This window comes from Aplidium turbinatum, chromosome 4 (assembly GCF_918807975.1).
Source record: "Aplidium turbinatum chromosome 4, kaAplTurb1.1, whole genome shotgun sequence".
NCBI lineage: Eukaryota > Metazoa > Chordata > Ascidiacea > Aplousobranchia > Polyclinidae > Aplidium > Aplidium turbinatum.
In genome coordinates, this window is record NC_137475.1 from 3,422,869 (window position 1) to 3,494,957 (window position 72,089).

Genomic DNA, 72,089 nt, shown 5'->3' on the forward strand with positions numbered 1-72,089 from the left:
TTGCAGATACAGGAAATGTGTAAAAGATTATCTGCAGAATAACGAAAAACATTATTGTTTTACGTATAAAAGAACAAAACGAACAGTAACTAAAGCCACTTTGAAAGAACAATATGAACTTAATGGTAAATTAGTCTAGCCTTATGTTTTATTTCTAGCATTTGTTTCATGGACCTATAAGGGTAATTTAGAATATTTTGTATTGGTACTTGAGAGTAGTCTATATGCATGTTGATAGTAATGTATAGCAAAGGCTTTTTTCAAAGGATGTCTTAAAAATTGACATAAGTTATGTTCTAGCCCTTTGTCGATAAGCCATTTTTATAACAATTTGGTCTTTCTTATTTGATCACTTGTTCTTTTTGCTGGAATAAAATTTCTAGAGTTTGAAGCCTATCATCAAATTTTGGTAATTTACAATATTGACTATTTGTAATCTAAACATTGTCTTTTTTTGAAAAAGCAGTAGGCCTAGGCTATTACTTTTAATCATATTAGGCTATTTGCAGCCACGAATATTTCCTCTACCATGCAGTTGTTTTAGTAACTTCTGGACCGGCATTAACTTCCAGACCGCGTATACGCGGTCCAGAAGTTACGGCAACTTCCAGACCGCAGTAACTCCTGGACCGTTACACCGGAGCAGGAGTCAAAAAAAGTGACTTCTCTCGTTCACCTCTGCTAGTGCTGGGCATGTGGTGAATGCAAAAGTTAATTAAGAAAGGTTAGGATTGGTCAGATAATTAACTTGATTATGTTTTAACAAGATGTTATGTTTGAACATTGGTAGAAAGCTTGGCTTTGTACCAGATACATATAACACTCAGTAACGTTAATGGATTTAACATCAAACACACAAAAAAAAAACATGAAAAAACTACTAAATCCAACGTTTTCGACATTACATACCAGTACGTGTCCTCTTCAGAGATAATTATAAGCTACATCTAAGAGAAATAAAAAAATGAATTTAAAAATTTTACATTAAAGATATAGGCTACAATAAGCGACACCTCTCAACAGCAGTAAAGCACATCAATAACTGACACACGAATTCAATGCAGGATACAGAAATTGGCGAGGGTCAGATCATATGACATGCACAACACAAAATAATAGTTTTATTGCAGCCTGATACTATTGTTGCGCACAGATGTCCATTTCTGCAGTAAAATGTTGTGTGATGTGCTATCTAAGCAAACATCACACTTTTTGCCCAAGACAAAGGGGGCTCGGAGTGAGAGGGGGCCCCGGAATGACTCTTTGTATCCCTAGTGAAAATTTCTCTCAGAGGCCCTGGTCGGAAGGCGTACACCGATGCATAGCGCTCAAGTCCGCTTTTTCGCAATGCAGGATAAACAAACAAACAAACAACACTCCGCAACTACTAAAATTTTTCCACAACCGGAAAGCAAAAGTAGGTCGGATTTAGCAGACAAAATTGTAGGATCTGACAACTCGTGAAAAATGCATTGTCGACATTTTCAGAGATTGACAAACATTCGAAGGGATTGTCAGACCATAATCCCAATCGTGACCCCAAATTATCACCTTATCCTTAATCTGAAAAACTAGTCTGATTGGAACTGGCAACTCTGACAATGCTCGAAAATGCTTGACAATGGGTAGTTAGAGGTATCGGTATACGTAGTTGTCTTTCCCAACGTTCAAATCAGTTGTGCCAATTGACTTCTTTTGTCAAAGAAAAACTGTAAGACTGTTGGAAATCATTTTCTCATGATCAAAACAAACGTTCTTTCACAAAAAAATTTAATCCAAGTCGAAGATTTTTTCGAAACGTGATATTTACAATAAAAAGTTGCTTTCAATACTGGCAAAGCAGATTGGAAGTTCACATTTGTAGTAACCGGAGAAACTGTAAACTCTTAGCGCAACCTTGCGGTCACAAATAATATGTTTGATATTTAGACTGTTTGAAACGATGTTTCTGCTTTCATAAACAAAGACGAAATGTAACAAATAAAATACTAAGTTAGTTCATGAAATTTAAAATATTTTGAAACAAAACATACAGTAACGGATATTGAAGCAACTGAGTTTTGACCAAACATAGGTATATAGAAAATACAAAATGTAAAAAGCAAATCAGAAGAAACAATGTGTAGTTGGGGATCTGGAGGGCCTGCGCCAAAATGTTTATAAACTTTTGCTCTTTTAGTCGCTGTTTGTGCGTGTTTATGTGCAATTAGGAATTTTTGTTCAAAACATAACCCTACACTTTGTAAATGACAAAATCCATTCAATTAAAATTGGATTTCTGTACAGGTTTGAGGTGCAATGTTTGATAAAAAATGAAAGCTAAGTTTCAAGTATTTTTTTCAAGATTACAGAAGGATTTCAGAAATCTGTTTCAATGACGATGCTTTGTACCACTTTGTTATCTAGTTGTTCGGTAAAATTCTGAACATCCACCTGAAGTGCCCATACATTCTCTTGTGGTATACAAGGCACATTTCACAACCTAGAGTATAGTCTACCTCTATTGACAATAGAATAGGTTAATTTATTTGTTAATTAGTTGAATGAGCGATGTGTTTTATTTCGCAAAATTTTATTATTTTTTTATTATTTCAAGAGCACATAAACAATGCGCAGATGAGGTTAACGAAATAAGATTGAGCAAGCGAAGCAATAGAATTTGCCTCATCGGAGAAAAATGCATGTTATTGTCGATTTATTTGGGAAAAGCACATGAAAAAGTGCCTCAATTTTTGTCGGATCAGCTACTGATACTATTTCAAAGGTTTAAAGCTAAAATGTGCAAACATTTAAACTAAACTTCTATGTTTAGCGTGGTTTTTCGGAGATCCTCACCTGGCCACTCTCGATGGAAATGATTACACCTTCAACGGGTTGGGCGAGTTTGATATGATATACGCCCCTGGAATATTTCGTTTACAAGGTCGAACCGCCAAAGTGATAAACGCAGATGGTACAGAAACTGCTGCCACTGGCTTTGTGGCTTTCGTAGCACAGGACTTTACTAATTCTTCAGGAAAGGTAGGTTAAAGAACGGTGTATAAAATAATGGTCAGCAGAAGGCCAAATTGACTTTGTTCTTTGAAGGCCAACCCAAAGTGGTCTCGTTTGTAGGATTAATAAATTACGTATTTTGTACTAAATAAAATATTAACACCAGAAATTGATTAAGGTTTTTTTTTTCTGTCGTGAAATTTTTTGTTAGAGTAGCTTAATAAGATTCTGCCGATTAGTCAATACTGACTGTAAATTTTTAGATTGTAGGTGGTTAGACACAACATGAGATAATTTGAATTCAATAAGCACAGAGTGTCCCCAATAGCAAGTTTCTCTCTTCCTGCTTTCTCTTGCATAGAATTTTTTTTCTTGTTTTACTTCCATGTCAGTTTGCCTTTGAATTTTCTTTTGCAACTTCTATTTCTATTTGTGAGAAAGGCTCGCAATGTTGACATAGTGCAAGTTAGTCAATATGAGCTGTATTGCTTCCATTATAAACCGAGTATCAAAACTGCATCATCGAAAAAATTAGCAAAGTTTGGCAAACAGAGCTCCAACAGCTTTAGTCGATTTCTTTTCTATTACCATTTCATAACATAACAGCAACAAAACACAAGAGTAATAGGCTACCTCAGAATATAGCCTAAAATAAATAAGCTTTCACTTTTGCGCATAAGCGATGTCTGATTTTGAGCAGTTTTACTAATTTTGTTGTGGAAAATTAAACTTATATTTAAAAAGTGAACCAGGCCTAATTAAAGACGTGCAGATTCAAGGTTTTTTGATGGGACTACAATGTCACAATAACACGTTTGTTACAATAGTCTACGTATTTTTTTTTCTTAACTCTGCGTTTGTCCGAACTGCTTTATCTTCACAAAACATCTATATCTTTTTTATCCAAAAGTTTTATTATGAGTGGATAGTGTTAACTAAATCTTTAATCAATGACTGTGCGAACGATGCAGCTATGTTGCAAGTTTCGACACGGTTGGGTAACTACTCATTCAATAACCTACATGGAGAAAATATCTTGTAAGACACCTGCGGCAAGTTTGGCGGTCAGAATGTCATTTCATTCGTTTTTATTTTGCGTTAGAAACAAAACGGTTCAAACTGGTTCATATAATGATTAAACACAACAATATGCAATGGCGACTCAATGCAAGCAAGTTCTTACTTAGTCAGCCAAGTTTCTGGCAGTAAATTTATGCAATCTTTCCTGCTCAAATTTTAAACGTCAAACAATGACCTATAACCTATATAATCGCTAAGTGCTACTTTTAACAGTACCGAACGCAGACCCACTTGTAGATGTTCTGTGTGAATTACACTGGTTAACAAGAAAATTTCACAAGCTAGACTAACAACCTTTCCTAGGTAATTCAGGTGTGCTGAGCTCGAATCTGAAGTCAGAATTTTCCTATCACGTCAGGATTTCAAGATAATTACACTTTTGTTCGTTTTTTAGCAAAAACATCCATTTTTCTACTGTTAATTGTCTCCAACAAAGGTACATAATGACGTAATAATAACCTTTGGTTTTTTGCTTTTGTGACATCATAATCTATCATAGTGGACAGCTGGTTACATTCAGTTCTTGGTACTGTTTTACATCAAGTGACTGTATCATTGGTTTTGAGGTTGTTGCTGCGTTTGTGTTGCAGTTATGCGCAGCTAATGCATTTGGTTAAGCTTAGTATTGTGTTTGGAGGCATAACTTTCGCAATGTATCTTTTCAGGTTAATGTATACTTTTTACTAACGTAGTCAGCAATAGAGACTGCAAGAAGTATGAGTTCTCAACCAAGCAGCTCAAGGCGAGATTGCTTGAAGCATCCAGACAAGTTTTGTTACATAATGCAGAGAATACACTCCACTTTCCCACACTATGAAGCTCTCCGCCAGAGTCAAGTTTGCGTACAAGCACTACTTTGGATGTCAAGTCGGTGACCAAGACAAAAGCAGCTGGGCCCCACAAATTTGCTGCAATCAGTGCAGAACAGGCCTTCTGGTATGGCTTGATGGTAAAAAGAAGGCTATGCCATTTGCTGTGCCAATGATATGGCGTGAGCAAAGTAACCACCACTCAGACTGTTACTTTTGCATGACCAACATCAAAGCATTTTCACGCAAAAACAAGTCTAAGATTGAATATCTAGTTTGCCCTTCATCTCTTCTACCCGTTATCCATGGTACTGATATTGCTATTCCGCTTCCTTTAGTTAGAGATGAGGAGTTCTTATTTAGCGATGAACCGGTGAGTAGTGAGGAGAATACAGATGCGGAAATGGAGGCATCTTTGTTGGATGAAAGAAGACCACTCTTAATCAATCAGGATCGCTTGGACGACCTTGTGCGTGATCTGTCTTTGTCCAAAGAGAAAGCGGAACTTTTGGGGTCTAGATTACAACAGTGGAATTTGTTAGATTCAGGCACCACAATTTCTTTGTTCGTGAACGCAGCAAGAAAATTTCGTGCTTTTTTACAACTGAAGATGATAAATGTTACTATAAGAATGTAGATGGTTTGATGCAAGAGCTAGGATGTGAACACGATCCTGTTGAGTGGAGGCTATTCATTGATTCCAGCAAAACAAGTTTGAAAGCTGTGTTGTTGCACAATGGTAACAATCAGCCGTCTTTTCCTTTAGCACACAGCATTAGCAAGAAAGAAACATATGAAACAATGGAAGTACTTCTGAAACTGCTAAATTATTCTGTATACAAATGGAAAATCTGTGGAGATTTAAAAGTCATATCTCTTCTCTTAGGATTGCAGTTGGGCTATACAAAACACAGAGGTAGGCAGTACCGAGTACAATTGTACCGCGGTACTTTTTGTGCACCGGTACCGCGGTACTTTTTGAAATTTGTACCGGTTGCCTAAATGCCCAGTACTTTTTTTGGTCAAATACCCGGTACTTTTATCGGTACTTTTTTTTCAACAATGTTAATTCCGTAACGATTTAATCCATGAACGAAAATGGCGCAAAGAGAAATCGCGAAGAAAAATCATCTCTTCGCGTCATTTTCGTTCATGCGTATCTCTCTTTTTCATTGTTTTTATCGTTGGATAAGCTTCAAGGCGAAAAAAATGCATACACAGGAATTCTTTGGCCAACGTTGTTTACGGTATTGAAAAAGTTAGAAGAACTGAAATAATATCGTTGGTGTTAGCTTGCGGTTAGTGACAGTTTTGATGGAAGCCATCCAAACGAGATTTCATCACGTACTCCAGAGCACTGACCATCAAATCGCCATGGCGTTGCATCCACATTTTCTGCACTCGTTGACCCCACAATCGAACATGGATGAACGATATTCATTTCTTTCGGAAAGCAAAGCGAAAAGCATCAAGACTCAGTTGATCAGCAAGCTTGAATCTTAGCTTGAGCAAGAAGGTCAGAATGAAGCTGAAAGCAGCAGCGACGACTTAGAAGAAGTTGCTCAGCAAGACGAGTTTTTCGGTTTTTCGTTTGAGCAACCGAGAAGCCGACGACAAAGTGCATCTAAACTGGTTGATGAATTTCTCAAAATGAGTCCTCGGAGATGCATCACAGATGCATGCTTTAAGCATCCGACGATCGAAAGATTGTTTATTAAAACAAACACTGCAATCCCTTCTTGTGCTGCTATTGAAAGAGTTTTTGCCACCGCTAAAGACATTTTGAGGCCGAAACGAGCTGGATTAAGTGACACTCTTTTTGAGATGCTACTGTTTTTAAAAGCGAATGCCTAGAACAGGCTTGCCCCAAACTTTTACTGCTGTAAATACCCAATTAGATATAAAGTAATAGGCCTATAACTTTAAGGTCTTATCAAATTTGTTTTTGTAAAGTGTTGGAGACTGTACTGCAAATCATAACAATTTTTAATACTTTCTTTGCTTTAAATTGTGTGTGTTAAAATAGGAGTCCAATGAGGATTCGTTGTTTTGCGGTTTGCTCCGTATGTGACATAATTACTGCTTTTCAAATGTTATGGGCCCCTGTTTAATCTTTAGAGATAAATGTTGAACAGAGGTGTAAAAAGTAGTCCATTTGAATAGTCAAGTAAAAGTACAGTTACAGAAAGTCAATTCTAATTTGTTACAATTACAAGTAGAAAGTAGCCTACCAGAGCACATTATCACTCAAGTAGAAGTAAAAAAGTACTCATCTTTAAAATTACTCAAGCAGAATTAGTAAACTTTGCAGTCAAAAAACAAACATTTTTGACAAATTTCATCAAGTTTTGAAAAAATATTTCAAAATCCCAATATTTTTAGTCATAAAATATCTCACTTAATAGTTTAATTTTTAATGAATCATTTAGGTCTTAGGAAGATAAACTTTTTGTTTTAACAATTCTTTTTAACAAAACTTTTCATTTTTAACAATTTCTCTTTAAAATATTTTTTTTTATCTTAGAAATGATACCTTTTTAACAGATTTTTATCAAAGTTACAACTTTCTACTTGACAAAATATAAAATTACTCGAGTAACGTTACTTTGGCATAAAACTAAACAAGTGAAAGTAGAAAGTAATGAAAAATAAAACTACTCAAAAAGTATTAGTTACTGAACATTGCTACTTAACATAAAAGTAAAAAGGAACTATAGCGTCAATGTCTTTTATTTTTTTGCAAGTTGCTTTTATGTTTATGCTAATTTTTATGCTAATTGCAAGCCAGTCCATTTTAGATGGATACGAGTTTTTTTGGTTTATTGCTACTTAAGTAACACTACTTTCATTACTTTACACCTCTGATGTTGAATGGCCTTTACTTCCAATAGCTTTCTATATGGCATGTTGGGTTGGCCCTCAACTATAAGTCTATAAACTAACAAGTATTAATATGCCTACCTTAAATTTATGCATTTATACTGAGCAAAATCAAGAGACTTGTGACTTTATTTTCCGATCTGTTCCAGTTCAGTTTTGCGTGCCTACCAAAGGGATGGTGGAGCAATCTTTGTGTAGAGCAGTGGTTCCCAACCTGCAAATCATAAAAATTTTTAATATTTTCTTTGCTTTGAATTGTGTGTGTTAAAATAGTGCGTGAGAAAGCATTTGATTACCTTGATGAATTTTGGAAGAAAAAAAACGAAAAGCGATCTTTTTACTTTTTTTGTCAAACAAAACTTTGATTGGAAAAAGAAATTTTGTTCTATATGCACGGATAGAGCACCAGCTATGCTCGTGAACAAATCCGGATTTGCTGGTTTAGTAAAAAACGAAGCTCTTCGCATTGTTGTTACTTATTGCTTCTTGCACAGGTACGCCTTAGCAGCAAGAACTTTACCAGCAAGTCTCAAAGAAATTCTGACGCATTGCGTGAAGTCGTTAATTTCATCAAAAGCAGAGCTGTATACCACCGCACACTGTCATGTAGTTGAAGTAGTAGGGTCAGATTACGAAGTACTTTTGTATCATTCTGAGGTAGCCTACGTTGGTTATCTAGAGGTAAAGATTTAAAACGACTGCAGAAGCTAAAAAATGAGGTATTAACTCTTTTGAAAGCAAAAGGAAATCCCCTTTCAAAATTGTTTGAGAATAAAAGTTTTCTATACGGCAGGGTTTCCCAACCTTTTTTACACCGTGGCCCCCTTTGAAAAATTTGACAAATCAATGGCCCCCCTATTTTTTTCAACCTTTTGAAAAAATTAAGAAACCTCATTTTAATTAAAAAACTTGTTTATACAGTAACCGGTAGTTAGAATGATAAAATGATATAAATACAACACACAATAAACATGATAGCACAATAATTAGTTATTACATATGCAGTTAATGTGATGGTTGAACTTGTTTTTGCTCTGACAATGTCTTAATTGCTGGTTTGGTGGTGGAAAGAGCAAGCCGCATGTCAAATTGAATATCCAAGACACTGCGCTGCTTTGTCTTCAGAAGTAGCCTAACATTGTTGAAAACTCACATTCACAACGATGTGTTGATGGGAAAGGCAACAGCAATGGCATGACAATTTCAGCTTAGGGTACGATTTGCTTAGTTTTGTCCAAAGTGTGGTCAAACTATCTTTCTCAAAGCTCAATCGAGTTGCCGTCTCTTCTTGCAGCTTCACGAGTTCGCTTTGCGCATCATCGTTTGTTTCTGGAACATTAGTAACAGGACAATGCAAAGGATCTCTTACTAGTGTAACAGCTTGATCTGGTATTATTTTTATTATATCATTATTCTTGAAACAACTGGGAATTAAAGATCATTTCATGAAAATTTAGGCAAAATGTAGCCTACTACAAGTAGTATTTTTATTAAATTTTAATTTATTTGTTTTGTTATATAGTGTTGGACTGGACTTAGAGATGATAAATTAAAAAAATTATTATTTTTCAAATTTGTCCATGGCCCCCTTGGAAAAGGCTCATGGCCCACTAGGGGGCCATGGCCCCCAGGTTGGGAACCCCTGCTATACGGCACGGCCTACTTAGCCGATATTTTCGGTCATTTCAACAATGTTAATCGTGGCATTCAAGGACCAGGTATGACAATAATTGATGCAGCTGAAAAACTGAAAGCGTTTTTAACCAAACTCAAAGAAAATGTACTTTTTTGACCTCTGTGAGAGAAAAATTCTGTGCACACTTGGAAACCCTGCAAATCTCATTTCAATGTTATTTTAATTTAGAACACCTGCCGAACGAAGTTGAAACATGGATTCGAAATCCTTTTCTTTTTGACTTGAACAACATTAGCGATGACGATCTCAGTAAACATAACCTAATTGATTTGAGACGAAAAGAGTTATTACGCATTGAATTTCATTCAAAAACTGTGGAAGAATTTTGGTGCTCACAACTGCAAACCTACCCATTTTTGGCAAAGCAAGCGATTATTGTTTTGTTACCATTCATAACCACTTACTTTTGCGAGGCAGTTCAGTTCAGTTCAGTTTATTTTTTGTTTTGTTGGCGAAAAAGAAAGACACAAAAAGCAAAAAGACAATAAACACAAATAATTCGCACAACAAGGATGGCAGCGAAAGACCAAAAGGTCACCAAAGTCAGCTGCCATCCAAACATTTAAACAAAAGACCCAAAATTAAGAACATTAACACATACGGTATATAATATATAGCACAATACTAGCATTTTAATTTGTAAAAATTAACAATGGAATTAACAATACATTAACAATGGAATAACACAGGGCAACATAAAAAAAAACATTGTGTAGAGAAATAAGCGGATGATACGTTTCAGGAGTGATCATTGTACAAATTCTTTAATAAACATTTATATTTAAATTTAAATGTTTTGCAGGCAGGATTCAGGCTCTTGTTACAATAAAAACTAAACATCGAAATCGCCTGGACGTTGAAAATGACATGCGTGTTGCATTGTCAAAAACTCAACCACAGTTCAGTCGTTTAGTTCAGGAAATGCAACAACAGCTATCTCATTAAATTTGCTTACGTTGAAAAAGTTTCGGCATGGCACTTTGGGTCACCTTAATATTCAAATACTGCTGACATTTCTTGAACAATTCATTCATTTTCTTATTTGAGCAATGAGCAACTGTTTTACCTGATATTTGCCGCAGGAGTCATAGCGGCAATGCAATATGTCACAGTAGGCTACAGTAGTCGAGTAGCATAATTATTACAATAGTCAATAGTATGTTAATTGAGTTTCAGGCAAAATTTAGGTAGGGGTCCGCAGAATTAATAATTCGTCTAAAAGAGTCCGTGATAACAAAAAGGTTGGGAACCACTGGTGTAGAGTATGAACATCGTCATGGCGCGTTGCTGTTACTTGTTAACATAATTGGGATGGAGATGAATCGCATTTGTGGTTTTAAATGTAAGATTATTTCGATTACAATCACAAAAAAATTCATTATTTTATGTCTTGTAACTTGTATTTAAAAAGGTCCGGTACCGCGGTACTTTTTGAAAATAGTATCGGTACCGGTATCGCGGTACGATTTTTGACCAGTACCGGTACCGCGGTACTTTTAAATTGTACCGTGCCTATCTCTGACAAAGCACATGTGTTTTTTATGCCTGTGGGACAGTCGCCAGGACAGCAATCACTATGCTGTAAAAGTTTGGCCTCCACGGGATAATCTCAACTGTTTATTGTTTACGTTCTTGTTGAATGGTCGATAACTGTTTTATCCTTATTGACTTTTTATGTTTGTTTTAGCGCTCGAATTTTTGCTATATGCTGAAAATAGCAAAATTTGGTTCATGTCGGTATCTCAGAAACGTAACGTGATAGAGAAAATCTGACTTCGTATTTGAAATCAGCGTCCCAAATTCAGCTAAGAACACCTGTTTTTATGTTCTGTATAAAAAAAAATTGTTTTTTAGTTGACCAGTGTTATTATTAAACAAACATAAGTTATAGATAATCATAAATTATAACCGAGGGACATACAGCTTTTGAAGTCCATTTGTTTAAGACAGTCTTTGGTCATAATCTTTGTGGTGACAAGTAAAGATCAATAGTTTATCAAGCTCATAATCTACACGAGTACATTCTGAAGAATTCCATTAGCCTTGTTGCGTTATTCAGTTGTAACAGTACTGTATATGCAACAAATCAATAAGTTATCATCTACAGCAGTGATTCTCAACGTGGTCCAGGTGGACCACTAAAACGTTCTTCAAAATTGCATCATTTACTACAGTAAATTATGTAAAGACTGCATACAGGTGTAAGAAAATCATGTAGCATGTATGATTGTATGTCAGCGTGACGTAATAATGTTTACTTCGTGATTTTTAATCGATTTTTCTGGAAGTGCTAGATAGGCATAGCTCAGCAGTTTTTGAACTTATTTCACTAGACGAGTAGGCTATTGAACTGTTCAAGAGTCAAGACATAAGTGAAGTGCTGGCAGGCCTAATCAATAAATCAATGTTGCTGTAATTGTTGTGGGTGCACGAAGATTGCGCTTCTTTATGGTACAAAGTTTCTTCAGAGAGAGTAGAGCTATTCGCTGCTTCACTGAATGTTAGCCTAATTGTATTATTTTGTGAATGTCACATGTTATATTTTTTTCAGACGCTAAATTATGTACTGTATTCTGCAGTGCTTTCAAATTAACAAAATGTTAGAAGCTCCTGTTGCTAAGAAGGCAAGACTGGACATTACCATGACATTAGGCCTACCATTCCATTGAAACAATATGCGCATGATGTTTTGTTAGAATAAAATTTGAAAATATAATTATGTGTATTCAAGTAGTCAAGATTGAGTGTGCAAATTAAGAGGGTTTGCTTAATTAGTTAATTACGTATTTTTTATTAAGGACTAAGATTGAACCTGCCTTTGAGTTTTCTGACGTATGTGCATTGTGCAATACAGTTTCGTCTAGTGGCGTTCATGAAGCGTCAACATAGCAAAGTAGTCCATCGGATATTTTTTTTTAATATGGTCCATGGGCCAAAAAAGGTTGAGAATCACTGATCTACAGTACATTCTGCAACAATGGTGCGTTTATTCAGCAAGCAAATGCATTTTAGTTAATTTTCATTACCGGGTACTGGTGGATCATTTTATGCCAAAATCTTGGGTGGCTTTTTAAACTTTAACTGGCTTAATAAGTTTTAAAACCAAAATTAATCCACTTTAACTTATCTGAAAACTATAATATTGACCTTGTCTTGATCGAAGCTGACAAGAACTACTTTAGGCTTACTTTGTGCAATGAAAACGGTAACGTGAAAAATTTATCTGAGGAAAAGATGCACTTGAGAGACATTTGTGGTCAAATTCTCTTCTTTGTGTTCATTCACCTACAAGTTACAAATTCTGTTACTGTTTCATGCATGGGGATTAGTTTGCTACGTATAATCGTCTTGAGTTGAAACTTGAGGCCGAGAATTTATCCTTAAAATTGAGGATGTTTTCCTGAAATGCACCGATAAACTACCGGGAAAAGGTCACTTTTGGTCTTATTTCCTCAGGTACACTGCCAGACGGTTTGTTAAAGATGTAATCGCTAATGATAGGATCATTTACCTGTTCCGTAGCAGGTAACAAACAATCAACCTAATAAATTACACTTCACTTTTTGTAAGCGTGAATTGTTCTTATACAAGTAGCGGTTGGTGTTGTGCACAAACTGCACATGAAAGCAGAAAAGATGAAAAACATTGCGCAAAAATACTTTGTGAAAAGTAAAGTCTCTATACAATGTTTGCTTATATTTCAAGGTCGAATTCAAACTCAATGAAACTGATTCAACAGGAAGTAGCGTAATTGTTACAAACGACGGCAGTCCACAGGAAGCAATGACAGATGGTAAGATAGATGCTGTTGGATATACCATTTTTCTGCTTAAACGTAACGTTGATTTTTTAGCTCCTTCATTTTTTTTTTTTTTTTCTTGATGACTGAGAATGCAGTCTACGTGAGCGAGCAGTTAACAAGCTATTTTCATCAGCTGTTCTAAAGCAAAGGTCTCACACACGCGGCCCGCAATGCATTTTTAAACTTTGAAATAATTACCAATTACAGTACGTACTTTTTGTATAGATTTAGAAAGATAAAATGCACTCAAAAGTTCATCGAAAAATCTGAAAATGCCCATTAAACTTTACACCACTTTTTAGCACTACTGTCCGCCATTTTATTGCATGCGAAAAACCCATATTGTTACATTACATTTACATTGCCTATTTACTTATTGTGTCTTAATCGCGATAGTAACCTTGATATTTGCTGAAGTCAGTTGTTCAAGGCTTCCGCCCTTTTGAATGCTGATTGCAAGATTTTTACTCTCTAGGTTCATCATTATGTTTGCGTTCTTTTATGGGTTTTTTTCGTTTGCGTTATTTGAGTTTTCTGTGTTTTTTTCATCTCCTTGTGCTTACTACTTTTTCTTGCCATCTTAATGTTCTTGGTTTGTTCTGACTACCTTTTTTATTGCGTTTTAACTGTGTTATTTTGTTTATTGACTTCTTATTGTGTATTACGGCCGTGGAGTGAATTTACAAGTTAGTGTTTGGCCCTCAAAGCAATTTAGGTTTGAGACCCTTGTTCTAAAGTGTGGAGGTATTCGACCTGCGCCTTTGTTTTTACGACAATTTGATACAAAAAGGTAGGAGTTTGAAAAATGTTTATCCTACATTCGAAAACGTAAAGAAAATGTTTACATAAATCAATTACATTGGTTTATGTAAACATGGACATGTAAACATGGACACACATTTGTTTTTATCGGCTGGAAAACTGAGTAGAAAAAACCTTCGTACAACGCTAAAAAGCACGTGTTGGGTCTTGACAAAACATTTAACTACTTGAAAAGAGACACAAAGATTGGCTTTCTTGTTGTCTTTCTAACCCAAATCTCAATCATTTACCGGGCATAAACCTAGATAAAACTAAGAACGTGTCCTACTTATTTTGCGCCATAGCTTTTTAATGTATGCAACCGTTTTTGGATTTTTTCCTAGTCTTATCTATGATCTCTCTTAAATTGTTTACACGTAGTAGTGAACAACAAAGTAGAAAATTGCAAATCATACAAATGTTTTGATACTTTTAAAAATATATTTTCATGTTCCTAATTCATTGTATTTGTAATACAATGATGGCTTTCTTCATTGTATGTAAGTTCAATAAAACATTTTAAATTGCACACTGATTTGACAACAGAAGTTGTTACTTGTTTTAATTCTTTTAAAAATTGTGGAAAAAATATTTGTCAAACAGAACAAATGTTATCGTCAGTTTACCGAATGTGAGTTGCAGGATAGTTTTTTCTGAAGGAAATGTATGTTCACACCTTTGGTAAGACACCGTTCACCTTTACGTGAGACTTAGCTGCAAATACTGTACCAATAAAGCTGGCATGTGCAATTCATTTCTTGTTATTTAGGGGATCCACCTGTGAATGGTATCAGCTTAGTAAGAGATGGCGAAAGTTACAAAGCAACATTTCCCAGTGAACAGACTTTATCGGTGTCAGCCAAAAATTCTATACTGACAATAGCAGTTGTCGCGAACGACGATGTTCTTCTAAACGTCAGTAAAGGGTTGCTAGGTTGGTAAAACAATTTTTATATTCTAATGTAACCCAACAAACAGAAATAAGTGTCACCTTTGACTTAACAGTTTCGAAATTATGACCAACTTCTTTGTTTCAATTCAAATTTATTTTGTGACGATCATAGTGATTTTGTAAATTAGGCTACAATTGTAGGGCACTGGACTGAGGATAAGGAAGATGACTTTGAACTTCGAAATGGAACTGTCTTGGATTACCAAAGCCTTTTGGTTACTGAGAACACGGATATTTTAAGTGAAGCCTTCTCCGAAAGAAAACTGTATCCTTTTGGACTTTCTTGTAAGTCACATTGCTATATAGAACTTGCTATTGATCATGTATAGTGTAATATTAATGGTTTAACCCTTTGCTTTTCAACCTTTTTTTGGAAGTTAACTGCTCAAGGGGGGGCCGTTTTTGGATCAAATTCAATCAGTTGTTACGTCTTATCCGCTGGTGCTATTTCAACAGAAGTTGCACTGGTATGAAAAAAAATCATTTGTCTATAAGTTTGAAAAATCTTTATTTCAAAATTTTATATGTTAAACTTGATATTTCATTTTTTGCAAAGGTACCCAAAAACGACAATTTTGATTTATCTTGCCGCTGCTTAATTACCATGCTAATCCGATTTCATGCAAAGTTCTGAATAACAAAGAGCTCGATCAACCGCACGAAGTGTGTGTGCGGTGTGCCGAATCATTGCATTGATAAAGATTTACGCCTTGCAAGCAAATCTTATTGTAGGCTACTCATTGATTCTAAAATAGTTACAATCAGAGTAATATTGTTACACGAATTTGAAAAAAAAAAACTGCGTTTGTTCTTTTACATTTTTGTCCTAAACTAATGCTTTCCAAAACTCATGGCTAGCTTCTAGTTTTAGGGAACAAAACTTCTCATAAGTAACACCTTAGCCTGCTTGAATAGCTGTTTACATCTTCGTTTGTGTATTTTAGGTCTACAATTGAGTTTGTGGTATGAATATTTTTAGTAGAGAGAAGACAATTGAACAAGTTGTTGACCTTATCTGAAATTTCTAAGTTCAAATTAGGTGCTTTTGAAATTGTGGATTTGTGTCAAGTCGCATCACAAATATCATGCAGGCTGCATCATAAGTCATTTCGCTTACGGTTGTTTACAAACATGACTCATAAATTACATCCACAAAAAATACAGCATTTACATCAACAAAGCTAAGTTCGAAGCTCACTTTTTATTGAAGATTCTGTCAATCAATTTGAAAATACATTTTTAGTCCGCCAGCGTCGAAACAATGCAACAGCGAATTGAGGATCATGCGTAAACAAAAGAAATGTGAAATAACCCACAGTCAGCAAATCTACATAAATTTAACGTTTACAAATATTGAATCAATGTAAAAGGACTGGATTGCTGACTGGGTCCTTATTGTTTGAAGCACAAAAAATACGCGTAAAGCCGACAACATCAGCAAGGCAGCGAATATGTTTCTGGCCAAAAAAAATTCACTTTTGACTTCAAAGATAAAAATGATTATAACGAAGCTTCAAAGTTTGTCGTAAAAAATATTGCAGAGATACAATAAACATAATCATTTTGTGCCAGATTGTGAGAAGACTTCCTAGATTCTTTCCAAACATTTGCATGATTGCAAATTATTTTCTATAACTTTATATTTCCCAAAAATAGCTTCTCTGTTGAAACAACGTGGCTACAATTCTATAAAAAATTCATAGGCCTACTACATTGAAGTAATGAAATGTTTTATAGTGATTTTGCTGATGACGTTTTACAACGTTCGAGAAGTAAAAAATAATAATAATGAATTATTTTACAAAACCGTGGTTTGCAAGCGCTTCACAAAAATTGTTGGGGAAAATTTATTATTAGACGTAAAACGTTTGTAAAAGAAATTGTCGGTCTATGTATTTATAATGTTTATTACGCTGTTATCGAATTATAAACTGCCTGTATTGTCTACCTTTGTAGTCACCGGCCAGCTTAGAGCAGCATGCAAACTACGCGTTTATGGTATTGGCATCGTGTTATGATTCTCGAAAATTTCCCACAAGGTCTTTATTTTTATCGTGATATTTTTGTGCTTTTTCTGTCCTAAACTTGAAGTCGTTGTGCAGCACAATCCACATCTGTTTTTAGACTCAGTCTTCATTGAAAATCTTTTGTGTGGTGCATCACTTCAAGTAGTGTCTTCCCCTAAACTGTTACACAAACCGCCCAGAACCAGGTTGATTATGTATCTTACAGCCGTTGAGAGCCCGTTATTGTATGTGTGGAATTATTAGATGTCTGACTAAATTCATGCCAAAGTCGAGCAAATTCTGCTTTCGGGTCCTTGCCGTTATTTACTGTATTTTTTGTTGATAAGTTTAGGCAGCATTTTTCCAAGATAAATGAAGACATCGGTATTGTTCGTCACTTAGATTTAGTTTTCTCAGCATTATTTATTCATTCTTTGATCCACTAGTTTGTCTCACTTTTGGTATAATCGGATCGTTTATAAATGACGGGTTTTCACAATAGCCGGCCTCTTATACATTGGCGTAACGTATTCAGATGTTGAATCAATGATCAAGAAAGCTGATTCGTTGTTTGTCTTATGTGACGCCTAGCTTTATGCCTCGTCTACATTACAAAATATTTTGTAATGTATATTTTGTAATGTAAGACAAGGCATTATCATGTTTATTTTGCGCTCTTTGGAACAACACACAGTGCACTGTGAAACAAAAATGCAAGACATAAGAACAAGTAGGCAACATAAAGCAGGGAAGGGACATGTAGCCATCGAGTTAGCTGCTACGTGTAGCCTAAATGGAGCCTATCTCATAATTTTGAGTATATCTTACAATTACTGTTTGCGAAAACGCTATTTCTCCGGCTTCTCCCAAAAGCATTTGCAGTGATACATTTCCTCAATTGCAAATTTTGCCAATGAGAGCATTTCCATAGAACGTTTATTTCGAAACCAGGTTTTTCGTGTCTTTATCCAAGGGAAGATTTCTTATTGCAACGTTTTTTATTCGTCAATGAATATTATCTGCTTGAAACATCTGTTTTGAATAGTTTGTGGCCTACATTGCCTACTATTTTGATCATGGATTGCTATTGTTCGTAGAGCTGATAACGCAAAAAAACGTTTGCTATTATTGTTTCTAATTAACAGCTTTGTGATCACTGGCTTTTCTTTTGTGGCATAAGAAATAACGCGCTTTGTATTATTGAGGTCAAACCAAACAAAGGAAAACAAGAGGACGTTTCTCTCTGCTCGCGCATATCGATGCACGAAGCAATTATGAGCTTATGGCTTGTAATCGCAATGTAATCCATTTCACGCTTTGCTGGAAGTTAGCTAGAAATAGCAAAAATTCACCAAAATCTTGAATTTACAAGAAAACTACACAACTTTTAGCATCAAATTTAATATCATCAGATCCGCCTGGCGATTTTAGGAAAAGTCAAGAAAAAGCAAGTGCATGGCGTTACTGTGCTTCAAGCAATCAAAGGAAATATGAGGGGGGGGCCAAATCTGGCCTCCCTTTGAGGAGCAAAGTGTTAAGAAACATACGAACATCAAACGCTATTATATTGCTAGACTGTTGTGTAAGTCAACAAGCATATAAACGCACGTTCTATATTGTTCGTCTTGAATCCTCAGATATACTTCATATAGTATTTTGAATGTTACTAGACCAGTAAACATTAAATAGCTGTTTGTTTGGTTCCAAGTAGCCGTTCATACAACGTTTATACAACGCAAAAATGCCTGGAATTGCTTTGTCCTACCTATATAGGCTATTTAACGACACGTCTGAGGGTACTCCAACCGGCAAAAACAATAATTTCGCTGTATTTCAAAATCTGGAGCCAATTCGAACAAATAAGTGTATCTTCAAAATCTTTAGCCTCGAAAAACGCCAAACGACTTTCTCACGCCGTGGTTTTTAATTTTTTTGTGTTTTTGGCCAATGTTTTCTGGGTTTGTGCTAAATAATTTCAAAACTGAGTATTAGTTTTAGTTCTTATGAAATCTTAAACGTATTTATTTTGTGCTGGGTTGGTCTGTGAATAAGTTTATCATAAAAACTTACGACAACACATTTCACTGATTGTTGAACACTCCACATTAACTTCTGATCCAGTTTGCAATACGCAAAATGCTGAAGAACAAAGGAAATTTTTCGATTTTTTGCATTCATTTAGTTTTTGATTTTTTGAGTTGGTGGTTTTAAACCTTTATACATCAAATAAGTTTTGATGTAAGTGTACAATTTTTATTGTTATTGCAAAATTGAATTTTATACATCCTTTAGTTGATACAAACAGTGTTTTATTTTAATAATTCTTCTGTAGTCATAGTAATATGTTGACCCTACTAATGTATAGCACTGAAAAGAGTTTCCAATTCCTTAGTTATAGATATCCCTGGTTCATGTGAAAAGGATTTACGATATCAAGTAGATAAAGTGTGACTTTAAAATAAATGCTCCAAACATTTGTTGATTGTGTTATTTTGTTTTTCGTGAATAGGGAGAGTGAGTGAACAAGATAGCCTTTTCACGTACACAGGAGGAAGTGACACGTACGCCTCGTACAATCCATTAAACCCTCCAGACCCGCCGTTCTTAGAAGACCTGGTGGCAAAACATCGTGGAACTGAGTTTTTCGATGACATTCTAGCAGGGTGTACACCCAATGGCACACTTTCAAAACCTTGTTTGTACGATACGTTAGCCACAAATCGAACAGATCTTGGTCAGGATACATTGCAAACAGACATGGAAGCAAGAGAGGCGACTGCGCTCAACGGTAAATATTTATAACAATTTTCTGCAACAGATTTCTCGGCAGTCGATTGTAGCAAGAATTGACAGCGATATACAACGTGTTTCGCACATTAGGCTGATTGGATGGTCTAAATAGCTAGTGTGGAAGCTACACCGTTATGGTTATGGAATCGCAATTGATCACTGTGCTAGTGAGTGTCCAGCCTTGTGCTGATAGCCAGGAAGAACGCTCATTTTACAAATATTAGCCAATTTAATGACATTCATTCCATTTTAATCTTTGATAATTATTTGGCACTTTCACTTTGATAAATAATTGTAGGCTACTTTTATAGCTTCAAATTTATTAATCATATTTCCGATGCTTTTTTTGCCCCGATAGCTCAGTTGGTAAAGCAATCAACATTGAGCTCGTGAAACCGCCTGAACCAGCAACGGTAGTTCGATTCTTAGCGTGTGCGTTTCAGCAACACATTTCATTAATAACAGTTCTCCATTCAGCGGCACCTAGTGTGTTGAACAACACTTTAACAAGAGGACGGGCCTGCGTTATTAATTCAAAGCCTCCACAAAGCGCCTATGAAAATCTGCCACGATTAAGTCCTCAAAGAAGCTGTCTCATGCTGAAAATAAAAGTTTCCACAAATTATCCCTTAAATTAAGAATTAAAGATGTATTTTATACTATTAGATTTTACAACCTTTCCCTTGTTCAACCGGATTAGGGCAAAGGAGTTGTTGAAACCCGATACTTGTGGTCACATTACAGAGAGTGTTTGTATACTTTCACGTATGACTGCATAATGTAGATTTGTGAAAATAATACACTTCACCAACTTTTCAAAAACATGTAGCTCCAAAGAGTGTGAACATTTCATGACTTTAAATCTTTTTTTTTACTTTTCCAAAAGAAACTCGACACATTTAAATGTATATGCAAATTTGTTTTTGTTATAACATTCCTTATTTTAAAAAGTAAGCGATATGTGAACTATTTTTTAAAGGCACGTAAAGAATGGAAATTTTATAAATATCACCTTTTCCTCCCAGAAAATACTCCACCAGACCTGAATATTACAAATTCACTCGATTTTGTTGATGGATTCTTTCGAATTAAATTATTGGAGAACGCTCAGTTGCAACTTGAAGCCACGGACGCAGATGGTGATAACATCACTTTTGGTTTAGCAGATAACAATACTGTTCCTGTCATGATCTCAGGTGAGTTCACCATTTTGAAATATGTTTTTATGGAATGATGCTTGATTTACTTGTTTCATCATTTATTAAATCTTCTATTCAAAATTTTGATATACTGTATGTTCAATGTCATCTTGGCATGCATGCTTGCCTCATTCCCGATGCAGCCTTTGGTGAACTATATACTCAGCTGGTAAATGTTTCCAGCGTTTTCTATGTCGCGCATTGTTGCAATGGCTGATTGATTTAGCCTACTTTGTTGAAAAATAATACAAATGTTAGTCTTTGCACGCCGTGACTGCGTTATAAATTTTGAGGGAATTCCATCAGATCCTTGTGCTTCATTGCTCATCGAAAGCTTCATTGGCAAGGCAATCTCTGGTTCTAAAGAAGATCTAGTTTGCTCTGCTTTTCTTTTTACTGTGCACTGAGCGATTGTTGTATGATTTACATTAATTTATTCTGGCACATAGCCTAATTAATGACCAATTGACCATAGGCATACGAAGTCGAGTAAGGTAATCAGATTTGACATATTTCAGTTTATTTTAGTAACAATTTTGAAATATGTTAGATTTGATTTCGTTATTCGTACGGTTCAACAAGACAAACTTTCTACCAAAGCTTTATATTTCATGACATTTTAGAAACTGGTTTGATCACGTGGATAGCAAACACAGCAGTAGAAAGAGCAGGCGCCCAATTAATCGTCTCAGCTTCTGATGAGCTTTCCGAGCAAACCTTAATTGTTCTTGTTCTGTTCTGCCCGTGCCTAAATGATGGGCTTTGTCTTTATGATGAACTTACGACAGGCGATGATGAATTTCAGGTATGATACGCAAAACTAATATTATTTCTAGTTTATAGGAATAATAATATTAACAATTTGTTAAGGAATGAAATAATAAGATTATTTCATTATTTCATGAAATAATTATTTCATTCCTAACTGGAAATAATAAAAACGCAATTTTAAAAAAATTCTTATTTGCTATGCTATGTTTATACACTGTTAAATAAATATCGATATGCTCTTACTTAGAGATTTAGTAGAGATATTTGGGTTGCTTTATTACAACAATATAAAACCAAATACTACCATTGGATTTTACATTTGATTAAATATAAAAAGCAACAAACATTTAGAAGAAGTTAAAGTTTCACTGACCTCACAATTATAATCCAGATTCAAATAATTTTTTGTTTGTTTTACTAAGTATATATATACATCAGTCAAGTTACACAAGCATTTAAATAAATACTTTGAATATAATGCTGGTAATTCATGGGTCACAGCGAAAGACCACAGAGACCAACGAAGTCAGCAGCCACCCTCAAACGACTAAGGAAAGAAACAAAAATACAAATGAAAAGGCAGCAACAACGAGAAAACAAAAATAAACAAAGCTAGAAGCAACAACATGCAGCGATAGGCAGCAAGGTTAAAGTAAACGAGATAAGAAAGTTAAATTTTCTTAACTATTGTTGTACAGTTTGAGAAGGTGGTTTGCTTTGAAACATCTCATGGTATTGTTTCTAAGGCCTGTGAGGATGGTTCTCCAGAGTTTTTGAGCTAGGTATTCAATTTTTTCTTGTCTATGTTGGATTTGCAATTCGGTTGATAACATTGCTGTCTAATTTGTGGAGTATTGTGATTATGAATAGTTTTTTAACTATTTTAAGAATTCATCAGGCAACATTTTGTGAGCAGATTTTAAAAACAATGCATTCAGGAATAAATATATCGTTCGGTGTAAAAACATAAAACTTACTACATAAAAACTTTGGTAGTTATAAGAAATAATATAGTATAAAGAGTTTTACATAAAGAGTTGAGGTTGTTACAGGAGGAAATAACCAGGGTCAAATAAAAGTATTTTGCCTTGTTCGAATTAAAGCAACTGACTTTGTGGAGGATCTACCCCAGTTAGGAATAGAATATTGTAGATTTGAAATAAGGTGAAGTATATAATTTGCAGAGCTGCTAGCTTCTCTATTATAAACTAAGGCACAAGATGTCTTAGTTTATAATAAAGTTTCCAACCCGGGTTTACCCAAACCCGAAAGCCGGATTTTTTGGCTATTTTTTGTTGCACGAAAACTGAGTTACTAAATCAGGAAACCGGGTTAATAGACAGAATGTGAAACAATATTTTATTTTTAAAAGGTTGAAATGATTAAGTTAAGTTGTGCGGCTTTTTAGACTGTTCAGGCTCTGTTTTGTACTCATTTATCAATGGTGTACAGTGTTATAGACTGCCGAGAGGCAACACTTTATTTACTTTTTAGAGTTTTTAAATACTATTTTTAGAACTGAACAAAAATATTTTGCCTCACAAAATGATAACATAGGCTACATAACAAATAATTCAGATTTAACAATAATTTTCACACAAAACACAAAAAAAGTAATGCACAAAATAAATTCAAGTTTTTGTCAAGACTCTTCTCTCATCAGGTAAATAACCAAATGCATCCGAAGAAAACAAATGACAACTTTTAATAAAAAGGTCAACCCAGCTTAATCAGCGCACCCGCTTATTCGGACACTTTTGCCCTGGTCCCAGATCTAATTGATTTTTCTGTACAATTGTTCTCAAAGAATAGAACCACTACCAAGCTTAAACGGACCACCCTTTCACCAAAAATAGGATTTTTGGTTGACATTTTCACTTTTGTACATGTGTTTTGCGAAATTACATGTCAGGAGTTGATGTTGGGCATCGTGCTACATTCTCGTAAAACAATTAGTGGCAAGGCTACCAGATATTTTTTTTTATGTTTTCAGCTGAATTTGCAACTCAAAAGTAGCCCAATCCATTTACAGGTTAAAACAAGCCCAAAAGTATCCATTAATTTGAAAGTAAAATAAAACAATTTTGTTAGCTAAACATTATATTTAACTCGACCAACCCAGATTACTATTATTATCGGTACACAACTACTAAACTACAACGCTCTATAAAATACTCTGGCACAAAATTTAAAATAATAATTATACCAGTTGAAATTCGCAAATCCTCCTTCACAACTTTTAAAAGAATACACAAAATGAAAATTATTGACACATATTAGGCAAATGCTAAGTTACTAATCAAACTTGTAATTGTAACAAAGGCTACGTTGGCCTACCTAAATTTTTAGTTTCTTATCATCTTGGACAGCTTCACTATTATTTATTTATTTTTATTTGTTTGTCTCAATTAGCCAATTATAATTATCATTGATGAGTTTAGGGGTGGCTGCTTGACTTAAGGACCTTGAATGGTCACTTCGCAGACTCCCGCTGTTGTAATGCTTTCACCATTTTCTTTTTTAATTGTGATCTTTTCAACAGTTTTTACTGTGCATTGTGTTCTCATTTATTGTATTTCTTCCACAGTAAACATCTATCTATTTATTTAGACATACAAATAAAGCAGCTTCAACGAGTTTAACACATTTTATTACACAAATAATATTTATTTTTGTGAAACTTGGTTTGCAATTGTGATAATATATATTTTATGTGCAAGGATGGTTTTATTGAGATTTTAAATGTTAATTGGCTGTCTAATGAAATTCTACCTGCCTAATGGACATTCTAACTAATTTGACTATCCAACTCCATTAAATTATCTCCACACAATTATTACTCGAATTATAATTATAGTTATCAGAAGGTGTTCGTATAATATTGTAGGTCTATAACAAAAATGAATTTAAACATTATATATAGAATAACGAAACAATAAGAGGTTACAAATTATATTTAAACACTCATCCAAATTGTATGCGTTCCAATTTTTATTCTCTCTCGTGTCTCTTCGTCTCTCTCCTGTCTGTTTGTCTCTCTCGGTCAAAGGGCAAATGTGAAAAGTTTTATTTTCTGATCCCTTTTTTATTCAGAGCAGCTTAGATGAAAAAATACAAAATCTTTAGGAAATGACGTATGGGTTAAAATGGTTTACTTGTTAGGAAGGAATGTCTCGGTGGCTTAGTGGTTAGTGCGCCCGCCTCTGAATCGGTAGGCATGGGTTCGATACCTTGACGGGTAATACCAAAGACTTTTAAATGGTACTGAATCTAATTCCTCCTTGGCACTGAGCAGTGGAATGGATTCGGGTAATAATGTACTCAGTTGCGCCTCTATACGGCTGCATTGACACTGTCTGCATTGTAAAGCGCTGAGAAGCAACGCATTCTGCGATGGATACAGCGCTATATAAAAACTAACATTATTATTAAAACATGTTTGACTTGATACTGTATTGCTACACAACGCTTCAAAATTATTTTACAAAACAAAGATCTAAACAAGACTACCACAGGTATTACCGCCGCTGCTCGCCTACTTAATTTTAGTGGATAGTCTGGTAGATCAGTCGTCAACCTGCACTTAATTACTCCTGACTTGACACCCACACTGTCTCAAATACCACACTCAGTTAAATCACCAAATGGGTAACACAGTATAATTGTGGCTCAAGCCTATGATATAAACACTTAAAGGAATAACAATGACCAACTTAATTCGAGTGATGAGGTTGATGAAAGGATTACCAATTATTGAAACAACCACTGTCTAGTAATTAAGAGACAGCAAAACACGTCCTGACTCTAGCGATGTCAGTATCTAAAAGACAGTTCCAAAGCGATCGCGAGATGACGTCACGAGATTAATTGATCGACAATCGATAAAGAATTTAACAGTTGCAAGAACGCTCAGATTTGAAGGGGATCCGTAACAACAGGTATTTGTATGTTTGTGTAGAGTCGGTTCTAAAACAACTTATTCCAGCCAACAAATCAGTTCTGCTCCAGCCAGTCCTATTCTAGCATACACATCTGCAACGTTGAAGCAAGTAAAAAGTACTGATTTGCTGGCTGGAATAACGCGATGCAGTTGTCCCTTAAGGCATTTTTTTAATGACTACCGGTTCTTTGCAGCGTTTGTTCTTTATTGTTAATCGAGTCAGTTTAATTGTTTTTATTTTATCTTGTACGGAAAGCAACAAAGGGGAGCACGAGACAGGAGTTCAGGCGGCACTAAAGTAAATAGAGGAGTGGCTACAAAAGAAAGACGTTGTAACACACAAAAATAGTAAAATTTGTTTATTCGGATTTAATTGGATCCATTTGGTTTGATCCCGACGTGGTTCGATTAAAGCGAGGTTGACTGCATTAAACGAATTATTAAAAATGTCACATTTGCACACTACACACAATGATAAAGCTTGTCAGGGCTATTTTGTTGCAAAATATCTACAGAGATATTTTAGTATTACCTTTTAAAATCTTTGCAAGATTAATAGATCCAAGTTGATGCTGCAGAAAAGACACAAGTGTTTGATTACATTATTATTACAGTGTTATTTTCTCTTGGCATAAATAATTCTAACTTTGAACAAAACTTATTTGTACTGGCTTCGGGCTTTTCTGCTCAACCATGCACCAATGAGGAATGGCCTTTCTCTTCTTGTGAATGTGATGCCGAGGAACAGACAGCAGACCACATCATCAACAACTGCCACATTTTCAACCAACCTAACAAAATGGAAAGTCTGCATTTCTCAGATGATGAAACCAAAGACTGGCTGCGCTCTATTCCCTTCCAGTGTAGTCTAAAAATATCGTGAATCTGGGGTGGTCAATGGATACGCCCTTGGCCCTAGAAGCTCATACGATGACAATTTTAACTTTGAACAAGTCTGATTTGTAGCTTGTTAGTTAAAGTAGAATAGAGCAAAACAATTTGAATACCTTGGCCTTAGTAAATTTCAACTTGGTGTCTAACCTGAACTATTTTCGAAGCGATTAAGATGAATATTTTCAGATTGTTTCTTGCAATTGTACGGACGCGTGGATTGGCGACGAATGTGAATTGGACAGAGATGGATGTGAGTCGGGTCCTTGCTATCCTAACGTCACTTGTACAGACGCAGTTGCTCCAGAGGCTGGTGAGACCTGTGGCGAATGTCCAGCAGGAACATCAGGTATACTAATATCATGTAGGCCTGTTGATAACTCAAAAGGACTGCAAAAAGGCAAAATGTTTACTTGGTCGAAATAGTATTTTTATATCTGTGGCGCCTTGATTGAATTTAATTAATAATTATTATGAGAATGTTAGTTGCAGTTGCTTATTATCACAAAAAGTAAAAGCACTTTAGTTTTTGAACCTTTTAAATTTAATTTCTGCAATTACAGCTTTACTCGTTTTCATGGAATATTTTTTTCAAATAGAGATGAAATGCTAAACTGGCCAAGCTAACTTTTTCATAACAATGAAAATTTCATTACAAGTCATAAATAAACAAGCAACACAATTTTTTTTCACCGAAATTTTATTATTTTTCATCTAAGTCTGACTTACCAATGCGTTTATTTAATTTATATGCGTTTATATTTTAACATTGCGTTATATTTAACCAATGCGTTTATTTAATTTTGAAACTTATACTGTCCTTTTTACATCCCGTGCATTTACGGTAAAAAAAGGCCTAAAAGCCAGCTGTTTGATTCCATCATAGCATGTAAAAACATACAAGCACAACATAATTTCAGGTGATGGGAGAGAATGTGTCACAATAGACTTGTGCCAGACAGTAGCAAACTGCAGCCAAGGTTGCACACCGCGCTTCAACGCTTTCCAGTGCTTTTGTAGCGACGGATTTCGTGCGAACGCCGCGGACGACAGCCTTTGTGACGACATAAACGAATGCATGGAATCATCACCATGTTTCACTGGTTCGGAATGCAACAACACGATTGGAAGTTTTGAGTAAGGAATTAGTTTCTCTTTCAATGGAATTTTTTCGTCGTTTTCAATTTGATAGAGCTTTGCTAGAGAGTTGATCTTGTACCAAAAGCACACAAAGCAAGGTAACATAACCTGATTTAACATGTTTAGGTTTATTTTTAACATCCACATAAATAAAAACCAGTTAAATAAAACCATAAGCTGGTAGCAGTAAAGTTTATTGTGACAAAACAATAAAGTTTACTATGTAACTGACAGCTCACATTCTTCACAATTAACAATAACACTTTCTCAAGCTTTGGTTCCACTTACTTTAAAACGACGCACCATAAAATAAGACTTAATATTGATAATTGAGTACACTTGTTGTCTTTGCAACATCTTCAAATCACATTCATAAATTTTACACAGACCATGAAAAAAGAAATTTTATCATATAACCAGGATCAATTGAAACACTTTTGTTATTGTTAGTTGCAACTGTATCGAGGGCACAACGTCTGGTGACAACAGCTGTGAGGACATAAATGAGTGTGCTGAAGATGATCTAAATGAATGTGATCCCATCTCCACATCATGTGAGAATGTATATGGAACTTATAACTGTGACTGCAAAACTGGATATGAAAGGTGAACACAGATTTTTTCAACAAATTTGACTCGCCTTGAACGCTTTGATCTACTGTACTCTAGAACATTATACAAAAGTATTAATAAAAGTATCATACGACCATCAAATAAACTTGATGCAACCGCACAGCTGAAAAGCCAAATTAATTAAGCTTATTTTTGTGGCCTGGCATTTTGCTGTATAACAGTTTACGATATTGTTCTGGTGGTTTTGTCTGTAATATTATTAGTTAGTTTTACATTTCTCTGCTACTTCTTCGATTATTCGACTTAGACATTGTGACTTGAGTTAAGTTTTTTTCCTGGTTATATTTTCTTCAAGCACTAGTCTGTTGCAAATTATCTTCAATTTGTTATGTTTCTTGATTGTGCTAATATAAGATCTTTGCCCACCACATAAAAACCAAATTTGTTTTTACGTTATTTATAATCCAGTCTTTCTATCGAACATCTAGTTGTTTGATACTCACCATTCCCATCAAATCATGCTTGCTTTCACTAAATGTATATGTTGCCCAAAATAAGCATCTCACTTAAACGACTACGTTGGACTCAGTGATTTCATGCAATCAATTTGAACATTTCATCAGCTGAACGTTGCTTTCGCAGAGACAAATCTCGCCCTAAATTTATTATCTATGTACTTTGTAGGCCTGCAAGTGATCCCCCACAAACCCCGTGCATGGAAATCGATGAATGCGACACGAACCTACATAATTGCATGGACGAATCTGAGGACTGCCTGAACACGAACGGTTCATTTGTTTGTGAATGCAAGTAAGTCTATTTGCCATTTGAAACAGAAATATAGAGAACTTAACAATAGAAACAAATAAAACCCGCATGTTGCGATTGCCGGCACTTGTAACTGCTTCCTTAGAAAAATCTACTTTTTTTATGATTTAATAGGACAAGCTTTGTGAGCTAGCCTATGTTTATTTTTGTGTGTCATAACAGTTGGCTGTTGATACTTCAAAGAAATAACTATTTGTATGAAACTTAACGGGGCGCGTTCACACAAGATTGTGATCTGCCTGTTCGTACAAAGTACTGTATGTTTTCAGGTAAGTAGGCTACTGTATTTATCTGAAATGTGAGTTGGTAGTCTATCGGCTCAGTTTGTAGTGTCACCAATTTCCGGGGACGTACAGGGAGATGGGTTTGTTAGTAAAGTTTTTCCTCATTTATTGACGTGCTAGTATACGTATGCAAACGGTAAATCATTGCAAAAAAGACGGATTGTGTTTGCTCAAATAGCAGTTAGGCTACTTTTTTATTTTCCATAGATTAGACCAGACATGTGCAACCGGTATACAAGCCATCTTAACTTATATTTCATTGTTTCAGTCCTTGGCGGTAATATCGAAATGAAAAAGTGATGAATCGTAAAAACTTGTGAATAGCTGGGCGCACGTTTTGATGTGGTTCAATTAAAGCAAGTGCTAATTTTCGCGGGCTGTGTAATGTTGCGCTGAAGCTTTCAAAAGACTTTCTTTTGTTTTTAGAACAGGATTTGCGAAACATGCAATAAAAGAGGTAAGTACACACTTGTGTGTTTACTACTCAATGAAATGAGGATTGGTAGTATCAATCTTGTACTGCGACTCTTGACAGTTTGAAATTCATCGTAAAGTATGTGTCGTTTGGCAAGACACTTAATGATGTGCGTGAAGGTGGTCAGGGAAATTAGTTTTTTTGTCTTCTCATCGACATATTTTAAATCTTTAATTACTGAGCGTAGGCCTGAAAGAAGAAAAAAGCTTTATCCAGCGGTTTACTAATAACATTGCCTTTTTTTAATTACTAGACTTGTGAAAATATAAACGAATGTGCAAATAATCCATGTCCGGCAAATCTGACTTGTTTTGACACCATCGGATCATTCAACTGTTCAGACAGTGAGTTATCGCTATGTAATGCAGGCTTTTTGTTGTATCTTATTTTTATGTATATTCCATACGGTAGCCCATTAAAAACATGAAAAAATTCTGCCATAGCCACTGTAACCTCAACCCACTTAACCAATTATAAGCTACGTTTTTGTGATACGAAAAAGCACAATAAGCAGAAGATAAAAATAAAAAAAACGAACATTTCGTAGTCAGCAACATGACCTAGCAGGTGAACGTAAGAGAACTAATCGTTTCAATTCCGTGGGTTCGATACCCATTACCCACCCTTGTCATAACTCTTTTTTCTTCTGTAATTACCAAACTAATTTCAAAGCAAAAATCAACTCTCTGGCTGAATGCTAGAAGGGTCACATTGGCGATAGCCACTTGCACGTCATGGACAACATAGCTTCTGATTGGTTCGAGATTTGGCTGTGACAGAATTTATTTTTTTAAAGTGGCTACCATTCAATACAATGACCAACAAACGATGTTGATTGTCGCTGAACGTTTCAAAGCAACTGAAACAAAACAACAACATTGTATTTATTTAATCAAATAACTAGAAAGGTTAGGTTAGAGAATCAAATTGAGAAAATTCTCTAGTGAATTTCTTGAGAACAGCACAACCGCTAACCTGAAAGATTTCTATTCTGGTTTGCCATTAAGCAAATTATTTTCGAGATAAGAGTTTGAATATTCTCATTGAAGGAAACATTTTTTTTTTTTTTTTTTATAACTTGTATGTCAGACACAAACAAACATAAGCATTGTATTTATTGCCGTGTGAGATTCTTGATGTGGTGTGACAGGCGTGATTGTAACAACTTGCAGTTATAAAAATGAAATGTTTCTATGAAAGTGCGTTCTTCATGCATCTCGTGAAACTTTACATGACAAAGAAAAAATTGTGAGTTGTACTATGTGCATGATCGTGTTAGATTTCCCATCATCTGTCACAAATTTGTAAATATATTTCAAGCATGGCCACCTGGAGATGCGGCCTGATTTGTTACATTTTGCAGATTTTGATTACAGCTACTGCTAGTGCTTGACTGACATATTTTGAGATGTTTTTACTTTTTGCGGTTTCCTAATAACAAAAAACTTTTTTGTTGCCTTGGGGAAGCAGTAGCAAATGAGAAAAAGTAAGTTGAAAAACGCAAAATCAGACTGTTATTTAAAATTAACAGTCTGACTAAAATTTACAAAATCAAATTTTCTTTGTTTTTCAACGTGTGAGGATGTTAAAACCTATTGTGTCATCTGGGGAAAAGAATAAAAAAAGCGTAAAAATCTAATTTTTAGAAAAAATTACTTAAACGTTCGCCCAAAGTTAGAAAAACCTGGAAATTTCTGCAAAATGTGACAAATCAGGCCGTATCTTTAGGTGGCCATGTTTCAAGTCTCCGGATGTTCTTTGAAACTACTTGAAGTCTGTCGCGAGTTCCTTGTCAGGTCACAAAGGTGAATGACGTAAATATTACGTTTTCTTATTTTATCTAGGAGAGCTTCCTCCTCTGATTGAATGCAGCGATCGTGCAATAATCAGGTAAAGCAAAGGTGTAGTTACTGAAGTGTTTAGTGAAGCAACAAATGCGTGTCTGTAATTACTGTGGTCAATTAATTTGTGATTAAAGTCCATACTTTGTTCGATTGGTGTGATCTGCAAGCAATTGTTCAATGAATTCTATCGATCAAAATCGTCCGGAAGAGCGACGAAGGCGACCGAACATTGCTTAGAAGAGAGTTGGTTTGTTGCTCATCGAGAACCGGAAGCCAGAAAAAAGTTAATAACATGTCAATTTTTATAGCATTTTGTTGACTTGGTCTTTCACAGCCGCTGTGGTATCATTACATTGTATAATATGCAGCATGCTATTGTATTAATGTGACATGTCTGGACGTAAAATAGAGAGGATTTTACGTTACTTTTATTGAAATAGGCCTAATGTAATTTACATTTTGATGATCAACTATTTTATCATGATCACGGAAATTAATAGTAGCCTTTTGTGCAAATCCAAAAACGCGGTTATAACTTTTGCAACCGGATGAGTTATATTGTTGTAGGTTATCAAAGAAGTAACATTAAGTTGTTCTTTATCTATTTCATTAATTTTCAACTTAAACCTCACCTTAAAGATAATTTTAAATTCCACAAAATTCATGAATTTAAAATTTTCACGTCTTTTTCCGTTCCCGAAGTCCAACACCATCGCCTCTACGTGGCGGAACTAGTAATGCTGAGGATTAACCCGAAGCAGCCAAGATGGTGGGGCTCTGTAGATCAGAACTGGCCGACCTACTACAATAAAATAAACTCTTGGCCACATATACCTCGATGAAAACGTCTGGTGGAATAAATGTTCACGATGGGTTATTCAAGTATGCAAGCACACATATTTCTAGGCTAAAATTGCGGAAACCATAATGGCAAAGGAACGTTTGCAATGGGGGTTCTTTCAAGGGTTCGACACAAAACAAATCAAAACATAAAAATTATGTCTCCACGCAATCTAACTTAGTTTAAAATTTTGTTATATTTTTTTACTTCTCTTCTTCTCTCGTATTGTCGCTATATGTCAGGGCATCCGTTGGTTAGCCACTGCCTGGTGTCGTCATCGATGGAAACTAGGCCTTCCATACCATGGGGTGGTCTATATAGCCGGCAATCCTTGATTTTCGTTTCGTTTGTTTTATTTTCGTTTGAACATATCGGCAGAGCGCTTCTTTCAAAACATATTTCTTCTTCTTCTTCTTCTTCTCTCGTGTTGTCGCTATATGTGAGGGCATCCGTTGGTTAGCCACTGCCTGGTGTCATCATCGATGGAAATAACTTACTGGTACAATGGTACACAGGTACAGTGGTACAGTTTTTACTAAATACTAGTACTAGTACCTATAACTCTATATAGTATTTCACATGTTTTGGAAATGAATCTTTTCTCGTAATGTTGATCCATTGTGAAATTAATAATTAATTTTTTTATTATTAACAGAATTACAACAGAAAAACTTCACGCACTTAATGTCGGGTTCAACGACCATGTCGTGATATCTCCTATACGACTGAACAACTTAAACAGCCTTAATGCAAAATGTATCCAGAATTTTGGCCCATCGGTAACGTTTCAATTGGACCTCAATGACTGCTCTTCATTCATTGAAGTATGTGTTTTAGTGTAGAGAAAGTAACGTTTTAGTAACTTGAGACAAGTTACAGTTGAACAGCGTGATAGTGTTGTAGTATTTATCTCTTGCCAACATTGTGATTTCCTCGTTTACTTTACAAAAGCGTACGACGCATGTGGCGTACGACGCATGTGGCGTACGACGCATGTGGCACAACAAGCACCTTTCCTTTTAACTGCTTTGCAAGAGTGTCGCAGGCTTATGTTTAAAACTATGTTAGAAGTTTGTGGTGTAGGTCTAATATGTTATCTATTGCCATTAGTTTGTCGTTACATTATTTTGTTTTGTGTTCAGTTAGTCAGTCCAATGTTTATCGCAAGTGTAAGCAATCAAAAAAAAAAAAGATTATGCTATTTGTATGCCTAAAAAGCTTTGTCCACGCCAAAGTATGATATAAGTTCGTTTTAGGCTCATGGCGCTTGTATAATGTTTATCTGAGTTCAAAATATAATTTGAATACAAATAACTTATATCTTTGCATGTGCATTTCAATAACTTTTGTCACAATTGATTTTTGTCACCTTTGCCATGTCACAATCACAGGAAAATGATAACTTCATTTACGTCACATACGTGATTCGTAATCAGCCATACATAGACCCCACCTCTGTCATCTCAGTGTTCGAAGATTATTATTTCAACGCAACTTGCAAGTTCGACAGAACAAGCAATATCACTGGCGACCCAATAGTTTCATCTATAAAGTAAGTTGGTTTTAAGTAGTTTTTAAGTAAGATTTTAAGTATTTTTTACAACTCTTGCACTATGTTTTCCTGTTGTAGGGGTTGATTCTACCCAGTTAATTTAAACCAGTGCTCTTGCCAACTCTAGCCACCTCCTTCCTATGTACGAACTAGGAAAATATCAAAACCAATCCTTTGGTTCCTATCACAACAAACGACTCTATAGTCCTGACACAAATACAAGGTCTTCTCAGTCTACAAAGTGACTTTAATTCCTATAAATATTCAGACTATGTAGGCTATGGGTTATACTTTTTTCTTGGAAGAAGGAAAAAGGTTAACACAAAAACACAAGAAGAAAAGTCCACAGTAATTTCAAGTCTTCATCAACTTAAAGTGATGCGTTGCCTTTTTGTTTGTTTATTTTTTTTTTATAGCCTTCGATAAACAGATGATACTTTTTGCATTGCATTGTCAATAGAAAACCAATCGCAAAAGCTAATCGACTAAGTCACTAAGCAAAGCAGCGTTGCACTGTCGACGCAATAAAATGCACACCAAAACGAAACAGAATGCATAGTAACTACAAATCAAAATAATTTCTAGAGCTTGTGAAGTTTAACCGATGAAACACTTTTAAAATAAGTTGGAACTATCAAAGTATTGGCTTCAACTAGTGCAAGTGATGTAAGACATATGGAAATAATATTCGTATGCCTGAATGGATTGCTATTGCTAAACAAACTTTATCGTATTACTTGAAAATGTGATACAGACCAAAACTGCTTCAATATTTATCATACTTATAGTATTATAACGTTACATCTGATGCAAAGCATATCTCATCGGCTACAGCAAAAAAAGGGCCCAGCAATAATAATAAAAAATTACAGTTTTTAGACACATCATTAGATCTTAAGAACTAGAAACATTAGGAACATGTGGCAAAAAAGACATGGACAAAAATATAGCCTTGCAAAAAGACCTTAAAACCTACACAGATTTGCACACACGGCATATTCTGCAGTCTCCAGTGTACAGAAACAACGAAAAGTCATTTTGTGTTTGTTTTATTTATTATTGAATTATTGAAATTTAAGAAAAAAGGCACTATTGTAATCTGATAGTTTTTCGGACGACAGTTTTCGCGAAACGACAGTTGTTCTTTCAATACAGTTCATCGAACAACAACCCGAACACGCCAAGGGATTTGATGAATTTGGATTTTGTAATAATTGGTGTTTTTTGGGAAAGTTGAAGCTTCTTGGGATTATTGGCAGGAAATGAGATGGGATGGAGTTGAAGACACATTTTGGGAGGGAAGATGGAAAATGTCAAGGATAAAAAGGGATGAAAGATTTGGATGATGGGAAGGAAGACTATCTTCCATCAAGTTTAGACATTTAAATGCACTACATTGAAGAACCTCGCTCTTGAATTATTCTATTTCTGTGAACATTGAACGTTAGGCTATGTGGCAGCATGTAAAGCAATTTGAAAACTAAAACGCAAACTGTGATAATAAAAATAAATGAATTAATCAAATTTATTTCAGTATAGCTTCACATACCGGTGTGGTACATGATAGATAAAATTAATACATCAAACACACAACTTTTATCCATGTGGAAGCTATACCGTGGAGTCACCGAAATATAAAGCATAAGGTTTTCTAAGTCCAAGTGTTCCCTTAACAAAACTTTAGCCAGAAGAAGAGTGAGCATGCTTGCATAACCCACACCCGACAGCAACCACCTTGAAAACAAAATAAGAAACAGCCACTCCTACTCTAGCTTAATCTGCAAAAACTTGTTGACAATACACCTGCAAGCATCGAAAAACAAACAATTCTCTACGTGATATCTATCCTATACCCCTTATGTTTCACATAAATTAACAGGACGCAAATAACAGTCACTTTGTGGTAATTTATATTACAGTATATTTGTAAGGATGGTTTAAAATGTTAATTGTCTGTCTTATGAAATTCTGTTTGTCTAACCTAACGGGTATTCTAACTAATTGGCTATCTGACTCCATTAACTATTTCACACAATTATTACTCGAATTATAACTTTTAGTTATCAAAAGGTGTTCATATAATAGTGTAGGTTTATAACAAAAGTGAATTTAAACATTATAGAATAACGAAATAAAAGATTACGAATTTTAACATTTCAACAGTCGTCCAAATTGTTACGTAAAATTACACAATCAATTTAATGTTTTCTAAGCTGAGCTGGTCTGACTTGAGCTCTCGCCAAATGCGAAAAAAAAACATTTTATTCCCTGCACTCTTTTTCCTATTTACTTCGGAAGCAGGTTGCATGGAAAATTACAGAATCTTTAGAAAATAATAGATAGGTTAAACTGGTTCACTATAGTTAAAGAAAAGGAAACTTGTTTGACGCAATAATGGATGGCTACAACTTCAACGCATTCCACCTCGCTGTGCTCCCTGCACAACAAGTGTTGAAGTTGCGCCGAAACAAGGCCACAGATTCCTCCAGGGATGTGCAGTCGGAGTTGTAAAGTCGGCGGGATTTTGGCGGATCCAGAGTCGGAGTTGGCCAGTTATAATCCGAGAAGTCGGTGTGTACATTTTTTGCCCGACTCCACAATCCTGGATTCGTCTTGTAATTGTAAGCTACAATCTACATATAACATCAAACGGTGAGTAATCTTCAGAATAATATTGTAGTAAACTTTTTAGCTGAAATTCAGCTACAAAATTTTCAAATGGAAGATGTAAGAAAATTTTGAGATGGAATGGAAGATTTTTGAGATGGAATGGGAAATGGAATGGTAGGTTTATATGATGGAATGGAAAAATATCTCAGGTTGGAAGATGGAAGAAACGTCTTTCATTTCATCCCACCACATACTTTGATTGTTGAGTTTGTTAGAATATGGCTTTTTAGGAACTGCTGGATGTGGAACTTTGAGGATTGGAATTTGAGGTGTATTCATTCAAACTTTATTCACCAAACATTTCTCAGTCGTTCGAGGAACTGTTGTTTCAATCAACTGTTGTAGTATATCATGTAGGCTACTGGTTTATTTAGGGGGTTAGTGTTTTTAGACCAATAGACTACTGAAGTTCCAAAATTTATAGAAATTCTTACAAAAGCTCGTTTATCAGTCGGGAATGATACTAACTGTTGCTGTGCAGAGAACCGTTCGTTCAAGTACAGACATTTTATTGCTTTAGAATTACGATCGCTGCAGTTGTTTGACATCATGTGTGTTTACTTCGTATTTAGGAAAGCTCGGCTTGAGGACGATGTTGCACAAGCCAAGTTTGAGCTCGATATTTCTTTCTACAAAGATTATGACTTTGAAGAAAAACTTCCCAAAGAAAATTTACAAGTTTACATATACGATGACGTATTCGTTAAAATTTCGCTGCCGGAATTGGCACAACGTGACGAAAATTTCATACTGCAGGTAACCGAATTTCAGAACTTCGTCTATTGACACACTCAATATATTTTGAGTTGCAGTGATGCACTCACCTAACTTTGAATGTGTCTTGTAGATAAAAGGTTTTTTGTGTTGTCTGCAATGCACTCTTATCTGGCGTGTTACCTCCAGGGGTCAATCTTTTTCTAGCCAACTATGATTGGAACGTAGCAATTGAAAACCTCTAAGTAATATGCAGACATATTTTAATTTACTATATTCTACCAGGGAAGCTACAAATGTTTGTACCTTAACTTAAAATGTCATAAAAATCGCACACCACAGCGTTCAATTCAACAAAGACTGATAATCCAACTCGCATTTGCTGATATGAAAATTCTTTTTCTTTCAGACCCAATGTAACCTTATGAAACAAAATAGCCTACTACAAAATATTGCAAAAATAAGTTTATTAAAGATGTCAAGAAATATACAGCATTGGAATTTATTGCATCAGTAAATATTTAAAAGAAAACTGTGCGTACAAGATCAGTTTGATCTTATTGATGATTATTACTGATAGAGTAAATCTTAATACTGTATTTTGAAATTATTAAGTAATGTCACAATTTGACAGATGAAAAAGTGTTTCGCAACGCCTTACAGGGACAGTTACAATCTGATGTACGAGCTGATATCCGACAGGTGAGAACACAAAATCTTTATGATACCTCCACTTAGTTACTATAGTTAACTTCTACTTCAAATAACTTAAACATGAGTGTTGTGTCTTATAAAAAAAAAAAGGTGAGTCCCATGCTTGAACCAAGCATCGGGGAATGAGAAGATAAGGTTCTCATTATACTAAGCCATCGACACTAACGACAGCAGAGTTGCCAGTTCTTTTCTCTTGGTCGCCTTTCTTTCAGCAACTACGCCCACCCAATTTATTACACCATGGATAGAGGTGAGCGGTGTTTATCAACAACCAGCTTAAGCCGAGAGTCAAACATGATTTGTATCATTGGAAAGGGAGCGCTTTATCCGCTGCGCTATTTCACCGCTCTTGCAGCCGTATAGAATTCTTACAATTAACATTTAAACAGTTCAATTGATACAGACATAATCAATAGACCTACGGCATATTCTGAAAGTACTTACAATAGAGAATGTATCATTTACTTTATTCGTTGTTTCAAGCTGCCCTGCCGATACATTTGTGACCGTTAAAGACAACTACGAACCTTTGTGTGGATCATTCAAGTTCAAGGCGTTTGTATGGAGAGACATTGCAGCCGCAGATCAGAAGATCATTGTTAGTTGTGACGTCACGATCTGTTACAAAGAAAGTAACAACTCGTGTGAGCGCGATCATGTAAGTGCGAGTCAATCATTTTCCTGCTAATCACAGGTGGAAGTGGACAAAGTCATATCTGATTTTGGTAGTAGATGTATCTGTAGCAGGGTGAATCATATTTCAACCATTTTTTTCTTGTCAACAAGCCTGGGGTTTGATGTGATGGGGAATTGGGTGAAAACTCGACATCTCAAAATTTTTGTTCACTATGAGGTCATAAACTGAGGGGCCTTTGAAGTTCTAAAAAAACAATTCTTACCTACTTCGAAAACTACCTACTACCAACTAAAACTCACAAAATTAAACTAAAACTACTTACTAGTAGCACAATTACAGAGTGACAAAATTATTGTCAAAATAAGCAGAAGAGACGATTTCTTATTACTTCTTTATAATCGTAAAGTTTCTATGGGCGAGCCACTACTGTGATGAGAAATGAATAAATATTTTAGATGTCGGGTTTTTACCCAAAATATTAATGAAACCAAACTTTTTGAAAATCGAATATGGTAAAAATGTAAAACACCCTACATAGTAAACGTAGTCCCATCTTTTAGCTCAATGAATAAACCTTAATTTATTTTCAACAAACAGTGCATTTTAATTGAAATCTTCGGCTCTAAGTGTCAGGCCTCACAAGCAAGAAGAACTCTCGAAAGATGTGCTTAAATACCAACTTGGCGTGTAGCTCTCTAGACTCAACGCCTTCTAGTAGCCTAAATGAACTGGTTTGCAGGCCAGCGCCATTTCAACAATCCACGAAACTTTATACTGTCGAAGTTGGTGACTGGGCCTGCATCAGTGGCTCTACAATGCAAAACTGCCACAGTAAAACTTCCAAAAAGACTCAGTCACAAAAACATACGCGACGCTAGCTGCTCAACATAGAAGTGAAAGCATCAAAATAAATTTGTTTCAATGCATTATTCCGATTTTAATTGACCAATTGACCAATCATACACTCAACTTTTCAAAAACATTTACGCGGAAATAATTCGGCTGCACAAAGACTCTGAACCATTTCAGATTCAAAAAGGGGTACGTCAAGGTGACACAATATTTCCAAAACTTTTTACAGCAACCTTAGAAGAAATTTTTAAGCAACTTAATTGGGAAGAAAAAGGAATCAAAATTGATGGTGAATACATAAACCATTTACATTTTGCTGATGACATCATCCTTATATCTGAGCAACCTAAACAACTACTAACAATGCTAAGTGAACTCAATACAGAAAGCAAAAAGATTGGCCTTCATATGAACTTTAACAAAACGAAAGTTATGTTTAACAAACTGGCAGACATCGACAGCAATAGTCTTTTGGACGGAGCGACTATCGAAAAAGTTGATCACTATATATATCTTGGCCAAAAAATTACAACCAACTCCAAAAAAGAAGATGAAATCTAAAGAAGAATATCACTTGGATGGGAAGCCTTCGGAAGAGCAAGTTCGATATTTAAGTCAAAACTGCCTCTTTCTCTCAAGAAGCAAGTCTACGATCAATGCATCCTTCCAAACGCTACATATGGTGCAGAAACTTGGAACCTTACAAAAAAATTAACACTTAAACTAAGAACTATACAGAGAGCACATGAACGAATCATGATGGGTTTAACATGGCGAGATAAAAAGACTGCCGAATGGATCAGAAATCAAACGAAATTACGAGATATATTGAGCACAATCAAGAACTAAAATGGTCCTGGGCAGGACATATAGCAAGATATCAGGACAATAGATGGACTAAAAAATTAACAACATGGACACCACGAGAAACCAAAAGAAAGAAAGGAAAACCGAAAGTAAGATGGAAGGACGACATTGACAAACAATGCAATACAACCAATTGGTACCAACTAGCACATAATTATGTAAATTGGCATGAAAAGGGGAAGGCTTACGCTCTGCAGTGGGCTCTCACAGACTGAAAATGATGATGATGATTAACATTTTATGAAGATTGCTTTGTGCATTTAGTTCTCTATTAATCTGGTCAGTAGACTATTGATTATTATCTAATGCCGGAAAAATAAACAAACTTAAATAATATGCCACATCCAGTATTGATTTTTAATATTACACAAACGTTAATTAATCCCTAATACATTTTCAGGTTTGCGTCGGCAGAAAGCGCCGTGATTTACCAAACACGGCGAAGACCATGAGACTGACTTCAAATCCTTTGACGGTTCTAAAATTAAAAAACAATCCTTGCGATGTGGTAAGAAATGCTTATAACTTCAAAATCAGAATTGCTAATTTGATTGATCAAACAATATATTGATCTACTAACAAAGCGATTATACATTAACAATGGTTGTAAATTGCTGGACACGCTCAGGGTTGGTGTGGTTTTGGTTACAATATCCATAGATAAGAACCACCTTCGGGCAAAAACAGCTGACAATGCTTGTAACCTTTGTTTTTTGTATCAAGAAAGTGCCTCACAACTACATTCGTGATATCACATTGGCTTTGTTTTATTAGAATAACGGGGGTTGCTCAGATGAATGCTGGATGGCTAGTGGCAAGGTGAGATGTGTGTGCTCGTCTGGGAGAATACTTGGAAAAGATGAGAAAACTTGCTATGGTATGTCGACTATCTTTAAATGGAACCATCTTTTACATGTTTTGTGTATTTATCTTATTAAACAATAAATACTATTAGTACTACAAAAAGTGCTCAATGCCAAGCAAAAAGCCAAGCAGAGCGAATTAAATCAAATATAGTTATTGGACTTATTGCTCTCTATCTTTGACAGCCTGTTTCACCCTAAAAGGAGGATCATCAGAAGGCTTTTATTCAAATAGAATCTATTTCTATTCTATTTGAATAAGGATCTTCTGATGATCCTCCTTTTAGGGTGAAACAAACTGTCAAGGATTTAGAGAGAAATAACTATATTTGATTTCTTTATCTTATTTGTATTATTTAAGAGTTAAGTAAGCTTCCCATGGCACCATCAAGATTTAAACACACACCAGCGGAGTAAAGCTCCGCTGAATGGCTACGTCACTCAATATGCCTTGGCAGGTGAAATCTTCTATTCCAAAATATGTTTTATATTTTTCACCTCCCATACAACGATTGTCACCGCCTTTCGATTAATAACATGCCTCCTTAACGCAATATAATCCGAGATGTGGGCGGTAGGCTATTCTTTTGTAGCACCGCTACTTTTGTTGTGGCGATAGCTGAGCTACAACTTTGTTAGAGTAGCGGCTGCAGTAGCGACACTACCAATTTCCTAATGCAGCGATGGCGAATAAGCGTACATTTGTTTCAGCCGTACTTACGCTACCAGGTGCTTTTCAACAGAATGTGGAAACAATGAGTCGTTTTTAAGGAATTTTGATGGATAAAAATGCTATTTTACCATAAACTTGTTTTGCATAACGACGTTGAAATGGTAGTGTAAGAGAATTTTGTTTTCAAACATGATGTCATTCGTGTTCAAGGTTATTATGACTTCACAAAGTACTTAAATAAGGTTTTTCAGTGGCAGCTTAAGACAAAAGTAGAGAGAGCGTACGTTACTTTTGATCTGAGTAGCGGAAGCTGCGGCCCGTTACTTCTCATCGACTGGTAGAGACTAGTGAAATAGTGAGAGTCCGCCCTTTTAGCATATCGTCAGACTAATAAAGTAATGGCGTAACTTACTTTTTGACGAAATTGAGATATTAGTGTTTTGTAGGTCCCTAAAATGTAGCGCATCAGCCATATAATTTTGTAAGACCTACGATAACGATAAAGTGGTATTTTCGTATAAATGTCAAATGGCCTAACTCAAACCATGACTTAGGCCATTTTACAAATCTTTTTAATCGTTTGTTGGAAATAAAGCTTTCCCCCAACAGAGCAGATGGTCAGAAGACGACGATCTAAATTGTATAGAAATAGAGCTTCCACTTCATCACAAGTCTAGACAATTAATTTAGCACAAAATAATTATGTTTTTTTCTATTCTATGTATCGCAATCTTGGCCATTTCCAAGTAACTACCCTACTTCAATCAATCTGTTTTCTTTCTGTTCTTTTGAGAAGCTTCATTTTCCTAGCACTCTGGTAGTTTGACTTATCACCTCACACTGTGATACAGATCAGATCTTCTCAATGCACCGTTTCTCGGAGGCTTCTTGCACCCATGGCAGGTTTTTGTAGAAAGCCATTGTTAGACACTTAATTAATTGTCAGCTTAATATCACACTTAGCAACTTTATAAGCTCATTGCTGGTTCTTCGCCATCATTCTTGAGTTCCACTGATGGGAGGAGAACATAGGAAAACATAGATTTCAAAACGTTTGAATTGACTTTTATGTGTAAGTAAATGTGCTAAAATGGGAAAAGAGGAAAATCACTTTTTCGCGAAATTTCTCAATGACTTGACTACTGTAAATTCCCATTACTGTAGAAAGGTCATAACGTACAGAAAGAAGAATTTTTTGTATCTTGGAACTACCATAATCCAACGTCATCGGCAATACAAAGAGCTTGCTGAATCATCAGGAATAAGATCATTGAGCACAGCCTATTTTAGTGAAGTATTTCATAATGAGAACTTCTCCGTCTTCATCGTCGGCTCCAGCTCGTGTCCGAGCATTGGTTTGTCTTCAAATTGAATTTGGCTTTGGATGGTGATGTCGTATGTGGCTTTGGAAGCCCAGTCTATGATGGAAAAGACGTGGGCAAAAGGCACTGGGAGACAATCATCATAGATCCGCCGCCAATGTGTGAAACCGGGCTGGAGGCTTCTAACTCTTCCAAGCTTGCCCCCGTTACCCGTGATATCATCGCCATTGGGCTTTGTTTGGTCCAGGTCCAAATTGAGACAAAGGCCATTCGCTTGTATGGTTATTTAAGGTGGTCTTAACTACACGAGGGCTATACGCACACACTCTTGGCCAGCTCCATGTTCACTGCGGTCCAATAAGATCGAAACGTGCAGCTTCAGGGGAACTGGTTCCAATGGGCTGCCGAGTGCTCTGTTCATACAACGTAAGGATCAGTGCGACGTGTGTTTCATTCAAACACAGTAATATTACCAAGGAACAATAGAATGACCAAGGAACAATAGAATGACCATATCAAGTTGAAGAATGAAGCTTGAGATGAGGACGAAAGACAAAGAGTCTGCTAGCACAGTAAAATCCGTATGGACAATGGATTCACAGGCTGTACTTCTGTGTCCCAAAACTAAGGCAAACAGTATGTACTATAAAACCAAGCTGCAGGTACACAATTTTACATTATTCAATCTTGAATCAAATAATGCTTATTGCTCTATTTGGAATCAAACAAAAAGTGATTTACGCAGTGAAGTATTGGCTTTCTTGCAGTTTAATCATTTCGAACGGATAATTTCTGGAAGCCCCGGTCTGGAGGAGATAGTTATTTGGAGTGATGGGTGTGGATATCAAAATAGAAACTCTAATGTTTCTAGTGGCTACTGTGCCCTTGCATGGAAGCATGGCATCACTATTACTCAGAAGTACCTCGTGGCTGGTCACATTGAAATGGAGTGCGATAGCATGCACATTGCACAGTACTATCGAGCGAAAATTGGTAAACGACATTTTTACGACGAGAGATTACGAAATTATCATCCAGAATGCCAGCATCAGACCGCATCTCAACAATGTACAGAGGATGCAACACAGTGATTTTATGAAAATCGATGGATGATGCTTGTTGAATATCAGGTCTGGAAAGAAAGCTGTAGATTCCACGGTTCATGATCTTAGAGGCCTGGATCATGAAAGCAGTGGAAAGGTATTGTACAAGGTCCCATTATGTGAGGCTGCACAGTGGGAGGATCTGCCACAGCGGTCACAAACAAACTTAGGCAACACTACATGAATTCCTATTTTTTCAAGCCATCTTCCAATCAAATTGAGGAAATACAATGATCTCCAATCTATGAAACATGTTATGTCAACAGGGTGCCACTCTTTTTTTGATAATTTTCCTCATTACTGATAATTTATTCAGCTTGTCTTGCCAACTCTGAACTGTTTTTGGGCAAAATATGCAGTCCAGCATGAAATACAACTCCTATCGTTAGATTGGAGTTGCTATTAGGGATTTTTCTGTTAATTCTAGTCGTATTATTACTGTTATTATGTCATCGTTAGAAAACTCATATTGATAAACCCAAAATATCAAATGGCCTAAGTCATGTCTGTGCATTCGGAAAATGGCCTAAGTCATCCCAGCACATTATGGGATGCAAAATGAAGCAAATCAAAGTAATGCATGCTCATTGTACTTGTGTCAACATGCCATTTTCGTTTAACTGTACAATAAATACGATAAAAACAACTGTGTATACAGTTTTTTTCGATTATCTCAAAACAAGAAATAATGAGTTACGCCATTACTTTATTAGTCTGACGATATTGTAACAGTAGCAATAGCGAGCTACTTTCCAAGCAGCAGTTGCCCACCTCTGGCAAAAATGCTATGATGAATTGGCTGAACCATGGCTACCTAAAGATACGGCCTGATTTGTCACATTTTGCAGAAATTTTCAGATTTTGCTAACTTTGGGCAAATGTTGAAATAAATTTATCTAAAAACTATATTTCTACGCTTTCTTTGCTGCTCTAACCAGATGACACAATAGGTTTTAACATCCGCAGATGTTGAAAAACAAAGACAATTTGATTTCGAAGATTTTAGTCAGACTGTTAATTTTTAAATAATAGAAATAGTCTAATTCAGCGTTTTTCAACTTACATTTTCTCATTTTGCTGCTGCTTCCCTAAGGCAGCAAAAGGCTTTTATATCATTAGGAGACAGCAAAAAGTAAAAAAATCTCAGAAAGTGTCAGTCAAACACTTGTAGGCCTATAGTAGCTATAATCAAAATCTGCAATATGTGACAAATCAGGCCGCATCTCCAGGTGGCCATACTGAACATATTTGATTTTATAAGCATATGTGTATTGAACCGTTAGCTTATATTAAACTATCGAATAACAACGGTTAAAATTTTAAGGTATTGTTGCATCAATCTAGCGCACATAAACTTTAATTTTCAGTTGAATTAAATTATATTTATTATACAGATCGAGATCAACTTACCAAGAGCCTTAATGAAGAAATACAAGTGACTGGTGACGTTGTCCAGGCTCAACAATATCTGTTATTGGCGCTGATGGCGGGTGTGCTCTTGGTCCTTTGTTACGTCGTGTATAAACGATTTAAATCATAAACCATTATTTCGTGGCTGATGTTATCGGCAAACTGTGAACAGCTGGCTTGAAATGTGAAACATAGTCTGACAGGCCGCTTTATTGTGACGAAGTTCCGCATGTAACAATGTACTCGGTCAAGTTTTAATGAACCCGGTCTATACATGAAGGCTTGGAAGGCCTTTGTAATGGGCTGTTCACTTCCCAGCGACGTTAAAACTATGAGCAATCAACATTATTCATACATCTATGCAGAAATTAAATAAACCGCTATCTGATGTTACCGTACTGATGTTTGGTATTTGGTAGCAGTGGCGGCTCGTCTATAGAAACTGCAGAACTGCAGCACCCCCTGCACATTTCAGAATTTTATTTTTTTTATTAATTTCACGTTTTTTTTCATTTTCTCTATAGATCCTACTGACTAGAAGTTTCATAATTTCTGGATTTTAAAAAATATTATGATTTTTTAAGTTTTGTATTTGGCAGCTCTGAACTGCAAGCCCTGCAGTTGCGATCTTATAAAAGAAGAACAAAGAGAAATTGTGACGTCATATTTTGGCTGAGGTTGCTTCAAATCCCACAATTTCGAACTGCAAATTTTGCAGTTGCTGGTCACGTGGTCAGGCCAGCTACTGTTGCAAATACTGTTGTTTTCAAGCACGATATTAGGTGGCTGCGACTGATGCTGTTACATGGTTAGACTAATGTGCTTTACTTTCTGCACGAAAAGATAAAGCTTAGACTAGGTTTTCATTATTGTTGTTAAATTAAATTTTACCTAGGTTCATTGTTAACTTACCGGTACGACAATAAGTTAAGGCCAAAGGTCACATGCTAAAACAGCCTATTTAAACGTGTTGAACATCAGGAAATTGAGTGCTAAAATAGCCTCAGAATTCATGAAATACCACTAAAATAAGGTCAAATTTTATGGGGGTCTTGTCCCTAGACCCCTTGGCATCGCGCCTTTGGCGCTCGCTCTTTCACGTATAGGCTACCTCCGGTTGCAGCATCCCCTGCTATAAATACCACGAGCCGCCACTGTTTGGTAGAACAAGAAAAGCTACAAAAATACCTAAATAAAAAGGGTAATGCAAATATTGTACTTCTTTATTTAACGAACACAAAATAAACTGGCAAAAAACATCTTGTTTACAAAGCATTTTTCTTGTCACTTCTCAATCACTGATCGAATTTTTAGCAAATGTCATAAAAAAAGTCACAATTAGTCCAAATGTTAGACAAAAAAATTTCCTGCATTACGATGTTCAAATAATACTTTTACTGAAAAACGCGTTTTGGTCACCACTTTGCTGATCAATTATAGTTGCTTTAAAGACAGCTGTGGTCATGAAACGTTACCCTACAGCAGGGGTAGGCAACCTACGGCCCGCGGGCCGGATCCGGCCCGCCAAGCAAAATTATCCGGCCCGCAGCATTTTTGCAAATTGTAGTTGGCGGGCCAAAACGAACATCCCATTATTTTATGCTGCCATTTGGTTTTACATAACAGAATTAAGATTACTAAATGTTATGTAAAACTTTCGCAATTTTTACTTTTCCATATTTATCCGTAACGCTCACTTGTAATCACGTAGCATGTGTACTTATGCCGCAACAATGCTTAGTTAGGGCATTGTCGCCATTTTGAATTTCCTTGATATTCTTTCTCTGCGAACTGCATTTTAGAGAGAGCGACGTTGCAGGCCTGACAGATAGTTTGATAGATTTGAAGTTTTAAGAATTAGTTTGTTTGAAGGTTGATAATTTAGAAATATGTGTAGCTTAGGAAGCAGGAATTGGCCTTTTTAGTGACAGCCGGTCCAGACTTTTAAATTACTTTATTTTTTAGAGTTATAATTTACTCCCAGTTCCATTTTTCCGTTTTTTTCAACAAGTGATTCTTGTCTTTGAAGAATTTGCTACTTGTTAGAATCCACCAAGCATAGGAAATTATCACAAAGCGCCTTTGTACCCGCGACCTATCGATCACGGGTCGCTTTGTTATAGTAAACTAGGTTTGGGGCAAAATTTAGCTTAAGCTTGCAGAAGGTAGCATCAAGGTAGGCCTACTTGGCAGTTTCACCTTGAAGTCCGGTTATATTAGCCTATTTACTAGTTGCTAGTTGCAGGCTACATGAGTTGCGTTAGTAATAGTCAATTAACCGTATATTTAACGGCAAGTTGAGAACACAACTTACTGATGACCACTTGCAAGATGTTATGATTCTTGCCTCATCCAACCTATCACCTGACCTTCAGAAACTTTCTAGCAGGAAACAACATCAAATATCACATTAATGTTGTGCTGTCAATAAATAAAGTACTTGGTGTTTTTCGTTACCAATTCTTACTATTTTTCTTTATATTAATCTATATAAGCCTATAGTAGCTAAATATGGAGATACTCTGATAAGAACGCCAATTTTAACAATATTATGAAAAGTAAAGAAAACGGAAGTGCAAATGGAAAACTTGTACGGCCCGTTGACATCTGCGCAGTTTTGTTTTGGCCCGCGACTGAAGAAAGGTTGCCGACCCCTGCCCTACAGCATGGTGTATCATTTATCAAGCTGTGACAGCGGGATTAGCTATAAAACGATACGTTGACGGACCTTCAAAACAATGATTTCTTCAATGACCGGTTTATTCAATGTCCTGTAACGCACATGCTGAACATTTTTTCCTACTTTGAGAATAGATTTTATGTAAGACATTTTTTTTCCTAACCCTTAAACGCCTATGTGGGTCTCTAGTGACCCGAGCTGTCTTTACTTTCCCCATATCTTTTGGGGCATCTACCTATATTCTGTGTGACTTCCAGTATTCTCAAAGCATTTATTCTTCGTCCATTTCACATTTATAATTTTAAAGATATTCCACTGGTAAAATAGTTACTGCTGTTTTAGAAGAAAAAGCTTATAGGTAATAGTGTTAGGTAATGTTATGGTAATAGTGTTAGGTAATGGTATCTTAGGTAATAGTGTGACTTTTTTTAAATAACAGTTTATTTTGCCAGCAGTAACTTTTTAAAGTACCGGTTCCACAAATATTAAATTTAGTTCATATAATAAAGAAACCATGAAGCAACTTCCTATCACCTTGCTAGGTACGATGAAAAAAAATAGGCGAGAACTTTCCGTTGAATTTGCAGCAAGCAAGACGAGAAGGGTTGGATCAAGCTTGTTTGGCTTTAGTGACAGGCAAACGTTAGTATTGTATGTGCCAAGGAAAAACAAAATTGTAGTATTACTACCAACTATGCATAATGATAACAAAGTTGATGCAGATAAAGGTTTGCCTGACATGATACAAGACTATAATGCTACTAAAGCAGCTGTTGACAAAGTTGTCCAACTTTTTCACAGCTACAGTGTGCAGAAAAGGACAAAGCGCTGGCCACTTGCCTACTTCTACAACTGCCTCAATATTGCGGGTATCAATAGCATGGTGGTCTTCCGAGTTAAATTTCCAGAAAGGGAAAAATAAGCAAGTCATCGAAGCCGAATATTTCTGGAAAACTTAGGTATGAGTTTGCTTCATCCATGGCTACAACGTCGAGTGCAAGTAAAACAGCTTCAAAGAGCTGCTAAACTACCGCTACAAAAATGTGGATACAAAATTGACACCGACTGTTCGCAATCGTCAGCTACACATGAGGGTGGAAAGCGTAAAAGACGGCGGTGCCACAACTGCCACATCTGTCCATCTTCTCTGGATCGTAAAACACCTCATGTGTGCGAGGAATGTAATGAGCCGTGTTATATCGATCACCAACAAGTCACGGTTTGATGCTCCTATTGTGCAGCATGATTCTTGTGCTTAGCGTCATCATGGCTACCACATTAGAGCACCTATAGTAAACTGAAATTTATTGCTTTTCTTTCTGTTTTTGTTGAGTTTTGAAGTTACACATTATTTCAATTCTTTTCTGTTGTTAACAGTTTGCAGTGTTGATCTTAAATTTGATTACTTTTCCAAAAAAAAATGTTACATTTGCAATTATTGTAAATTTTGTTAGTTCTTTTCGAAGTACAGTATTATGCTTTGGAGTGTATAATAGTGAACTTGCAACACGTTGATTTGTTTCATAACCATATTTATTTAAGAAAGATGTACAAATTGAAAGATAAAGCAATGCCCTTTAACAGGCCGGGTCACTTGAGACCCAGATAGGTAATAACGGTTGGTGAAACACATAGGCGTTTAAGGGTTAAGGGTAGTTTAATGTTTTTGTCACAATTCCACTTCTTCGCTATAGTAAGTCAATAATAGTTAGCCTATTTATGTGCGAAGATAGGCTATGCAGTAGTTACTGAAAAAAGTTGTCCACCTTCAGTTGGAGCGTTCTACCTTTTGTGCACGAACAAAAGGCAAAAGCAAACTGCTCTGGTTCGGCTCTCAGGGTGTGCGACTGAGCGTATGAGCAATATATTTTGAGGATTGCTTATACAGGCCAACAAAAAAAAAATTGGCACAACAAGTGAGAGTCATTTTAAAGTATTTCAGGGCCACTGATTCCAAAAATGCACTTAGTTTTTTCGAACTGACTCTAGTTTTCGAGATATTCAACAACGAAAATATTTTTGAAATCGTTACTACTCAAAATATTCAATTGGCACATTACTTATTTTCAGCCCTGTTTACCATTGTGATGTCATAATTGCACTTGTCTAGTTCAATTGATTGATATTGCAGGAAACTTCAAAACGCAAGCAAGGGTTGAAATAATAATAATAATAACAACATTTATATAGCGCCACATCCACAGTCAAACTATGCTCCTGGGCGCTGTACATGACAATGGTGATAATACGGTAATTTCAGTCATAATGTTCATTGAAGTAGAACGTTTTCAAGCGAGTTTTGAATTCATTTAAATTTTCTGCTTCTTTCACACAAATAGGCAAACAGTTCCAGCAACTGGCAGCAACAACTGGGAAGGTACGATTTCCATATTGTGTCTTATATGAAGGGTTGCACAAGAGCAATTGATGTTGAGAACGCAAAGTTCTGGCAGGTTTATAATGAACAAGCAAAGTGTCCAGATAGTTTGGAGCAAAACCATGGAAAACTTTATAAATTAATAGACATATTTTGAAGCGAATACGATACAATACTGGAAGCCAATGCAGGGATTTTAGTATAGGAGTGATATGCTCACGTTGACGTGTTAAAGTAATTAGCCGAGCAGCAGCATTCTGAACTCTTTGAAGACGCAAAATAGTACAATGTGGAATGTTATTTAACAATGAAATTCAAAGAAAATGAAGAGGTGTACCAGCAAACATCTATAGGATTGGCCCATGATACTAGAGAAGGATCCACAGAGGATACAAACTGATATGAATGAATCAACAAGTGAATAAAAAAATAACAGTTAACCTCTCAAGTACATGTAGCTCCACACAGAGTGAAATTTACATGCCTTTTGACTCTTTTTTATTTCTTTAAAAGTCGTCGTCGTCGTCGTAATGTCTAATAAGACATTATTGACCGAAAAAGAATGTCTAAAAAGACATTATGAAAAGTAACTACGGACAAAGGCCAGTGTTTCGATCTTCCGATCTCTTCAGCGTAGTAAAAGTGAAAGTGGAAAGTTGTCTTGAAGCGTTGGTTGAGATCTTCTTCTTCTTTCGTTTGAGACTAGATCAAATCAAATTTCAGGGCAGGTGATGGAGAGCCAGGTGAGTGTAGCTTCGTCCAGCGTTGCTATACCATGCGTTCCATTTGGTGCCTTATAGATCGGACATTCGAGAACGACATGGTCAGCAGTTTGTTCCTCCGCGCCGCATTCGCAGGATGGTGAGGGAGCCAAACCCCACTTGTGCATGTTGGAATGGAAGCGACCGACTCCGGTTCGGATTCTGTTGAGCTTGACCCAAGTCGGCCGAGGCAGGTCCATGCCAGGGGGGCGCGCCACCGGGTGAGGTATAAAACGATGTAGTTTCGTGTCGGTGGCACACCACGCTGCATTCCAATTGTCTTCCATGAAGTGTGCTGCGCTGATGGCATGATCGCTGAACGGATGTAGTAATTCAACAGCAGCTGGCACAAAGGGGTGTCTTGACTTTAATTGCCGGGGAGATTCCTGAGGTGGGATGTTGAGTTTTGCATGAAGCAAGTGGTTAGGATCCCCCGCCCGGCGAGCCAGGTGTATAAGGGCTCCCTTTCGGCGAAGCTCAGCAGGTTGGATGCCTGCGAGGATTGGTAAATACTCTGTTGGAGTTGGGCGCAGGCATCCAGTTACAGTTCGCAATGCGTCGTTGATTGGGCTGTCGATGAGACGGGTGTGGGCACTGCGGCACCAGGCAGTGGCGCAGTATTCAGCAGTGGAGTGGACCAACGCCAGGGTTGCAGTGCGCAAGGTGTCAGCACCTGCACCCCAAGTTGTGCCTGCCAAACGTCTCAGCAGGGCGACGCGAGATGTCAGCTTTTTGCGTAGTGACTGTAAATGGTGGCGGTATGTGAGTGACCTGTCAAGTGTAACCCCAAGGTATGTAGGTTCTGGGCAAGGCGGCAAAATTTTGCCGTTAACGGTCACTTTCAGGTCACGTTTTGCCTCCCTGTTGTTGAGATGGAAGGCTGCCGTCACAGTTTTACTTTCGCTGAGCTTCAGTTTCCATTGGTGAAGGTATCCAGATATGGTCGTCATGTCTTGGCTCAACGTCATTTCTAGTGATTGCCAGTCTTTCGCAGAGTGCAAGATGGCCAAGTCATCAGCATATGCATATTTGTCAGATGTTGTTGATGGTAGGTCATGCATATAGACATTGAAAAGGAGGGGAGCCAAGACTGATCCCTGTGGGACACCGTTTTTGAGTCGCCGCAGTCTACTTGGTTTTCCGCTTCCGGTGGTAAGGGTAAAACTCCTGTTGTGGATCAGTTCCATGATCATTTTGACCATGTGCCTGTCAGGGAGTAGGCGGAGTAGTTTGTAGACTAGGCCACGGTGCCAAACAGTGTCATAGGCTGCTGTTAGGTCGATAAAGACAGCCCCCGCTTTCTTTTTTGCCGAGAAACTCTCCTCAATATCCTGAGTTAGTAGTGTGACTTGGTCTACAGTTGACCTCCCGTGTCGGAATCCAGCTTGTTCTTTGGGAAGCAGTGGGTCAATTATTGGTTCGACACGAGCGTAGATCAGTCTCTCAAGGATCTTGAAAGGGATGCAGAGCAAGGAGATGGGGCGATAGCTCTTTGCATCGTCTAGTGGTTTGTTTGGCTTAGGGATCGCGACGACCAGAGATCTTCTCCATATTTTAGGAATCTTGAGGCGGCGCAGGCAGGACGACAGGAAATCGCATAACCAGGACTTTAGAACATAACCAGCGTGCATGATAAGCTCTGGACATATCCTATCTGGACCAGGGGCCTTACCAGGTTTTAGGTGATTGAGGGCAGCATTAAATTCGCTCCGTGAGAAGGAGCTAGAAATGCTCTCCTGGTCGGGTGTGTTGATCTTCCAAAGCTTTTTCACTTCTTTGGTAACAAACCGATCGGAGGTACGATCACACGGCTTATATATCCCATTTTTTATTACCTGCGATGCGATCTTATTTGCAGGAATGGGACATTGTCGGGGTGATTGTCTTGATCGTCCCGTAAGGTTATTGAGTGTGCTCCACGCTGTACGGCTTGAGTGCGAGAGATCGATAGATTGGATAGTCTCTGTCCAGCGTTCTTTTCTTTTTGCATCGAGTCTTTCCAGAAGAGCCTTGGCTTGGTTGAGATGATGATTTGAAACTTGAGTGATTGTTGTGAGACAATGTGGATTTGCCGCTTGTATCTAATTTCTTGCATTTTAGATCCATCTCAGATGATTGTTATGTCCTAGCTCAGTTGCAAATTCTTGTCTTTTTTTCTAGTTTTTATTTTTAACAAATTCCAGTCATTCCTTAGCACAAATTCTCTCAAAAAAATCACACCTTCCAATAGGCTGTAAAATTACGTTTCGCTCGAGTCCGAAATTAAAAATTAAATCCAGTCACATTGTCTCACAACAATCACTCAAGTTTCAAATCATCATCTCAACCAACGCTTCAAAACAACTTTCCACTTTCACTTTTACTACGCTGAAGAGATCGGAAGATCGAAACACTGGCCTTTGTCCGTAGTTACTTTTCATAATGTCTTTTTAGACATTCTTTTTCGGTCAATAATGTTTTATTAGACATTACTTTTAAAGAAATAAAAAAGAGTCAAAAGGCATGTAAATTTCACTCTGTGTGGAGCTACATGTACTTGAGAGGTTAACTGTTATTTTTTTATTCACTTGTTGATTCATTCATATCAGTTTGTATCCTCTGTGGATCCTTCTCTAGTATCATGGGCCAATCCTATAGATGTTTGCTGGTACACCTCTTCATTTTCTTTGAATTTTTATACTTATATGTGCCGCTTGTATCTAATTTCTTGCATTTTAGATCCATCTCAGATGATTGTTATAGACGAGTCAATATAAGGTTGAACCCCAAAAAAATTGATACAAAAGGTTTTTCAACGGATTCTGTTACCTATGGGCCTACTAAATAACATACTAAAAGTCTACCAAAATCGGACCTCCAGAAAGGGGTAATTTTCAAGATGGCGTCCAAGATGGCCGCCGAGATGTTATATTGCCTATATATCTCAATTGTTATTTAAGCTAGAAAGGCGGTTTAGGTGTCTATCCCTAGGTTTTCGGGGTCAATCAATCGAATTAAGTAGGTTAAATTACGATAGACTGATTATCTACTGAGATACGTATGATTTGTATATAATATACGACCTGGAGGCAGTGGCGTAGCCAGGAAAAAATTTTGGGGGGGGCCAAATATTTGATGAATTGAAGAGAACGACAAAGTGTTTAATTTGAGCCATCGCCACCTGATGTGCAGTGACGTATCCTGGTGGGGCAAGGAAAGCAATAAAGCTGGTGGGGGTTAGAGCGTGCCGTTAGAGGTTAGAGGATAAATTTTTGCAAAATTACACTCAAATAATGGATTAACACTTTGCTCCTCAAAGGGAGGCCGGATTTGGCCCCCCCCTCATATTTCCTTTAATTATTTGAAGCACAGTAACGCCGTGCACTTGGTTTTTCTTGACTTTTCCTAAAATTGCCAGGCGGATCTGATAATATTAAATTTGATGCTAAAAGCTGTGTAGTTTTCTTGTAAATTCAAGATTTTCGTGAATTTTTGCTATTTCTAGCTAACTTCCAGCAAAGCGTGAAATGGATTACATTGCGATGACAAGCCATAAGCTCATAATTGCTTCGTGCATCGATATGCGCGAGCAGAGAGAAGCATCCTCTTGCTTTCTTTTGTTTGGTTTGACCTCAATAATACAAAGCGCGTTATTTCTTATGCTACAAAGAAAAGCCAGTGATCGCAAAGCTGTTAATTAGAAACAATAATAGCAAACGTTTTTTGCGTTATCAGCTCTACAAAGAAGAATAGCAATCCACGATCAAAATAGTAGGCTATGTAGGCCACAAACTATTCAAAACAGTTGTTTCAAGCAGATAATATTCATTGACGAATAAAAAACGTTACAATAAGAAATCTTCTCTTGGATAAAGACACGAAAACCTGGTTTCGAAATAAACGTTCTATGGAAATGCTCTCATTGACAAAACTTGCAATTGAGGAAATGTATCACTGCAAATGCTTTTGGGAGAAGCCGGAGAAATAGCGTTTTTGCAAACAGTAATTGTGAGATACACTCAAAATTATGAGATAGGCTCCATTTACACGTAGCAGCTAACTCGATGGCGTCCCTTCACTGCTTTATGCCGCCTACTTGCTATGTCCTGTATTTTTGTTTCACAGTGCACTGTGTTTTGTTCCAAAGAGCGCAAAATAAAGATGATAATGCCTCATCTACATTACAAAATATTTTGTAATGTAGGCCTACAAACAAAATGTACAATGTACATTACAAAATATTTTGTACTGTAGACGAGGCATAAAGTTAGGCGTCACATAAGACAAACAACAAATCAGCTTTCTTCATCATTGATTCAACATCTGAATGCGTTGCGCCAATGTATAAGAGGCCGGCTATTGTGAAGACCCGCCATTTATAAACGATCCGATTATACCAAAAGTGGGACAAACTAGTGGACCAAAGAATGAATAAACAATGCTGAGAAAACTAAATCTAAGTGACGAACAATACCGATGTCTTCATTTATCTTGGAACAATGCTGCCTAAACTTATCAACAAAAAATACCGTAAATAACGGCAAGGATCCCGAAAGCAGAATTTGCTCGACTTTGGCATGAATTTAGTCAGACATCTACAGTAATAATTCCACACATACAATAACGGGCTCTCAACTGCTGTAAGATACATAATAATCAACCTGGTTCTGGGCGATTTGTGTAACAGTTTAGGGGAAGACACTACTTGAAATGATGCACCACACAAAAGATTTTCAATGAAGACTGAGTCTAAAAACCGATGTGGATTGTGCTGCACAATAACTTCAAGTTTAGGACAGAAGAGGCACAAAATATCACGATAAAAATGAAGACCTTGTGGGAAATTTTCGAGAATCATAACACGATGCAAATACCATAAACGCGTAGTTTGCATGCTGCTCTAAGCTGGCCGGCAACCACAAAGGTAGACAATAGCCTACAGGCAGTTTATAATTCGATAACAGCGCAATAAACATTATAAATACGTAAACCGACAATTTTCTTTTACAAACGTTTTACGTCTAATAGTAAATTTTCCCCCAACAATTTTTGTGAAGCACTTGCAAACCACGGTTTTGTAAAATACTTCATCATTATTATTTTTTACTTCTCGGATATTGTAAAACGTCATCAGCAAAATCACAAAAAAAATTTCATTACTTCAATGTAGTAGGCCTAAGAATTTTTTATAGAATTGTAGCCACGTTGTTTCAACAAAGAAGCCATTTTTTAGCAATATAAAGTTATAGAAAATAATTTGCAATCATGCAAATGTTTGGAAAGAATCTAGGAAGTCTTCTCACAATCTGGCACAAAATGATTATGTTTATTGTATCTCTGTAAAATGTTTTACGACAAACTTTGAAGCTTCGTTATAATCATTTTTATCTTTGAAGTCAAAAGTTTTTTTTTTTGGCCAGAAACATAATCACTGCCTTGCTGATGTTGTCGCTTTTACGCGTATTTTTAGTGCTTCAAACAATAAGAACCCAGTCAGCAATTCAGTCCTTTTACATTGATTCAACATTTGTAAACGTTAAATTTATGCGGATTTGCTGACTGTGGGTTATTTCACATTTCCTTTGTTTACGCATGTTCCTCAATTCGCTGTTGCATTATTTCGACGCTGGCGGACTAAAAATGTATTTTCAAATTGATTGACACAATCTTCAATAAAAAGTGAGCTTCGAACTTAGCTTTGTTGATGTAAATGCTGTATTTTTTGTGGATGTAATTTATGAGTCATGTTTATAAACACCCGTAAGCGAAATGACTTATGATGTGGCCTGCATGATATTTGTGATGCGACTTGACACAAATCCACAATTTCAAAAGCACCTAATTTGAACTTAGAAATTTCAGATTATTTCAACAACTTGTTCAATTGTCTTCTCTCTACTAAAAATATTCATACTACAAACTCAATTGTAGACCTAAAATACACAAACGAAGATGTAAACAGCTATTCAAGCAGGCTAAGGTGTTACTTATGAGAAATTTGGTTCCATAAAACTAGAAGCTAGCCATGAGTTTCGGAATGCATTAGTTTAGGATAAAATGTAAGACAACAAACGCAGTTTTGTTTTTTTTCAAATTCGTGTAACAATGTTACTCTGATTGTAACTATTTTAGAATCAGTGAGTAGCTTACAATAAGATTTGCTCGCAAGTCGTAAATTCTAATCAATGCAATGATTCGGCACACCGCACACACACTTCGTGCGTTCGATCGAGCTCTTTGTTATTCAGAAGTTTGCATGAAATCGGATTAGCACGGTAATTAAATAGCGGCAAGTTAAATCAAAATTGTCGTTTTTGGGTACCTTTGCAAAAATTGAAATATCAAGTTTAACATATAAAATTTTAAAATAATGACTTTTCAAACTTATAAACAAATGATTTGCTTTCACACCAGTGCAACTTCTGTTGAAATAGCATCAGCGGATAACACGTAACAGGTGATTGAATTTGATCCAAAAACGGCCCCCCCTTGAGCAGTTAACTTCCAAAAAAACGTTGAAAAGCAAAGGGTTAATAGCGCTTTCTGAAAACACTTTTAAGGTAATATTTGTATGAAATTTATTAGCAGATAAACAGCTATTAACTTATTAAAGGTAGAAACTTACACACGAACGGGCAAAAACTTGTTAACTTACACACGAACGGGCAAAAACTGCGGCTAAAATTAGAGAACACCAAAAACTCAGCTACACAAAAACTCAATAACTACAAAAAACCCAACAGAGTAAGCCATTCTGAAATTGCTTTTACAAATTAGTTAAAAGAAACGTAAATCGCGTAAATTTTGCGCGATTTACGATTTGCAAAATTTATTGGTGTCTTTCTGTGTGTCTAAAACAAGTCCTTGGGGGTGTTAATAGCGAGATGCCTTGGAAAACGTTATAAATTTCTACAAATTTTATTATATTTTCAACAAAGGAATCAACTTTGGAATCTAAACTTGGAAAATTTGGGGGGGGCCATGGCCCCTTTCGCCCCCCCCCCCTCCCTGGCTACGCCTATGCCTGGAGGAGCCCGGGGACATTTCGGACGCAGCGATAGGCCAACATCAGACAGAGCAGAGCACGATATTAGCAAATTCACTTGAGGCTTGAGATAAACCGCAAACAAAATCATCTTGACTTCCATTATGTAACACAAGCTTGAGAAAAGTGGTTTTCCAACATTCCAGTTTCTATACTTTTGGCAGCTTGATAAGCCGAATAGTGGTAAAATTTTCAGAGACAACTCCTCACTTTTCATCTGAATAAATTCCATATGTATTGGTGCAAAACGGTTTCCAGTAAACTTTAAAATAAAACGTTTTTTCGAAAACAAAACACTCGAAAATCCGTCCGTAGTATCCCCAATCTCCCCTAATAAGATGGAATTATCATAACAGCATATTACATGCGGCATAGCAGGTACTATCAATACAGGCATCTAAGAAAAACTGCAACCAACAGGAGGCTCATACTTGGCCTCCTACAGCAGATGAATACACGGGATTAATCTGTTCTAAAGAATGGCGTACCATTAAAGTCTGGACACAGACACATTCAGAAAATTATCGGAATTACAACAGTAGGCTACAAAGGTAAATCGTAAACCAGGGTGATCTACCGGTTTGTTGTCTTATTGCCTACGGCTGTCTCTATTCATCATCTTCCGACTCGTCTAGAAGAAACTTGTTATGTGGATTGTCACATTCTTGCAGTTTGCATGGTCCACATGCAGCGGTACATGGTAATCCGTATCCTCTACAGGAGCAGCGGAGTGTCTTACAAGCAGTGGAGCAGTTGCAATGAATGACCTTCAAGAGACTGTCTGGAGCAGCCTTTATTTTTGACATAAGTGGGATGAGCCGATTCTTTTGCAGGTTCCACCCCCAATTCATGACATCCATACTCTCTGCTTTTCCCATCCAGACCATTATCTGGTAGTAAACTCGACGACAGTGAAATTGGGTAGCAGATTCAGTTGGTGGCAGACTCTCGGGCGTTACAAATGATGAAGCAGAGACAACTTTCTTGCTGAAGGTGTTGTATCGCATTGTCGCAAGGGAATCTGTGCTCTGGCCATCAAAGAAGACAGCCATTACTTATTGAAACTTGAAACTTGGCACCCAAGGTCATCGATTATCTCTGTGGTCTGGTTTGGGGCAGTGAATGCTTTAGCACAAGATCGAAGAACAGGATCTCCATGCACAAGTTTCCGAAAAGCAGTCTTTTTGCAAACACCGAATATCCGAGACGTAGTGTCACAACCAGTCATGGCATGGATAAATATCAACTCAGAACACATGTCATGTCCAAAGATTTTTTTCAAACGGTTGATGTTGTATACTTTGGTACTGCCATCAGCTTTGGACTTGTCTGACCTGAAATAAAGGCCCTTATACTGTCTTGTCCCCGGAGTACATGTCTATCATTAGCAGATACCTTACTAAAGATTGGCCTGGGTGTTCCTTTCCCTGATAAATAGTGTGAATCATCACCTGCCAGCCTGGCGTGGCCTGCTTGAAGTTGAATGACAACTCCCAAAGCAGATCAACCATGTTGGCACATGCAGTGAGAATCGGAAGTTCTCTGAATGTGATGTTTTGTCGAATATGTTTTGCAAAACGATGCTCAATTATCGCAACCTTGGACGTCTCTACAATGTTTAGTTTTAACGTTTCGTGCCTTGGGATAATCTGGCCTGTTTCCTGTCCTGGAGTCAAGGCGGCTATCATGCCCATCCCGTGAAACGTTCCTTTCCCATCAATTGTGAGAATGTTATGATCTACATTGTCTGCTGCGAATAGCAAGTTGTTGTCCAACACATCAATATCCTTACCAAGCATGTTTGGTGCAGAACAATTTGCGGCATTCATTTCAAACCTCTGCATTTCGTCATACGAAGAGCAGAACCCCATCTGACACAAGCTATCCAAAAGAAACCGCGATCGATTTAGATGGTGCAGTTGCACTGAAAGGCCAATTTGCAAAGGGGCAATAACAGCTCGTGGTCGGACTGCCTGTATGATTGCATGACCAATAATAGCAACTTTTCGCTGTGTGCCTTTACCTACAAACAAGGCATTGAACACAACGTAGAGTGATTTTGGAATATAATCAAGAGCCGCCTGGATTTTAAGTGTCTCTGTAGTCGGGTACTGGTCGTTAACGGATGGCACATTTGTCTTGATGTCACTCTTTATGAGCCTGGCAGCTGCTTCAAGTAATGCTCTCTTCTGTGACTCTTCATCACCTTCTTGGTTTGTGCTTGCGAAGTATGACCTGAGGATGCTTCCCGTTTTCTCTCTCAGCGTCACTATGTCCTCTAAACCTTTTCCTTCTGCAATAATTATGGAGTTTCCATACCGTTTCTTCAGGTGACTTTTTAGGTATTGATTGCCATAAGGGAGGGAACCGTCCTCAGATAAATACTCTGTCATTTTACACCTTAGATCAGAAACAGTCAGCTGTTCTTCATCATTCATGGCTAGGTACGCACACATCTTTGTGAAGGCTTGCTCTTGATCCTCATTCTTTGGCCTTCCAGCTTTCCTACGCTTTGAATCGCGATCAGTCTGAAACTGCAAGGGGACATCACGGCTACACCTGAAATGGCGGCTACATATTTTGTGATATACGCAGTCTGCAGCATGTAGATCACCACAATAGTATTCAATTCTACCTTTGACTTTCAAAGACCACTCATCATGGCGGTTTTCACTGCAATCCAATATTGCCTTTGCGAAGATATCAGTTTTCACATAACTATAGTCTTCACTTCCATCATGAACATTATTTCCGCAGAAAAGGCAATCAGTCTTGGTATTGAACAGACCCTCAGAGTCCCTAGTACCGGTACTTCTTTTATAAGTGCTGGTGGAATAAATCTTTTCGACTTTAACAACGATAACTTTGCTTGCATTGTGATGCGACTATGCACGCATTCATGTGATTATGATGTGACAAACACAAAAACAATAAAAACTTGAATACCACCATCTACCCAATACGCAAAATTATTTAGAAATATGCCGTACATTTCCTTGAAAATGACCCCTTTCTGGGGGTCCGATTTTGGTAGACTTTTAGTATGTTATTTAGTATGCCTATTGGTAACAGAATCCGTTGAAAAACCTTTTGTATCAATTTTTTTGGGGTTAGGTGCCTTTTTTCCGTATATTGACTCGTCTATTATGTCCTAGCTCAGTTGCAAATTCTTGTCTTTTTTTCTAGTTTTTATTTTTAACAAATTCCAGTCATTCCTTAGCACAAATTCTCTCAAAAAAATCACACCTTCCAATAGGCTGTAAAATTACGTTTCGCTCGAGTCCGAAATTAAAAATTAAATCCAGTCACATTGTCTCACAACAATCACTCAAGTTTCAAATCATCATCTCAACCAACGCTTCACAGGCTTGCCAGATTGGCCCTTTTGGGGCCAAATGTGTGAAATTTGGCCCTTTTTAGAGGTAGTTGGCCCCCCAAAAAATTGTTTGGCCCCTTGGCCCTTTGTTTTCAATATTTGGTTCTTTTTGGAAGCAGTTGGCACATACTATTAAACTAGCTATTTAAATAAATGTTTTTCGGAAATTGAGACTGAAAAGTGTTAATACGATTTTTTAGACATTGTTTAGCTGACAATGTTTATGCCAATGCCAAAGATTCGAGTGGAAACACTGTAGAAGATGAAGATTTGGAATTGTTCTTGTAGAATGTAGACTGTGTTGTTGTAATGTTGTAACGTTATTGACGTTGTTAACGTTATTATGTTTTATTAGCAACGTTATTAACATTAACATATTAACGTTATTAATATTAACGTTATTAACGTTAGCAACGTTATTAACAACAAGCAGATACTGAGATCTTTAGAAATGCGACAGCTGAAGTTCTTAGGTCACATTATAAGGAAAGGCGAACTTGAAGATTTATCTTTAAGTGGAAAAATTATAGGTAAACGGTCAAGAGGAGCACAAAGTTTCACATTTTTGCACAATTTTCAACCACTTATCAAAAACCCTACTAAAATTTGGCAAGAAGCACGAGATCGATCAAACTGGAACATCATTGTACATCGAGGGCTGCATCAGCTGTGATACCTAAAGAGAGAGAGATTAACATTATGAACAATTTGGCTCTTTTTTACCCAGTTTGGCCCTTTTTTCGACATTGTTTGGCTCTTTTTCTCAAAAGCTGTCTGACAACCCTGACGCTTCAAGACAACTTTCCACTTTCACTTTTACTACGCTGAAGAGATCGGAAGATTGAAACACTGGCCTTTGTCCGTAGTTACTTTTCATAATGTCTTTTTAGACATTCTTTTTCGGTCAATAATGTCTTATTAGACATTACTTTTAAAGAAATAAAAAAGAGTCAAAAGGCATGTAAATTTCACTCTGTGTGGAGCTACATGTACTTGAGAGGTTAACTGTTATTTTTTTATTCAAGGGTTGAAATAAACTGTGATTTTTGTAAGTGAGACATGAATATTCTATGAAAACAGTTGTGAATCAGTATTTCACAAGAAAAATAGCCCGAAAGTCATGTGTTTATGAACGCAGCTTTATATTGAAAAGGTAGGCCTACTGAAATGGATACTTGTACAAATTAAATTTTATTTTAAGCTATTTAGTGTGGGCACATTTGTCATTAAAAAAGGTTTCGTGTTTTTTTTTTGTTAAAAACAAAAACTTTCTTGATTTTGTCAGATGATACAATAAAGATGAAAAAAATTAGGGTGGCATTTTTTCTGTGCACTCTAATGACCTGAAATCCCCTATCAAAATGGCCAAAAGAAAATTTGGGCCCCATTTATTAACAGTAAAAAATTTACAAAAGTACTTTATGACGTAAATACTTTGTAACAAAGTTACTTTGTGACGCACATACAGCAAGCTTATTGAATCATTTTGATCAGCTGTTTTTTTATAATTTGTGACGTCATAGATGAATGACAGTAGGCTACCAGAGAGAACCCAAGCTTGTATAACGGTTTTACAGGTTTACTCAGGCTGCTGGATAAAAATAACAAAGAAGTGATACTGAAGTAAAGGGCGAAACAGCCTGTTAAAGATTTTTAATAAATTGAAGAACTCATAGTGGCTGCTTTTTATGTAGAAATAGTTTCTGGTGATGATCTGTGAAGCAAACAGTCTGTGAGTAGCCAGAGTGTCTAATGATAACATGTGATGCACAAATAAACCACTATTGCCCATGATCATTTAAATTATGCACGCCTTTTACCACTTTACATTTCTACAATGCAGCAAGCAGAAAAGGAGCACCCAGAGATCTTGACAGAGTTCATGAAAGGGAATTTCTGCTTAACCAAAGGTGTTGCTGGATTCACATCAATAGGTGCAGACCACGGGATTAAACAAGAAAATCGTGAACTCAAGGTTATTGGAGGCATAGTTGGAATTACACAGAATCAAAAGTCACTGGACAAATACTTTCTCATCGCACCCAAACTCTCAAATTGCAGCATGACTTTGAGAAAAAGTACTACTCTGGTAGCAAGGCAAAGAGAACGCAACACCATGAGCTCACAGGAGGAAAACTCTCCCGAATAACGCAAAATGCTATCAAACTCAGCGTAGTATTTCACGAGCATAGAAACCCATTTGAATCCTCTGACGAAGATGAAATTTACAATTTGCTCACCAAAGCAGTTATGAATGAAACTGCTACCAACGACATCCTTCGGCGTGATGAGATTGGGCAACAGATTTTCGAAAGCTTCGTCACTGAACGAGTGAACGTCTTGTAGATGGAAAACTTTCGGTGTGGGACAAAATGACCAGAAAGAAACTGTCTATATTCGAAAGTGCCAATGCAATTGCAAAAATCAGCATGGGAGACAAGGTAATCAAAATTAAAGAAGAGCGAGGACTGTTGCAACGTTTCATTGTAATAACAAGAAGTCGACCGGAGATGGACCTCAAGGAATGCATCGGAACGTCTGAGTTTGGTGTGGTGCCCCGATCCCTGTTTGCTTCAGATGGATCCCTCCTGCTAGCATATGATAAGGCATCAATACTCAGTCATCTTGAGAAGCTGCTGGATACCGGTGGTAACAGACAACGGGTACAAGTTGACAAGAATAAGGTAACTGTTACTCAGCGGTCTGATAACCATTCATTCCAAGTGCCTTTAAAGATGACAGACACAGCAGTTGAATATACCACTGTCGACCTACCAAATGAACTGACAACTCACCAAGAGATCATCACTGATGGGAGGGCTATGGTAAACGCAGTTACCAAAACGGAACAAATGAAAACATGCCAAGACTTTGCCGAAGCCTTTCTTCAGATAATTTGTAACATGGGTAGGCTAGGCTACATAGCATGACGAGATCAGGTTAGTGTTTGACCGGTACATCGAAATATCACTCAAGCAACAGATGCGGACAAAGAGGACCAAGTGAAAGTCAACATATTACCACGTGAAAGACAACACTTTAATCCAGAATATTTCCCTGAAGAACTTTCTCTCAGATATCCGCACCAAAGGAGAACTGACAGAGTATTTAGCTGAAAAGGTTGTACATCACAGCAAGAGCTCCAACAACAGACTGAAAAAACTACTGGTGACATCGGAAACACAAACCAAGGGCAATGTTAATATTCCAGACTCGCTCCTGACTCACAGCCAAGAAGAGGCAGACACTTTGATTGTTCTGCGCGCTCTAACTGTTCCCAATGAAACAGAACTGGTTGTCAATTCCCCAGACTCGGACATCTTGTTGTTGCTCATCTACATGTATGCACACTTACCCGGGTCTAAAACTTTCCTTACGGGAAAGGGCAGATTAAAGAGGGACATTTGTGTGCGAAACATATACAACAACTTGGGACCAAAGTGTACTTCTGCGCTTCTAGGTTTTCATGCTCTGCCTAGTTCCGATATGACTGGGAGGTTTGCTGGCAGAACCAAAGAGTTGGATGCGAAGATGCGAAGGAAACGTAGATGCGAAGGAAGGTGCAACTGCCACAAGAACAATATTCCATGTAGGCTACAGAAGTCTGTGGCTGTGGTCTCAGCTGTAAAAACAAAACTATCCAACCAGTGATAAATGAAGACTGAAAATTTGAAGACGAATTGCTTTCTTTGACATTCAATAAATATTATAAACTCCGTAGATGTCGGTTGTTAACGATAACTGCCATTTAATCAGAAGGCCTAAGACTTCTTACATCTTTCGCGTGTAAGACTTGAAGGATCGAACATTAATTCAAGTTTCATTGTATTTATATCAGTTCATTGGCTTTCTAGTTGCGTATTCTTTGTTAAAACGCATGCATTTAAGTTATTACAGTCCTTTGTGTAATTTTACAAAATTACGTAGGTAGCTTAGCATACGTTTCGGGTGCGCGGGGGCATTTTGAATAACATTTTAAAATTTGACACATGTATATCATATATGAAACCTAAATTCGATGATCCCATTAGATTTCCTGGCTCAGAAAAGATAGGCCTATTCAGATATTTTATTTGTAATTGTAGCCTATATACTTGCGAAAATATTGCATAATTATTGTTGTGCCCCATTTTGGACGCCATGTTGGATTTCGTGGCCCAAAATGTTCAGAAAAAATGCCACCCTCATTTTTTTTAAGGCTTTTCATGTTTTCTTTCAAAAACAAGTGAGTTTTTGCTTTTAACAAAAAAAAACACGAAATTAAAAATATGCCACACTAGAGGAGAGTGGGGCTTGTCAAAAAGTTTTTTTTTTAAAGTGAAATTTAAAACAATTGGTGCATAACCTGATAACTTGAAGCGGCTTAAATTATCATCTATGATGTCCTCTATCATACAGCCAAAAATAAGTATTGAATCAATTCAGCTTTTAATGAAAATTTAAAATAAACAAACATAGCCTACAATTGATTTTTCAACTAACCCCATGCGTGGAGTTAGTTGAAAAACGTCAGTTTAATGCCCACCAATGAACTGGATATTATTTTTTCAACCAACAAACATTTACATGGAGTTGTAAGCACATATATTTATTTGCTTTAAAATCAAAATGCAATGAATTCTACATCTAATCATCGGAAAAACATTTTTTAATGAACACATTGTTAAAACTTGTGACGCCGCATATATAGCACTTTCCAAGTTATTCAAATTAAAATTTTACAATGTATGTCTGCTTAAAACAGGTACATTGGAACTTATACTACTTATTATTGTACCACGACGATATACTCGTAACATACTACATAGTCATACCGCTATCAAAACATTTTCCAACTAATCCCACCCACTATTTTCCAACTAGCCCCATTAGCATATGACAAACTATTTTCCTAAAATATTCAAGCATGGTGCAATAAACTAAAATTTGTTTATTTCGTAGTGTTGTAGAACACCTACAGCTGACACACACCAAAACACTTCTTCCTATCTTTAACGGTATCGACGCATGAGATGTTTTTAAATACGCAAAAAAATTAACTTCGAAAGTAAGAAAACAAAAAATTGTCAGCCAAACAAACATACCTTGACCCAACAAATCGAAACTAACATGGAATGTGTGTTTTTATAAACTACTTCACATGTTCGCAGTAAATATTTAAAAAAGTTATGGAGAGTTAAAAAAATGATCATTTTTCAACTAACCCCGCCTTCCAACTAACCCCACTCTCCCCTATTTGCTAAGGCCAAGTCTTTGCTGCAAGAAGTTTTTTTTATTTATAGGCTAATAAATGGTAGGCTATAGGCTAATAAAATATGCCTTTGACAAGTAGGATGCTGTCCTCTATACGCCTGCATTGACACTGTCTGCATTGTAAAGCGCTAAGGAGCAACGCATTCTGGGATGGATACAGCGCTATACAAAAACAAGCAATAGTATCATTACTTTGACATGAAACTGGTTGATCAAGATAAGTCCTGGGTTCCTCCTAAAGTATGCAAACATTGCACTCACACCCGTTTTTGGTCTTAAGGCTAAGAAGAAGTTCAGAGTGTCATGACGTAAAGAGAGCCGTGGAATCACCTTATTGATAATTCTGTATGGTGAACATGTTCGAACGAAGTTGTCACAAAGGAAGTTGGAACATCATGTTTACATGGAGTGTGCAAGGCGGCCATTGCATGGACGTTGCCATTTATGTTTTTTCTTTGCCCTATCTTGTTTCAAGTAGGGATTTTCTTGAAACAATAGAAAAACAGGAATGACCGAGAGTAGGCTACCTTCCATACCTTCAGCAATGTTTTGGAGCAAGGTCAAAGGTTTTCTCAAAATCATTTCTATCTCCTATTGTAGTTAGAGATTTAGTTATCAAAAGTGGCATCTGGAATCTTGGCTCCTCATCTCGATCAACGTGGCATTCGACGCCGAGGCCAAGATTACGTTTTTCCGTAACAAGGATACAATTCTAAGCAGCTACTTTACTGAAAAACATAGCCTAACTTTGTGTTCTATAATTACATAAATGGCCTTCATACCTTGATGGGGTGTTGCTCAGTAGGCTTGCCATAATAAAGAGTTGCATTTATTCATCGATAGCTTTGTTTTGCTTATTTGTCTAGTTTGTTAATTAAGCAAAACAATGTAGCCTATGCATTTGTTTGTAGTTAGTACTACTGCTTAGTAGCTTAGTTAGTAAGTTTGATATTGTTGAAGGCAACAAATATACGCAAAACACAAGTTAAAACAATGAAAACTATTAATACTACAAAAAGCAGGACAAAAGTGCTCAATGCTAAGCAAAAAGGCAAAGCAGAGCGAATTAAATCAAATATAGTTATTAACTATTTGAATCCTTAACAACCTGTTTCACCTAAAGGAGGATCATCAGAAGGTTCTTATTCAAATAGAATCTTCTATTTGAATTTTATTTGAATTCTATTCTATTTGAACAAGAACCTTCTGATGATCCGTGTAGGTGAAACAGGCTGTTAAGGATTCAGATACTAATAACTATATTTGATTCAAAACACAAGTTATATATTCTACATCTTGTATCCTCAGGCTTGCTTCACGTCATATTTTGATTGTTATACTGGACCAGTAGGATAAACGTAATATAGCTGATTGTTTGGGTTGTAATTAACGTGATTGGTTCCAAATAGCACTTACACAACTCAGAAATGTGCCTGGGATTACTTCCAGTTTTGTTTATGTAATAAACGACACGACGTTAAATCTAAAAGGGCTCAAAATTGCGAAAAAAATGTTTTTGCTGTATCTCAAAAACTTGAGCCATTCGAAAAAAACAAGTGCATTTTCGCAATCAGGGGCATCGAAATACCTTAAAATGACTCTAACATGTCGTGCCTTAAAAAAAAAAATTTTTTTTGTTGGCCTGTGTTATTATTCAAAGGCACGTGGTAGCTTTAATGAATCTCCAGACAACAATAGGAAACTTTATGCTTATGCCAATTTCTGAAACCTGGCCTAGGCCAGTGGTTTACTCAAACCCCCACAAGAAGCTTATGTGAAACCATGCCTAAATCTAAAGAATTTTTATCACTGCACATTTTTATAGAATGCAGTTACGGTACGTAATACCATCTGGCATAAAAACTATGAAATTGAAAACGAGGACATTTGAGCGTTTGTCTTGTTTTAAAAAAAATTCAAATTGTCCTCCGAGAGAATCAAAAACGCTCAAATGTCCTCGTTTTTGCATTTTGAATTTTTTGTTAATTGCGGCTATTTGTAGCTGAATTTTATAACGCAATATGGCCTAGCTTAATTTTCCAAATGACAAAGCGTTGTCTTACAGACATACAGGCTTACTGTAGCCTACATAGATAAAAGAACAATTACTTTCAAAACCAAATACGATTCGAATTCGGATAAAACAGATAGGCTATTAAAAGTGTCAAAGTGTTGACAGAAGTAAAATATCGTTACAGTTTGGTTCGACAATACGATGCACCATATTTAGAATTATTGCCTTTACAGCAACAGATGATGTTAGTGTGCTAAAACCGAAGTGTGTCATTTGTGGTGTTCTCTCTGTCTGAAAACAGCTATATGTATGAACTGTTATCTAACCTGTCTTCTTCCTAACTTTCGACTCAAGTTCCGCATGTGTTGAGTGAAGATTGATTGTATATTGTTAACAAGAGACGGGTTCCAATTGTGATGTAGAATAGTCACTGCACAGTGCACACTCTCATTACGGCACGTCCGTCCAATAGATCCGCACATCGTAAAAGTAAGCCGAAACACGTTTGGAAACACGAGTTAGAAAAATAGAGAAAAAATAACGAGAGATTGTCGTTCAAGAGTGACAGTGCATCGCAATGATGACGTCACGATTGCACCACAATCTATGTCACAATACGGAGACAGATAGCTTGGCCATAATTTCGGGAACATAGCAGTCTCCAAGATGAAAATTACAATATCCATCTTCCAGAATATTATTTTTACCTAAACGAAATTACTCAACATTGGCTATACCTAACACACATTAAACGTAATTGCAATGGCGCATAATATTGTCGTATAAATAACATACATACTACATAGTCATGTAGATGACCCTGTAGTCTCACACTGCTATCTGAAGGTATTTAAAACGGACCATGTTTACATGACATTATTAACACACCATACACATAAAGTTATACTAAAACAAAATTGTTATATGAAGATACTGAAACGCGCATAAACGGGCAAACGTTTAGCTAGATCACAGACAAGTTTCCCTTCAAGGTAGTCCAACCCCTTGTATGCTGCCGCATGTATTTGGCAATCTAGTAATTCTGCCCGAAACTTGCGCCAACCAGTAATGTCAGCCCCCGACACACGCGGTCCAAATCGGATACTCTTGACACAAGCCTCAGAAAACCGCTGCGAACAGAAAATCTTAAAGACAAACGCTCCAATGCCATATTAGCTCGCATTGCTTCGTTGTAACCAGTGGCTCCGAGAGGGGAGGAAGTCGGGCTACTTTCCCCCCTAGCATAACATTGTAGGCTAAAGGAAAAACGAGTAGTTTTTCGTTTTGTCACTTTTGAGGGGGCCCATTTTTACTAACTAAAATAAAAATTTATCAACTTAAAAATATTTGAATGAAACGCGTAGTTACAAGCATTTTTTGATCATTCCAGATGCTACTTTAGATGTTTCTTATCAAGAACAAACCATTCTCATATTGAGTCCGGCTAGGCTATGTTAAATTGCTTCAACGCGTAAAATCTGTTGCTGTTAAGCCTGCTGATCTCTGTATCACTGAACGTTTTATCTTGTTCTAACTTGAAAACTAGTGCTGCTTTGGCTAAGCGTGTAGCCTATTATGTTTGCTTGACCAACCGTACCTTGACATGAAAAACTGCGTTTGCCAGGCATAGGCCTATAGGCCTAGGCTAATAATAACGGATCCAACATATTTGAAAAAGTATCCAAGCAAGATTGAAGGAAGTAAACCCTTCTTGCCTATTTTCTGCGCACTAGAGTTGGAGTTCATGGTGTGCATTGTTGTTCAGTTCAGTTGTTTTTATTTCTGACCATCATATCAAAACAATACAATACACGTCAGCATAGCAAAGGTCGAGAAAAAGGCAGAAGCGAGAAAATGCGAACGTTAAAACGTGCTTGAGACCGATGTAAGTTATTGAGTTGAAAGAAATTTGGCACGGTCGCAACACCTTCAGAAAAATTTAAGATATAAAGGGAAAATAAAAAAAGAAAATGTTACAAAACAAAAAACAACATAATTATAGTTAGGCTATAGCTTTATTAACCCACATAGCTTTAGCCGATATATTTAGGATTTGTATAGACAGTTGCTATGAAGATCGGCCATGGTGCGTTATCAAAAGTGCTGATGGTCGTAAGGGGAACACGTCTTGATGCGTTTAGCTCATAGCAAAGGAGAGCAAGGCAGGCAAAGAAAACCCCACAAAGAAATCCTACCACGGGCAAAGCCATTTCAAGCGCAACGCACCATAGGTCTTGCAGGACTCACAAAATAGAAAGGCTATAATACTTGACGACATGAAAACAATGACAAAAACAAATAAAACAAACCAGCAAAAACAACATCATCATCTTGATGAAATTCAATTATACCCAGGGAAGTTATGTCTTGAAGATATCAGTAGTTGGTTATGCGTTCTAGAAGCCCCGAATGTACAGACGGTGGGTACCGCCAGGTACAGACGGGTATTGCCATAGGTAGGGTACAGACGGAAGTGGTACAGACGGTCGTTACCGGGTACAGACGGCGTCGTTACATCTCACTGCCACAAAGTGGCGTGACATCACTCTATGAAAGTATTTTTTTTTAAATTTGATAAATAATAATTGTTTATGAAATGTGTACCTTTCTTATTTTTCGAATCTGTTAAGA

At 36.7% G+C, this 72,089-nt stretch overlaps 1 protein-coding gene across 1 annotated transcript; it reads left to right on the plus strand.

The window, feature by feature from the left end:
• The first annotated feature begins 13,201 nt into the window (after positions 1–13,201).
• Positions 13,202–47,225, plus strand: LOC145769262 (uncharacterized). Its single transcript, XM_082580843.1, has 21 exons — positions 13,202–13,252; positions 14,832–14,996; positions 15,156–15,299; positions 19,530–19,808; positions 20,836–21,006; positions 21,633–21,814; positions 26,801–26,960; positions 27,532–27,748; positions 28,202–28,357; positions 29,009–29,134; positions 29,863–29,893; positions 30,165–30,255; positions 31,756–31,801; positions 33,252–33,420; positions 33,988–34,148; positions 37,391–37,574; positions 38,167–38,234; positions 38,730–38,904; positions 41,003–41,110; positions 41,377–41,479; positions 45,958–47,225. The coding sequence occupies exons 1-21, from the start codon at positions 13,243–13,245 to the stop codon at positions 46,101–46,103; spliced, it is 2,892 nt and encodes a 963-aa protein (XP_082436969.1). The 5' UTR covers positions 13,202–13,242; the 3' UTR covers positions 46,104–47,225.
• Positions 47,226–72,089: the final 24,864 nt, after the last annotated feature.

What these genes read in the sequence shown, in the direction of transcription:
- LOC145769262 (XM_082580843.1), top strand. An exon ending in TGCAAAACTGGATATGAAAG is followed by an intron (nt 28,358 to 29,008) that starts GTGAACACAGAT and finishes TGTACTTTGTAG; the next exon opens with GCCTGCAAGTGATCCCCCAC. An exon ending in AAAACAATCCTTGCGATGTG is followed by an intron (nt 41,111 to 41,376) that starts GTAAGAAATGCT and finishes TTGTTTTATTAG; the next exon opens with AATAACGGGGGTTGCTCAGA.